Source organism: Scyliorhinus canicula, chromosome 17 (assembly GCF_902713615.1).
Source record: "Scyliorhinus canicula chromosome 17, sScyCan1.1, whole genome shotgun sequence".
NCBI lineage: Eukaryota > Metazoa > Chordata > Chondrichthyes > Carcharhiniformes > Scyliorhinidae > Scyliorhinus > Scyliorhinus canicula.
This window is the reverse complement of record NC_052162.1, coordinates 78,104,184-78,176,272: the sequence shown is the minus strand read 5'-3', so window position 1 is coordinate 78,176,272 and position 72,089 is coordinate 78,104,184. Positions and strand designations below refer to the sequence as shown.

The following is a 72,089-nucleotide window of genomic DNA, read 5'->3' as shown; positions in this document are numbered from 1 at the left end:
TCAATCACTTTTAGTACTTTATATACTTCGATCAGACCACCTCTTATACTTCTAACCACCAGCGAGTATAAACCCAAACTGATCAATCTCTCCTCATACGTCAACCCTTTCCCCAGAATCAATCTGGTAAACCTCCTCTAAACTGCCTCCAATGCCACCACATCCTTCCTCAAATAGGGAGACCAAAACTGAACATAGTGCTCAAGATGTGGTCTCACCAACACCCTATACAATTGCAACAACACCTCTACTTTTATACACCAGTCCTTTTGCAATAAACACTAACATTGCATTTCCCTTTTTAATTACATGCTCTATCTGCATACCGGCGTTCTGCAATTCATGAACAAAGACACCCAGATGATCCCTCTGCCCAGACACATTTTGAATCTTCTTTAGATATTAATTTGTCTTTCTATTTTTTCGGCCAAAATCGATAACCTCACACTTATCTTCATTAAACTCCATCTGCAAAATTTTGGCCAATCTCCTCGCCTATCTATATCTGACTGTAAAATCTTTATCACCTTTTCACTGCCTGCTTTCCAACCTATTTTAGTAACATCCGCAAATTTTGCTACATTACACTGTGTACCTGCTTGCAGATCATTTATATAGATTGCAAACAGTTGAAGTCCAAGGACTGACGCCTGCGGCACCCCACTAGTTACAATTCACCGGCCAGAGAAGGACCCATTTATCCCGACCCTCTGCTTTCTGTCAGTCAGCCAATCTAATACTCTAGCCCCACTCCCATGCGATCTCACCTTCTGGATCCGACTTTTATACGGCACATTATCAAACGCTTTCCAGATGTCTCGATTATACCACCCACAGGTTCCCCATTATCCACTTTGCTGGTTACATCCTCAAAGACCTCAAGCAAGTTTGTCAAGCATGACATACCCTTCATAAAACCATACTGACAATGGTGGATTGAGCTTTGTCTTTCCAAATGTTCAGTCATCTGATCCTTAAATGCAATATAATGTGGGTAAATGTGAGATTATCCACTTTGGTGGCAAAAACAGGAAGGCAGATTATTATGTGAATGGTGGCAGTTTAGGAAAAGGGGCAGTGCAACAAGACCTGGGTGTCATGGTGGAACAGACACTGAAGGCTGGCATGCAGGTACAGCAGGCGGTGAGAAAAGCTAATGACATGCTGGCCTTCATAGAGAGAGGAATTGACGAGAGGAATAGGAATGTCTTGCTGCAGGTACACAAGGACTTGGTGAGTATTGTGAACAGTTTTGGTCTCCTAGTTTCAGGAAGGACATACTTGCTATTGAGTTTGTCCAGCGGAGATTCACCAGACTAATTCCAGAGATGGCAAGACTGACAAATGAAGAAAGATTGGATCAACTGGGCTTGTACTCACTGGAGTCTAGAAGAGTGAGAGGGAATCTCATAGAAACATATAAAATGATGGGACTGGACAGGCAAGATGCGGGAAGAATGTTCTCAATTTTGGGGACATCCAGAATGAGGGGTCACAGCCTCAGAATAGGGGTAAGCCATTCAGGACTGAGATGAGGAAGGGTTTCTTCTCTCAGAGAGTTGTGAACTTGTGGAATTCTCTACCACAGAAAGCTGTTGGGGCCAGTTCGTTGGATATATTCACGAGCGGACTGGATGTGGCCCTTGTGGCTAAAGGGATCAAAGTGTATGGAGAGATAGCGTAAGTGGGATACTGAATTTGCATGGTCAGCCATGATTATATTGAATGGTGGTGCAGGCTCGACGGGCCGAATGACCTACTCCTGCACGCATTTTCAATGTTTAATAATTGACTCCAGCACCTTCCCTACCACAGAGGTCAAACTAACCGGTCTATCGTTTCCTACGTTGTGCCTCACTCTCTATTTGAATAGGGGCGACACTTTCATATGTTTCCAATTCACTGGGGCTCTTCTAGAATCTAGGGACTTCTGAAACATCTCAACCAAAGCATCCACTATCTCTGCTGCCCCATCCCTTAATACTCTGGGGTGCAGACCATCAGGTCCCGGAGACTTATCTACCTTTAATCCCATTAGCTTATTCAATACCATCTCCATAGTGATGGTTATTGCACCAAGTTCCTCTGCATTATCTGCAGTTTTTGGAAAATGTTTATTATCCTCTAACGTGAAGACAGAGGCAAAATATTGGTCAATGCCTCCGCCATCTCTGTGTTCCCCATTATTACCTCACCAGTATCGTCCTCTAAAGGGCCAGCATTTACTTTAGCTATTCTCTTCATCTTTATATACTTATGAAAGCTTTTGGTATCAGTTTTTATGTTTTCTGCTAGTTCCCTTTCATAGTTCATCCTAGCTCTTTTGATTTTATTTTTAGCAACCTTTTGCTGAACCTTAAAGTTCTCCCAATCCTCCAGCTTGCCACTAGCTTTTGCAGTATGATATGCCCTAGTTTTTGCCTTAATGCCTTCCTTGTCTTCCTCGTTTACCAAGGAATGTACTTCAATAAGAGATGCATTTAACATCTCCGTTTCAGTAATCTATTGTTCCTCAACTGTCCTACCCTCAATTATTTGTGCTGAGTCTACGTGCGCTAACTGTTTCGTCAGGCCTGGATAAATATCTGCCCAATGCTAAAACTCTGGTCAGGCACTCTGTCTTCACTTGCTCAACCTGAATTTGTAATTCTAGGAAGCTGTGATCACTCATTCCAAGAGGATCCTTAACGGCAAGTATTTATCAACCCTACTATGTTACATAAAATTAAATTTAAAATAGCCTGGTCCCTGGTTGGCTCCAGAACGTAATGCTCTTGGATACAATCCCTCATATACTCCCTTGAGGCTATCCTTGCCAATTTGATTAATCCAGTCAATATGCATGTTAAAATCACCCAGAATTGTCATGTCCTTCTCATTGTTTCTTAATTTGTACTATGCCCCACTTTGGAAGTAATGCTCGGGAGCCTGTAAATTACACCCACCAAGGAGATTTTTCCCTTGTTTTTTTATTTGCACCCAGATCGATTCAACATTTTGGCCCTGAGTGCCAATATCATGGGTGGGATTCTCCGAAGCCGCATCGGTTGGGAGAATCGCCGGCCGCGCCATTATATTGCGCGAGGCCGGTCCGACATTCTCCCAACCGGCGAGAATGGCCCCGTCGAGTTCGGCGCCGCACCAGCGGGAGAATCGCCCGAGACGCTCGCAACGGGGATTCTCCGGTACCCCCGCTATTCAGCGGCCCGGATGGGCCGAAGTCTCGACGGTGTGACCCCAGGTCACGGCGTCGCCGTTCACGCCTGGTAAATAAAATCGTCAGCCAGTTGTGCTGGCTGACAATGAGGAGCGAGGAGGTGAGCGGCCCCTATCCCAGAGTTTCTGCAGACATGGAGGTGGGGGTGGCTTCTCCGAGAACGCTGCCGCCAATCACGGGGGGAGGGGGGTGGTGGGGGAGAGGAGGATGCCTTTGTGGAAGGCTTCAGACATGCCCGGCAGAGGGGGGGGGGGGGGGGGTGGGGAGAGGAGGATGCCTTCGTGGAAAGCTTCAAACATGCCCGGGGGAGGGGGGGAAGAGGAGAATGCCTTCGTGGAAGGCTTCAGACATGCCCGGGGGAGGAGGGGTGGGGGGGGAGAGAAGGAGGTTACCTATCCGTGGGTGCCACATGTCAGCCGCCCTGCCATGGCAGGACGGTGACGAGGACACGTCTGCAAAGTGTTGTCTCGCTGATGAACAGAGGCGACTGGCGCACCGGTGAGGAGGATGGTGTAAACTGGCCGGTGGACGCAGACAGTGACCAGGGGTTAGGCTGGCTGTGTGTCTGCAGCGGAGATCAGGCCACTGGGGCACACAGGTATCCCATGCCACCTGGCTGTCGAGATGTCCAAGAACCTCTGTGTAACATGTTGTTTCTCTGCCCCCCCACCACCCTCCTGCAGGTCACCATGTATGCTAACCAGACAGCGATGTTCACCAGTGGTTGGAGCCGCTGCACTGCAGGTGGCCATCCGGCAGCGTAGATTGCGACGGCTCAAGGTGGCTGCTGCAGCAGTGGCTGCTGCTGCTGAGGGGATGGCTGCAGAGGGCCCCGTTGTCGCCGCACAGGCTGCAGGCGCTCACGGCCGGAATGTCCAGGTGGATGCTGAGGGGAACATTGACCACCAGATCGTCGGGAATGAACAGGATGCGGGCACTGATATTGATGCGCAGTGGGGGGGGGGGGGGGGGGGGGAGGAGGAGGAGGAGCCAGTGCTGGTGGTGCCAGGGCGCCACAGGCACCCAGCAAGGCCTAGGGTTTACCGTGACCGAATTTCCTTTGAGCCCCTACTGGACATGACATGCAGGAGGAGACTGTGGTTCAGCAGGGAGACGGTCGCTCATATATGCCACCTCGTGGCGCACCTCGCACCACGTGGAATGGGAGGACACGCTATACCGGTGTCCGTCAAAGTGACAGTGGCCCTAAACTTTTATGCAACTGGTTCTTTCCAGGCGCCGAGTGGGGACCTATCCGGGATCTCATAGGCACGGTCCACAGGTGCATCCGGACCATGACCGATGCCTTGTATGCCATCGCTGACAGGTACATTCAATTTCCCGAGGACCGCGCACCGCGAACGCGACGGCGTTCACGACGGAACGGGGACTCTGCCGCATTATCAAAGAATCCCACCCCATTTCTTAATACAACCTTGATGACATCTTTAAACAATAAAGCAACACCACCTCCTATTCCATTCTGTCTACCATTTCAGAAAACTGAGTACCCTTTGACATCCAACTCCCAGTCCTGGTCCTGCTGCAACCCATTCAAAAATCCCCACCAAACCATACCTATTTATCTCTATTTGTGCCAAGAGGTCTCAGCAGGTCTCAGCATCTGTGGAGAGAGAAGGGAGCTAACATTTTGAGTCTAGATGACACTTTGTCAAAGCTCATAATTTCATAATTTGCTTGCTGTGCATGCTGTCAGTGGTCATTAGGTACACACGAGCACACATCTTTTCTAAGATAGTGTCCTGTACACTTTCCATTGGCAGTGTGCACATGCATATCCTTCAGCTGAAGGCCAAACATTTCCTAAAATTGGGAAACGTAGGAATTCAATTCAACCTTGGAATGTCACAAAGTAAAAGGAAAACGATTAAATTAAAACTTCTATTGCATTTCAATGCATGTTCAGTCTCAATATTGAGATATTATGCAATGAAATATAAAGATTTAAAGAAGTGAATATTATGATGGGTGACGTAACTATGGGGTAAATTGAGGTTTAAAGGAGGATCTCAGGACCCTGAGGCTTAAAGGAGGATCCTACGGGATGAGAGAGGAAGCGATGGTTCAGAGGTTTGGTGTGAGAATTCCAGAGCTTAGGACATGTGTATGGGAGACATCGTTGCCAATAGCCATTTGAACAAAATGGAGGTGCACAAGTTCACCAGAGTGGAAGGAAAGCAGACTTCTCAGAAGGTTGTAACTTTTGAAGTTTGAAATTTCCGCAAATGGTAATTGATGTGAAATTTTACTTTTAAATCAGAAATTAATAGTTATTGTATAATGTATTCAGGGATATGGGACAAAATCAGGCATATGATCAATCACAAATCAGCCATAATATCATTGAATGGTGGAACAAGATGGAAGGGCGAAATATCCTATTTCTGTTAGGCCTGGAGGAAGTTAGGGAGATAGGCAAGGGCAAGGCCCTGGAAAGATTTGAACCAAGTGCCGATAATTTTAAAGTTGAGGTGTTGGTGAACCAGGTTAGCAAGCACACCTGTGTTGGATTTGGTACAATCAGAAATTCGGATCGGCAATGTTCAAAATTTCCACCTCATAGTTGAAGTCAATGGTGGATCATGTCTGATAGAAGCTGGCATCAAATCAACTTTGCAAAATTATTCCATATTACAATGCTTACCCTGTTTAATATTTCCCATAAAAGTTAGATCTTAGTTTTCCATAATTGATTGTGTTATGGGCCAGGGTTTAGAAAACTCCAAAGTATATCGTGGAGTTCACCTGACCTACAACTGTTTATTGATTTTGGTTATGGGGATTGGGTGGAGGTGTTAACCTTGGGTAGGGTGCTCTTTCCAAGAGCCGGTGCAGACTCGATGGGCCAAATGGCCTCCTTCTGCACTGTAAATTCTATGATCTATGAGCACAAGGGCCTGTCTTTCAGGTGTTATTCAACAGAGGCCTTAAGCACTTTTAATCAAAAACAAAGTTTATTTTACGAAATTGGTTATCATTTTTGTAAACACACACAGTGAGTATTTTTATCAACTACCAACATAAATACCCCAGACAACTACAGCACTCTATGTGTAACCCTTAATAAATTCTCCCTTTAGCTGTTCCAATTTAATAACAAGATCCCATAAACCAGAAAACCCTTTTCAAAGGGGTGGCTCAGCACACAGCACTCAAGACCGGGTATAGATGCTCCTGTTTCCTTTCCAAAACAGCAGGTCTGCATTTCTTCCAAAAAACAGTTATTTCTTTCCAAGTTATCAAGCAGTCTGGAAACAGCTTTCAAAATGCAGATAGAGAAAAAAAACCTTATTTCAACCTGTGCAGAACAAAACCAGTTCAAACCCAAAATGAAAGTAAAACCAGCTCCACCCACACAATGACATCACTGATGCCATGTGATAAGACAAAAACATTTGTTAAAGGAACACTCCAATGACTATTGTCAAATGACGTTGAGAAGGAATGGGAAATCTGAATATCAGGACTGTTATGACTTGTCTATAGCATGAGTTTGGCAATCTATAACAATGTGCGTGAACATTTTACTCGTCTCCTCCATAAATTACATATAACATAGAACATAGAACATAGAACGATACAGCGCAGTACAGACCCTTCGGCCCACGATGTTGCACCGACATGGGAAGTCAAAAACTAAAGGCCATCTAACCTACACTATGCCATTATCATCCATATGCTTATCCAATAAACTTTTAAATGCCCTCAATGTTGGCGAGTTCACTACTGTTGCAGGTAGGGCATTCCACGGCCTCACCACTCTTTGTGTAAAAAACCTACCTCTGAAGTCTGTCCTATATCTATTACCCCTCACTTTAAGGCTCGTGCTAGCCACCTCCATCCGCGGGAGAAGGCTCTCACTGTCCACCCTATCTAACCCTCTGATCATTTTGTATGCCTCTATTAAGTCACCTCTTAACCTTCTTCTCTCTAACGAGAACAACCTCAAGTCCATCAGCCTTTCCTCATAAGGTTTTCCCTCCATACCAGGGAACATCCTGGTAAATCTCCTCTGCACCCGTTCCAAAGCTTCCACGTCCTTCCTATAATGAGGCGACCAGAACTGTACGCAATACTCCAAATGCGGCCGTACCAGAGTTTTGTACAGCTGCAACATGACCTCATGGCTCCGGAACTCAATCCCTCTACCAATAAAGGCCATCACACCATAGGCCTTCTTCACAACCCTATCAACCTGGGTGGCAACTTTCAGGGATCTATGTACATGGACACCGAGATCCCTCTGCTCATCCACACTACCAAGAATTTTACCATTAGCCAAATATTCCGCATTCCTGTTATTCTTTCCAAAGTGAATCACCTCACACTTCTCCACATTAAACTCCATTTGCCACCTCTCAGCCCAGCTCTGCAGCTTATCTATGTCCCTCTGTAACCTGCAACATCCTTCCACACTGTCTACAACTCCACCGACTTTAGTCTTCAATTCTTCAAATCATGGCAGTTTAAAGCGTCAACCCATTTTCTAACCTGCTACCCCAAATTCAACCACCTGTTTTCAAATATTTCCAAGTCTCCACCTTATCCCACTCTGGAAATCCATCCTGTCAGCCTGCCTGCATCCCCCCTCCCCCCCCACCACCCCCATTTCCCCCCACCCACCCACCACCACTACCACCACCACCCCCACCAACTCACTGGCCTTGGCCTGGCCAGGCCGGAATTCTCCATCCATTCGCACTAGTGGGATCCTCCAGTCCCGCTGCAGTGAACAGAGTTTTGGCTGGGCACCAAATTCTCTGTTCTCGCTGGTGACAATGGCAGGACAAACTCAGATCTAAGAATCCCAGCCTGGATCATTCCCAGTTGCTTGCTACTTCTATTTCAGAACCCAAGGGAAATTAGGAATAGGCAATCAATACTGACCTTGTCAGTGATACCCACATCTCATGAAGAAATAAAAAACACATGCTGACATTTACAGCTGCCATACTCCTGCACTGGCAAACACCATCTTTTGACTCATTTGCCTTCCTTCATGTTTTAAGAGCCACCTCAAATATGTGTTGTCGATTGCACTTTATCACCTACCACCTCCCACGCTCCAATTCCCCCTTACTCAGTGTCCATTGCTTCTCCACAAGCTGCTTTGAGAAGTTTTCCTTTGTGCGGGAAGCAGTATAGAAATTACACTCTAGTAATCTGAGGGAGTACCGTCTGCCCATTCATATGTGTGGTGGTATGCCTCTGAATAATATTGTGCACACTCAGCAATGTGCCCTCCCACCTGCAGGTGTCATAAGACACCAGTCATGTGACATCCGGCTCTCACCAGGTTGCAAGGCATACTCTAGGACAGTCATACATAAGAGTAGTTCCAGGAGAGTCAATGTCACTCAATCAGTAACTTAGTCTGTATAGCATTCTGTTACCTTACCATGTGTACATCAATAAAGCATCATTCTAGTTAAATTAATAGCAGTTCTGTATGAATCATTGCAAAGAGAAGGGAAAAGAACACAACATGGTACCAGGTATTTTCAAGGTAACAGCAGAAAAGACGACTGAAACCAGACGAACAATGAAAAAAAAACATTCTTCCACCGACCGAGTGAACTGCGACCATCAGGGACTCAACGCAACAGATAACATTGAAGTTCGAGATAGAAAATTTAAAGGCACCAAACCAGCTTCAAGTCTCACGTAAAGTAGAAAAAAAGGTGGGTTTTCAAACAGCAGTTTAAACTCTACGTCTCAGCCCTTGGCCTGCAAGCACAGCCTGACAAAAGGCGAATTATGTTGCTGCTCACGGTGGCGGGTCCACAGGTAATTGAAATCTATAATATATTGGCTTTTGATAGCGAAGAGGAGAGAAAGAGTTTCAATGAATTGATCAAGTACTTCGATTGATGTTGCTCTCCGAAAAATAAAATGAAACATTTAAAATATATATTTTTCAGACGCATACATCAATAAATCACTATTCTAGTTAAGTCACCTGCGGTTCTGTATGAATCATTGCAAAGACAAGGTTACAAAATACAACAACATGGATATAAAATATCCCATGGTACTATTCAAAGAAGAGCAGATGAGTCCTTCCTGGTGACCAATATTTATCCCTCAGCCAACTTTGTGACTGACTCATTAGAGCTGGTGGTATTTTGCTGTGTACAAATTGGCTGTTGCATTCTCTACATTGACTACAAAAACTCTTCATCCGTAAAATAAACTTTGGGATATCCTCAGGTTATGAAGGCCACTATATAAATGCAAATTATTACATTGTCGTAACAATGGGGTGGCACAGTAGCACACTGGTTAGTGCGGTAGCTTCACAGCACCAGGGTCCAAGGTTCGATTCCCGGCTTGGATCACTGTATGTGCGGAGTCTACACATTCTCCCCCTGTCTGCGTGCGTTTCCTCCGGGTGCTCCGGTTTCCTCCCACAGTCACAAAGATGTGCAGGTTAGGTGGAGTGGCCATGCTAAATTGCCCTCAGTGTCCAAAAAAGTTAGATGGGGTCCCTGGGTTACGGGGATAGGATGGAGGTGTGGGCGTAGATAGGGTGCTCTTTCCAAGGGACGGTGCAGACACGATGGGCCGAATGACCTCCTTCTACACTGTAAATTCTATGTCTAATGCTGAGGTGGAAATTCCATACGCAATAGCTATTATGATAATTTAATTTGTAGTTTTCCCTCATCTTACTCATTACATTCCGCCATTGCAATGTCAGTGGCCAGAACTGATATCTTCCTTGCACGGCTGGAATTAGTGCAGAATATGACATCTTCTTCGGTACAGGAATTGTAACAGGAATGAGGCAAAATGGCAAAGAACTAAAGAGGTGAATAGTTAGTATTTCTACTTCCAAATGCCGCATTATTCAAGTATATTTTTAGCCAAAATAAAAAGGATTGGATTCTGCAAGGTTGATTTCAATTTGATGTTCATATGGATTCCAGGTTCAATGAGGCTTGAGCCTGAAGCTCATGCCAATGTTGCTTTAGCTGTTTAACATGAAATAAGTGTCACCTTTCCTTGCTGACAACTCATTTGTATGTAATTAAGATTGGCAGCCAGGGCTGCAAAGAAAAAATGCTGTATTCCTTGAACCCTTGAATACTAAATTCTCCTCCTGGTTGGCACAAAGCTTATACATTACAAGCCTGCAGTTGCAAAATACATTACTCTTATTTATCTCCAAACTATTTCAGAAGCCATTAGCTTTGTGGTGCCCGATAAGCATGGTTGTTGCTTCATTTTAATTTCTCATGGGAAGGTACCAGATGTAAATTAAAACAAATTCACAACCAAGTTACAGGCTTTACACAAACTGAAACCATTTTCTCTTTCTCCAAAATGGAACCCATGATCTATCATTAGCACGCTAGTGATAATTTATTTGTGTTGACATTATAAAATAGATTAAATAATTTAACTCACTGAATTATGTGACATCTGACGTTAATTTTAAAAGACATTCGAAGAGCCATCAAGAGAGATCAGGATCAGTTCTTGCCCGGGCAGGATTTGTATCATCTGGAGGGTGCGGATTTTTTAAAACAAATAATTCTTATTGGAATTTTTTACAGAAAATATAAAAATATAACAACAAGTATAGCAACAAGCAGTAATATGCAACTAACAGCCCCATAACACCCACAATTCCCCCCCATACCGTAACATCACTTGTATAACACTCCCCCCCCCCCCCAACAAGAGAACTTAACCATAAATTAAAATTAAATAAATCAAACTTAAATAAAATAAGCAAACATAACCAATGCCCCCCCCCCGGGGTTGCTGCTGCTACTGTCCCGGTTCCCTATCATTGAGCCAGAAAGTCGAGGAAAGGTTGCCACCGTTTAAAGAACACTTGCACCGATCCTCTCAGGGCGAGTTTAACCTTCTCAAGCTTAATGAAGCCTGCCACGTCATTGATCCAGGTCTCCACGCTTGGTGGCCTTGCGTCCTTCCACTGTAGCAAGATCCTCCGCCGGGCTACTAGGGATGCAAAGGCCAGCACTCCGGCCTCTTTCGCCTCCTGCACTCTCGGCTCTACCCCAACCCCAAAGATCGCGAGTCCCATCCTGGTTTGACCCTGGATCCCACCACCCTTGACACCGTCCTCGCCACCCCCTTCCAGAACTCCTCCAATGCCGGGCATGCCCAGAACATATGGGCATGGTTCGCTGGACTCCCCGAGCACCTGGCACACCTATCTTCACCCCCAAAGAACCTACTCATCCTCGTCCCAGTCATGTGGGCCCTATGCAGCACCTTGAATTGAATGAGGCTAAGCCGCGCACACGAGGAGGAAGAATTTACCCTCTCCAGGGCATCAGCCCATGTCCCGTCTTCGATCTGTTCCCCCAGTTTCCCTTCCCACTTCGTTTTCAGCTCCTCAACTGACGCCTCTTCCACCTCCTGCATAAGCTTGTAGATATCGGATATCTTCCCCTCCCCGATCCAGACCCCCGAGAGCACCCTGTCACTCACCCCCCTCGCGGGGAGCGCAGGGAATCCCTCCACCTGCCGTCTAGCAAATGCCTTTACCTGCAGATACCTGAACATGTTTCCGGGGGGAGCCCAAATTTCTCCTCCAACTCCCCCAGGCTCACAAACCTTCCGTCGATAAATAGGTCCCTCAGCTGTCTAATGCCCGCTCTATACCATCCCCGAAATCCCCCATCCATGTTCCCCGGGACAAACCTATGGTTCCCCCCTAACGGAGCCTCCATCGAGCCCCCCACTTCTCCCCTATGTCGCCTCCACTGCCCCCAAATCTTGAGGGTAGCCGCCACCACCGGACTCGTGGTATACCTCGTGGGAGGGAGCGGCCACGGCGCCGTTACCAGGGCCCCCAGGCTTGTATCTCCACAGAACGCTCTCTCCATCTGTTTCCATGCTGCCCCCTCCCCTCCATCACCCACTTACGCACCATCGACACGTTGGCCGCCCAGTAGCACCCCGAGAGGTTGGGCAACGTCAGCCCCCCCCCCCCATCTCTACTCCACTCCAAGAAGACCCTCTTCACCCTCGGGGTGCCATGCGCCCAAACAAATCCCATGATGCTGCTGGTCACCCTTTTTAAAAAGGCCCTAGGGATAAAGATGGGCAAGCACTGGAAGAGGAACAAGAACCTCGGGAGAACCGTCATTTTGACGGATTGCACTCTGCCTACCAGCGATAGCGGCACCATGTCCCACCTTTTAAATTCCTCCTCCATCTGCTCCACTAGTCTGGTGAAGTTAAGCTTATGAAGAGCCCCCCAACTCCTGGCCACCTGCACCCCCAGGTATCTGAAACTCTTCACTGCCCTCCTGAAGGGGAGTTACTGCACCGGGATGCGTAGAAACAGCGCCGTTTGGGGCCCTCGAATCGGCCCAAAAGTCCCTAAATAGCGGGAGCTGCCGAACGTGCGGCTTAGCTCCGCATAGCCGCAACCGGAAGTCCTGGAGGGTGTGGATTAACAGACAACAGACTCATGGGGCTGGATTCTTCGCCACGCTGCATCACATTTCTGTTTCACCCCACCGACGGGATGCTCTGTTACGCCAGCTGGTCAATGGGGTTTCCCATTGTGGGGCAGCCCCATGCCGTTTGGAAACCCCCGGGCTGCCGGCAAAATGGAGAATCCAGCCCAAAGTCCGAGACTCGGTTGTGTTCAGTTGTGCAATGGGCTAGCATTGCCTGTGGCCCTGATCAACTGAGTGGCTAAGGAGAGAATTTCCCAGAGTATTTTTTGCTCCATTGGTCTTGAGTTTTACTGTTTTTCTCGAATCACCTGCAAGATCACATGGATATGGGTGGCAGGGTGGGAAGTGAGTTACTGTTTACCATGGTGGGGTCGATGAGGGTGATAGAACGTTTCTAGCAATTAGGTTCAAGGAGTCATGAGTGCAGCAGAGGCTTGATTGAGTAGTTGCTCCTTTCCTGCCAGCCATTTTAACATGTTCACATAAGACTGTGACTTAACTTTATTACTCTGTAACATACATTTAACAAGCACAAGAAATTAGTGTTTCTCATCTAGTAACACAGTGGTTAGCACTGCTGCTTCACAGTGCCAAGGTACCAGGTTTGAGTCCCGGCTTGGGTGACTGTCTGTGCAGAGTCTGCATATTCTCCCTATGTCTGCGTGGGTTTCCTCTGGGTGCTCCGGTTTCCTCCCACAAGTCCTAAAAAACATGCTTGTTAGGTGAATTGGACATTCTGAATTCTCCCTCAGTGTACGCAACATGCGCCGGAGTTTGGCGACTAGGGGCTTTTCACAGTAACTTCATTGCAGTGTTAAAGTAAGCCGACCTGTGGCAATAAAGATTATTATTATTGTTATATGGCATCTGTGTCATGCACCGACACTTTGAGTGTGACTCCTGCCAGACAATATTTTGGGTAGATTAGTAGTATTGGCCTGTGCAGCATATGTCAGAATTATGTAGGATAGGAAGATTGTGATGCCAAGTTAGAATTTAGTGCTAATTTGATTGTAGTAGTGCCATTTTTAACCTCAATGCTCCAGAAAATGCCTTCTATTAACCTTGCACAACTGAACATACATTTAACAGTAGTTAGAGTCCCCATTAAGAACTATTTAAAGGAATCTGCAACTATTATCAGTTTAGTTGTTGATTAATTTCTACAAGCTGCTGCTAAGGTGGTAGAAGTGTGCAGATTGGTTTGCATTGTTGGAGCAGTCATCAGGGAATGGTGTGGCATGTGGTAAATGCTTTGGTTCTCACTTCAAGACTCAGCTCAGGGATCATTTGTTCCTGTTCGTGAGCACAGTAGATTCCATCCTCCTTGGCCTCAAACATGACAAGCAGAACAAGCAGCGACAATGCAAAGAGAAAGATAAAACCAGAATTTAAATCCGTGATCATATAATTAGTGAGCTGTCCCACGATACTTCCACTGTCAAGTCTACCGGAGGAGAACAACATACTTCCAGGTGACGGAGATCCAGTGCCAGAGACGACTGCGTTTGTCCTGAGCGACGGTGGACCACCTGTGCCAGGTCATGCAGGAGTTGGCGCCGCATGGGCTAGGAGGGCACACATTGCCTGTGGCCCTGAAGATCACAGCCGTACTGAACCTTTGTGCCAGTGGCTCATTTCAGGGATGCGTGGGGGTCCTCAGCAGCACCACCCAGACCACCGCACTTTTGTGCGCAAGGGAGGTAATCGATGTTCTATTTGTGAGGGCTCACACCGACATGAACTTTGCCGCGATCAGTCAGGCTAGCCATCATGCCAGGGCCATGGGTTTTACCCAACTAGCTGGCCTGCCCCAAGTGCAGGGTCTGATTGACTGCGTGCATGTGGCTCTGCGATCCCCATGGAGGCATGGGGCACCCTTCACCCTTCATGAATGCTTCAATGAAATTAGAGGAGGGAGGCACTTTTTGAATGCATAACGTCAATTTTAATACATTGCCTGGTTCCAACATTGGTGATTAAACTCTACTCATGCTTAAACTCACCCGTGCCCACACTGTGACTGTAATCTTTTAACCTCCCTCACCCTCACGCTACATCTTGGTGACGCCTCAAAGTCCACATCTGAAGATGAGGCAGTGTGCTGACTGTCACACCCTGTTTTTAGGCAGCACGATGTTATAGTGCTGTCCTCCTTGGTGTTTAGGGCTGAAGGTGTGTTGGTCACAGGAACTGGGAAGGGGGGGAAAGTCAGATGGGTGCATGCCCCAGGGCTACCTGGGTAGAAGGCCCGGGCTGTACATCCTCTTCTCCTTGGGTTACTGGGGGCCCCTGGGCTCTTCCAAGGGATCGAAGGACAGCTGAAGCAAGATCTTGAAGTCCTACTATCCTCTGGCACTGACATTTGTGGATTCCCACAAGTGCCCGCACCGTGCTGTTGATTCCCTGAACCATGCAGCCTATATCCTCGGTGCATGATCTGAACCATGGAGCGGGCATCCTGCACTGAGCTTTCCACTGTGAACGCCACCCTTACTGTGTTGGCCTGGTTGCCTCGGAGTACTGGCACCATCTCCTCAGACAGAAGGTGGTGGGACTCCTCCAGTCAACCTTGCAGTCCGAGGAATGATGCTATTATCCCTTCCTGATATTCCTGACTCTGCCTTTGTAGCTCCAGCAACTGTGGGACGACCATGCCTAAAGGCACATCATCTGCCTGGGGCTTGGCAGAGACTTCAGCTTCAACATCCCGCCGAGTGCCGGTTCCCTGGGACATCCCTACCTCAGCCTGTTGTGGATCATCAGCTGTGAAGTGCTCACCAGTGAGTGACCCAGAAGTCTACCAGTTATTGTTGCGTTCTTTGTTTTTGTTCTTTCAGGATGGTGAAGGTTGTAGTGCCAACAAAGAATAGCAAGCAGTGATTAACAAACAAAGCTAATTCATTACACTAAGCTGAATTAGATTCAAACATATTATGAAGGAATTAGTTAAGTAAAGACTACACCACTCATCTACAATATATTTTTTTCAAATATTTCTTTATTCTCCTCCTTTTTCACATTTTCACCCAAACTTACACCCACCAACAATAAACAATAATCAGCAATAAACAATAATCAATAACAAGTATGTCAATCCCCATATCAATAACACCAACCCCATCCTCCCACCAAACCCAAAACAATCGCCCACATGTTCACATAAACAACTGACAAAAAGGAATCAGGAATCACCCATGGCCACAATTAACACCCATCGCCCACCTCCCCCCAACCCTCCCACCCACCCTCCCAAACTAATGTTCGATGTTATCCCGTTCTAGAAAGTGCATAGTGAATAATGCCCATGAATTGTAGAACCCCTCCATCCTTTCCCTCAATGTTAAACTATGCGATGGACTTCTCTTGCTCTCTCCTGCTCTCTCCCACTATCTCTCCGAAGTCAAGGAGGCATGTGATATTTATATGGTTGCTCTATAGTACCATCTAGTGACTAGAGGAGGAACATTACATTAACCCTTTATTTACTCTACAATATCCACATATTGTGACAGTTATTCCCACCGAGGTGCAAATCTCTGCGCTGGTGGAAGATGCGGATGACAGCTGTAATGCCTCTTTGATGCTAGTCTCAGATGTTTGCCTCGGAACTGCTGGGGTCCATAGTTTTCAGAGGGTGAGAGGATGGTTTGGGCTCGTCGTCTGATTGACCTGCAAGGGAATTGAGATGTCAGTAGTGTGTGACCAGGGAATAAAGATAGAAGAAACTGACGTCATGTGAGGATAGCACATTAGGGTAGCACGGTATCTCAGTGGTTCGCACAGTTGCTTCACAGCTCCAGGGTCCCAGGTTCGATTCCCGGCTTGGGTCACTGCCGGTGCGGAGCCTGCACATTCTCTCCGTGTCTGCGTGGAATTCCCCTGGGTGCTCCGGTTTCCTCCCACAGTCCAAAGATGTGCAGGTTAGGTGGATTGGTCATGCTAAATTGCCCTTCGTCTCCAAAAAGGTTGGGTGGAGTTACTGATTGTCAGAGATAGGGTGGAGGTGTTGGCTTGTATAGGGTGCTCTTTCCAAGGGCCGGTGCAGGCTCGATGGGCCAAATGGCCTCCTTCTGCACTGTAAATTCTATGATTCTATGACACCATGGCTGAATGTGTTGAGGGTTCTCCCTTTTGTCTCTTTACCCCACATCACACGAAGCAGAGGTGTAGTCCTGCTCCTCTCCGGCCAGTTCAAAGGCTCTTTCCGCAAATGAAGTGAGGGCTTTCAGCATGGGCATCACACCAGTCAGCTGTGCCCGCTCACGCCAATTCTGCTCGAGTTTGTCCTGCAATGACACAGGTAGGGAGACTGCCAGGTCAGATAGTAATGATGCCTGGCATGCCTGGAAGATAGGAAGAAATGGGGGATGTGAGAAGGAGAGGAGCCACTGGAGGATAAGGAGAAGGTGGGAGGGTGACAGAGTAAGGGCTGGGACCCCGTGAGGTGGCTGGGAGTCAGAACACCACGGAAGTGTGATGTGTGTGTTAAGGGGTGCAGGTTAGCACATGGGATGGGTGGCTTACCCTGGCTGCACGAAGAAAGTCATTCAACTTCTTCCTGCAATGGATCCCCGTCCTCTTATGAGTGAACTGGTGCTCACGAGCATTGCCACCATCTCCCACGTGGGGGTGACCTCCTTGCTGGCAGGCCATCTGCCTCATCGAGCATGAAAAATGTCACATCTCTGCTCCACTCCATCCAGCATTTGGTGAGGTAACCCTCTGGGAAACACGGGGCTGTCTTCCTGGTTGCCATCCACCCGATTGGAGTTGGAACATGTGCAGGGCGGATGTTTAAAAAGGTGCGCCCTCTGATTGCCTAGATCAAGTGATACCTGGCGAGCGAATCAAAGACAGGTTTCAATGAGTGCGGCGTAAAACTCGAGAAAAAAAAAAATGGAAAGTAACTAAAGGTAAGACAATTTTTCTCATCAACGATGTTGACAGGATTCTCTCTGGTTTTCTCACTGAAACCGATACTTTGAAAAAATATCTAAAAGTTCTGTCCAGAGTTCTCAGTTTTTAAAATAATTCTTTTACATTTTTTTATAATCTTTATTGTTACAAGTAGATTTACATTAACCCTGCAATGAAGTTACTGTGAAAAGCCCCTAGTCGCCATATTCTGGCACCCGTTCGGGTACACTGATGGAGAATTCAGAATGTCCAATTCACCTAACGGCACGTCTTTCGGGACTTGTGGGAGGAAACCGGAGCACCCAAAGGAAACCCACGCAGATGCAGGGAAAACTCTATACAGACAGTGACACAAGCGGGGAATCAAATCTGGGACCCTGGAGCTGTGAAGCAACAATGCTAACTACTATGCTATCATGCCGCTACGCGATGTGAGTATTGCTAAATATGCCAGTATGTATAGCCCATCTCCCATCGCCCTTGAGAAAGTGATGGTGAACTGCCTTCTTGAATTGCTCCAGTCTTTTGAACCAGTGACAATGAACGAACTGTAATATATTTCCAAGTCAGGATGGTGTGTGACGTGAGAAGTGGTGTTCCTATGTATCTGCTGCCCTTGTCTTTCTAGGTATTAGATGTCAGGGGTTCGAAGAGTGCTGTCTAAGGAGCCTTGGTGAGTTATTACGGTGAACCCCACAGAGGGGACACACTGTGGTGCAGGAAGTGAATGTCTGAGATGGTGGTTTGGCTGCCAATCAAGCGAGCTGCTTTCTCATGGATGGTGTCAAGCTTTTTTATTTACTGATTGATGTGAATTTCACCAGCTTCCTTGGTGTGATTTGATCCAGTGTCCCAGAGCCTTTGCCATGGCCTCTGGTTATTTATTCTCAAACACTCGCCCCAAATTAAACTGCATTTCTCAAAGGCAGTCTGAAAAGCACATAGATTAGAAACAGATGAAGGAATTGTCCTTTTTCAGATTATAATTGCCTTATTCTGTAATTTACAACCATGATGGGCGGGATTCAGATCTGGCTAATTTGCATATGCAATAAACAGCACTTTGATATGTACTCACCGGAGTTATCCAAGGCTGGGGTGGGATTTAACCCACGCGTCTTGGAGACTCCTAGTGAGTGCCGGTTAGTACTGTTCTCCATAAATAAGAAGGAGGCATACCGGCAGTTGTGGGTTCTCCCAGAGGATGGGTGGCTGGTCTCTGGGCAGGGTAGTACCCTGGCACCCCTGATGCCACCTCAGCACCCTGGAGGTGCCACCCTACCATTGACAGGGTACCCAGATGACACTGCCAGGCTGGCAGGGGCACCGTCAGGGTGCCAGGCTAACAGTTCCCAAGTGGGATTTTGCCTGCGCCAGGGATCAGGCCTGTCAATACCCTACCCTTATTAGATGGGGTGGGTGGGCTCAATGGCCCCCTTATAGATGGGTTGTGAAGTCCGAGGGTTGCTTTAAGGGGACTCGTGATTAGGGCGCCTTTTAAAAATAGAGTCCTGGTCACTTCCTGCACTGGCGAGCAACTTCCTCAGTGCAAGAAATGGAACAAAGTGTGGCCTCAATGGGGCTTTCCCTGCTGAGGCCCAGAAATTAAACAGAGTCCCATTCGGCAGCGGGATCTTTCTCAGTGCTGCAAGTGCTGGGAAACACACAGTTAAACGCGCTCAACACGGGTCTTTGTTTCATTTCCGTTAAATCGTGCCCTACATATTCTAATCACTTCAATGTGAAGATAGAGCAAAGTTTGCGTAAGCCAGCGAAGGAAACAATGGATTAACTGTGCACCATGATTCCATTGTTCATGTTTTGGGCGTCACTGAGTTTTCCCCCACTGGGTTCATCCACCAATATTTCTAAAGGCAATTTCTAGGGAATAATTCTGTGCAATCCTTATTCCCAATGCCATGAAGGCTTTTTAATTTACTTTTATTAAAACAGTCTGACAGTAGTGCAGGGTGTGTCAGATTTTAATTCTATTTTTGATCAAATTGGAGAAAAGTCCTTTAATATTTCATGTTACTAAGTTGTCTGTGTTATTAGTTTTTGGTAGCATTTAATATTTTAGTGTGCGTATTGTAGAAAATTAAAGATAAGACAGGTTATTTTTATAAAACAACTATCAGTCATGTTTAGTTAAATGTTCAAAAATGCTGTAGTATGTACAATGTCTGGACATTTGTACCAATATTCTATGATATTTAAAGCAAGACTGATTTGATTGTAAGGTCAGAACTAAACTATATAAGGGCCGGGATTCTCCGAGCCCGCGCGGGACCGGAGAATCGCAGCCAGCTACGCGCGTGCAATCGCGGTGCTGGTCGCGGGCCGTTAAAAGAAGCCCCCACAGCGATTCTCCGTGGTCGACCGGCTGAATTCCTGCTGCCGTGGTTCGAACATGGTTCCACCCGGCGGGAGCTCGGAACCGTGGCCGCGGTGGCCGGCCTTGTGGGTGGGGGCGCGGGGGGATCAGACTCTGGGAGGGGCCTCCATGATGGCCAGACCCGCGATCGGGGTCCACCAATCGGCAGGCATGCGCGATCCGGGGGGGGGGCCTACCTCTTTCTGCGCCGGCCCGCTGTATGGTTCCGCCATGTTGCACGAGCCTGGCACGGAAGCGGCTGACGTGCGCTTTTGCGGACGGGCGGCTGGCAGTGCAGTGCCACGTATCGGCGCTGGCGCTGCGTGGAGCACCCCGGCGCCATGCTGGCCCCCTATGGGCCACTGAAATTGCAGCGTCGGGCCCATGCAACATTGCAGGGCTGGCGTGGAAGAAGGTAGGCCCCGCCGCATCACGCGCACCCGCTGATCGGTGATCCTCGATCGCAGGTCTGACCGTCGTGGCCACGGGTCCGAGCTCCTGCCTGGTGGAAACATGTTAGAACCACAGTGGTGGGAACTCGGCTGGTCGACCGCGGAGCATCGCCGCGGTGGCCTCTTTCAATGGCCCCCGACCGGCGGTGCATCGATCGCACGTGCGTGGCTGACGGCCATTCTCCGGTCGCCGGAGAATCGCGTCCCAGTTTCGGACCGGTGTCGCGGGCCGTCTCGGCGCAAACTCCGATTCTCCGAAGGCTTCACGGGCTCAGACAATCCCAGCCCGGGTGTTCTGCAGCTCATTCTGTGGCAGGGCAAACTTGATAGCGCTGAGTCCACTGTCATATTTGGCCGCCATATGGAAAAAACACCCAACATCACTGACCCATTAGTGAATAAAGAAGATGGACCTCCTGAAAATGAAGATGGATCTCCGGGAGCATTCTGAGACGGTAACGTGGACCTCTTCAATGACACTGAGTCTGGATGCCCCCCCCCCCCCCCCACACACCCCTGCTGTGGTTTCCAGGTTCCAGACCTGCTGGCGACCTCTATTCTGAACTCTGGAGTCAACCCAGGCATTGTTCAGGTGACTCCTGACATCTGCCCACCACGTTCTACCAGGCATGTTGTGCTCTGGTTTCCCACTAACGGCACAGAGAATTGGGCATGGGGGGGGGGAATATTCTGGTCAGGGTTCCTGTGGTCCTGAAGGCACCGAATAAATGCATGTCAGTTTGAGACATTCTTTCCAAATCTTTACAAAAAAAAAGGCCTAAGCAGTCAAACACGAAGAAAACTATTTCACTGCGTTTAGTTTTGATTCAATGGCTGCTTCTCTCCGAAAATAGTCACAAGAGAAACAGCTTCAGCTTGATCATGCCAAACATGAACAATGTTGCAGGTTATGTGTATGAAAAATTAGTTTTGAACTTATGGTAACGCGGCCCCTTGAAGGAGGAGTCAGCTCCATGGACCATGTGACTGACTCAAGGGCCAATTGCCTGGGAGTGAGTGAACCACAGCCAATAGGAAGTTTGTGTAGGGCCCTGGGAGCAGGACCCCGGACTGTGTACCACGGAGCCGAGGTGTTAAGCCCTGTTGTATGGTGTCCTGTGGTTGTTATTTGACTGCCTTTACCTTTCATCAATAAACTCCTTTTGTTAATTACTGGAAGCCTCCAGTGGATTTCTTGAGCCAGCACAGAACTCTAAGTAATTAGTAAGTTAATTTGACAGAAAGATTTAGCTCTGATGTAGAGATGCTGAAAAGATAGACAAGAAATTAACAATAATGCGGGGAACAAAAGAGTAAATGTGATTTGGTACTGACCTCAAGAACTGACATATGAAATGTTTTCAAGCATTGCACAGTCTGTAAAGCACGCTCTGGATGCAATTTAGTCACCACGTTTGCCAGACGCGACGGATAAATCCCAGGAGAGCCCCAAATCAGGCTTTGCGCTGGACCGATCGCGAGTCACCAGATTTGCCACTTCCGCCGTGATCTGGATCACTCCCTCACTGGCCGTCATCCAGTTAATAATAATTTAAGTATCCCAGCGCCACATTCACCTAGCGACCGGGAGTCAACAGCAGCACCTGCATTGCTTCAACCCGGCATCGATTATCACTGGTTTCCACAAGCGTGGACCGGGCATGATGTTACCTCAGGGGAGGGTGTCTTGGAGACCATTAGAGCCCATTGGATAGCTGTGGACAAGGAACGGTAGTACCCTGGCCCTCCCCCGACACATGGTCACCCTGACATTGCCACTTGCTTCCTTGGGTGGCATTTCCAAGGTGCCAGGCTGGCAGTGTCAAGGTGCCTGGGTGCCAGGTTGACAATGCCAAGGATCAAGGCCTGAGGTGTCATGCGCATGAAAGTGGGGTTGGGTTAAGGGGGGTCTTGAGGGGGCTAAAGAAAGATTAGAGGAATCAAGGGTGGGCGCAAAATGGGGGCGGTCCTGAATGGGGGTGGGAGTACATGGAGTGCTTCAGCCTTTCAAAATGGTGCCCTGATCTGCGAGAAGTCGGTCCTACTGGCGAGTTCAGCTTCCATTGCTGGAAAAATTGCAAAGTACGGCTTTGACCGGGGGGGAACCCTCTGAGGCCGAATAAAAAATGGCCTCAATCTCGGCATTATAGCCATCGTGGAATGCCCCGCCAAACACGCCTGAAACCGCACTTTGAAATTCTTCGGGTGAATCGCGCCCTCAGTGTTATTATTAAGCAAGAGAGGTGAGAAGGCCTGGGACCTGTTTCCCTTCAGTTCACATGGCAGAACCCTACCAGAATTTGGCAAAGTGTCCAGCTCAGACCGAAAATTGATGTGGAACTCTCCAGTTGCATAGACCAGGGGGTGGGATTCTCTCAGCCCGGGCCGGGCCGGAGAATCACCGCGACCTCCGCAGTGTGGCGAATTGGCGCCATTACCGTGAGTGCGGTCGGCGCGGCGCCAGACCGGATGCCACTCTGCGGGCCCACCCACCGATTCTCGACACAGGATGGGCCGAGCGGCCGTATGAAAACACCCGAATCCCGCCAGCGCCGTTCTAATCTGCTCTTAACCTGCGGGACCTCGGAGTGGAGGGGTCCAGGGTTGCACTGTGGGGTAAGAAGGGGGATCCGACCCGGGGGGCCTCCGATGTGACCTGGCTGGCGATTGGGCCCCACCAGTCGGTGGGCTGGCCTCTCGGGCTGGGGGCCACCTTTCTTCCGCGCCGGCCCCTGTAGCCCTGCGCCATGTTGCATCGGGGCAGACACGGAGAAGGGAGTCACTGCGCATACGCGCGTTGGCGCCGGTACCACTGCGCATGCACGGACCCCGTGGCGCCCAGTTGACGCCGAGATCAGCAGCTGGAGCGGCGAGGGTTTCTCCAGTTCTGTGCTGGCCCTATGTAGGGGCCAGAAGTGCTGCTCCTGAGGCCATGTTGACGCCATCGAGAAATGCGATGGCATTTCCGACGGCATCAACAATTAGCCTCAGGGTCAGAGAATCCCGCCCCAGTTTTCTCGCCACATCTTGAGCCTCTGAGACAAAAAAATGGGTGGGTGTGTTTTGGTCATCACTCTGGCAGGGCGGGGCCTCAGAGAGCAGGCAACCGGCTCCGAAGTGATCAGGGCCCAATCTTTAAAAGTCAGCCTGATCAGCGCTACTGCCTAATGCGCCCAACTCCACATTTTGGAGGTTTTATAGACATAGACATAGAATGTACAGTGCAGAAGGAGGCCATTCTAGTCTGTACCGGCCTTTGGAAAGTACACCCCACTTAAGCCCACACCTCCGCCCCATACCCGTATCCCAGCAACCCCTCCTAACCCCTTTGGACACTAAGCGCAATTTAGCATGGCCAATCCACTTAACCTGCAGAACTTTGGACTGTGGGAGGAAACCGAAGCACCCAGAGGAAACCCACGCAGACACGAGGAGAATGTGCAGACTCCGCAAAGACAGTGAGCCAAGCTGGGAATCGAACCTGAGACCCTGGAGCTGTGAAGCGACAATGCTAACCATTGTGCTACCGTACTGCCCACTGGGGGCTTTCCCTCTCTTCCCAACAATCTTTCCTGGCATTCTACTGCCTCCCCCATCCCCCTCCAACCCCACATGCACTGCCGGCATTGAACTTCCCCACCAACACCATGGACAGAGAGTCATCGCTCCCCCCACGCACTACCTCCTGGCAAAGGTTGGATCTGCTAGGTTGGCACTGTGCAACTTATCCTGACCATCCTAGTAACATTCTTTAAAGCTACACTGCTGATTATACTGTGTTGCAGTAAAATACATAATAGCCAATTATCTGAATGTTGTTTTCTGCTATATTATGAAATGTTGATCTTACCACTTTATCTGCCTGTGGAAGACATTTGAGGTCCTTTTCATGTGAGCAGGTAGCCTCTTTTCATGCTATCTCTTTGCTTCTCTTATTTGTTCTCTCAATTTCTCTCTGAACCTTCTACATTTTCCGTGGTTCTCATTTGCATTATTCACCCGACCTCGATCATATGCACAATTTTTCTGCTTGATCAAACCCTCATCAATAAGATTGCTACACAACTGCACTTTTTCAGTTCCACATCAAATCACTGGAGTAAATATATTCAGCTCAGGTTTTCGCTTGGGATGATTATCAAGGCAGGATTCCCCGTCAGTTAACGTCGGAATCACGAAACACGATTGGGCGGAGCATCGGTTGTGACACCGAAATCACGGTGGGGGGCACCGAATTCACGCTAAATCGCAATTCTCTATCGTCTCGACAGTGGCGTCAATGTGTTCCAGAGCGCACATACAGTAAATGCCATTGGCATACCAGTAGCGGGCCCAATGCGGTATTCTCCAGGGCGCCTGGCCCAAATGGCCCGAATTCCTGATGCCGTTGTTCACTCGTGCTTTTAAAAATCATGAAATAAGCACCGTCGCTGCTGTGGGAGAGAGGGAGGGTATGGAAAGTGTCCAACAGCGCTATAGTGTGCTGACAGCTGTCTAGCCTCTGGCCAGGGGGGGCTTTTGTTATGGCCGGGGGAAGTAGCGGGGGTGGCCAGGATGTGGGCTGTGGGGTCAGGATGGATGGGCACTGAACACCATTGCCACAACCTGTAAGGCAGCTGCGCACGCTGCTGACTGCCCACAGTGAACATTCGGGCCACGGGTCGTATGGGTGTCTCCCAAGGCCAGCCCCCTCTTCCAGGTACCCTCTGGCCTCAGCTGACCCATCAACCGCATGGACGTGCTCCAGAGCAACCAGTGCCATCTTGTTGGCTGGGATGGTGTGTGTGGGGAGTGAATTGGGTACATGCAGCTGCAGCTGTAGCTTGTTGGCGTCCTGAGTGTAAATCGTGAATCCGGCACTGTTTCGCATTGGAATCGATTGTGTTCCACGAGGCGCCGGTGCTAGCCCCTCAACACTCGCTGAATCGCTGGTGCGGTGCCAGTTTTGCTGTTGTGGAAGTCCATGAATCCCGCCCAATCATCAACACTTCGTCTCAGGACGAAAGATTTCTAAAAAAAGAGAGGGCTAAGTACTGGCTGGCATTGGTAAGATCAGCCAAATGGTCTCCTTCTATGCTGTAATTTTTCGATGTTGAAAGCTCTTGGGCTGAATTCTCCCCCGTCGGGATGCTCCATTTTGCCGGCTGCCCGGGGGTTTCCCGTCGGCGTGGGGCCGCCCCACAATGGGAAACCCCATTGACCAGCCAGCGAAATGGAGAATCCAAACGGCATGCCGCACCATAAATCTGGGGCAGTGAGATGAAGAAACCCTTCCCTTATAGAATAGAATAGAACAGTACAGCACAGAACAGGCCCTTCGGCCCTCGATGTTGTGCCGAGCAATGATCACCCTACTCAAACCCACGTATCCACCCGATACCCGTAACCCAACAACCCCCCCCAACCTTACTTTTTAGGACACTACGGGCAATTTAGCATGGCCAATCCACCTAACCCGCACATCTTTGGACTGTGGGAGGAAACCGGAGCACCCGGAGGAAACCCACGCACACACGGGGAGGACGTGCAGACTCCGCACAGACAGTGACCCAGCCGGGAACCGAACCTGGGACCCTGGAGCTGTGAAGCATTTATGCTAACCACCATGCTACCGTGCTGCCCCTATCTTGTACTCATTCGGACAGATTCATAAATGCCAAATTTCAACGAAAAGGAAGATCAGTCTTCCAGCCAGCTCTGATTACTCGAGGTGTTGCCCTGGAGAGTGTACCAGGAAACTATTGCTACCCATGCTAATTAAAGATACCAGGCTGAATTTCTGCAGAGTCTGGAAGACGCCGCAGACTTGTAAAAATGGTGGATGAGTCCCGGATGTGTAAGTCACACCCCTATTTCTGAAAGATCAATTTTTTGCCGACACGGGTTAGGGGAAGGCTATAAGTCACACAGGAGAAAAACCCGAACTCAGCAGAACCGTTTGAACTTCATTCTGAGTTCAAACAAAACCCATTTTTCCAGTTGCAAGGGCCTTATCCTGCAACATGAGAGTCACAAATTGATGAAGTAGACCTAAATGCTCTGAAAGGGTGCATAAAGTCTCTGTACGTGTCATGATCTGATTTACATCCCCACTCTTTAAACATGAGAAAAAAAACAGGCTGCAGCGGTCAGTGAGAGTTAAAACAAACCCCTGCTGGACTGTTTTGATTGGCAGCCTATATGATGTAGGTTGGAAAATAAAACACTTCTGTCTAGTCATAGTCTCAACAGAGTTCTCTGTTGATTTTTCCCCAAGTGCTATTATTATGCTATTATGAATGCTTTGTTTAGTTTCAATTATCTCAACGGGGCTTCTGAGTTTACCATTTAACTGACAGTTTAAATAAGCTATTGTAGGATAATTGGCTCTGATATGGTTCTGAATAAAAGTCTGTTTGTTTTTAAAAGATGTTAACCACTTTAGGAGATTTTAAAGCTTTGAAATAGTTTCTTAATGAGAGTGTTTTTGAGTGAGCACTGTATTAGATAATTAGAAGTTTCTCTTTCATCTCCACATGGCTTCTGAGGCCTGCCTGGTGGATATTGGGAAGTGGTATGAAGGCAGTCTTGGGGTATGAGGGATCATGGTGGGGTATTTGGGGAGCATGTGTTTTCATGGAGGTGTTGTTGGGAGTAAAAGGGTGTGAGATATGTGGGTAAGAGAACCTAACAGCTTCTAAAACAGCTGGAATGAAGTCTCTGAAAGTTGAAATGGGCCTTCTAATCAGCCCACTGAGGAAAATCAGCATTCATCCAAACCTGTGGCAACCTAGGATCTGCTTCTTGGGTAGGTGATCCTGACTTGATCCTGCCCCCTGTCTCTTCAGAGTGAAAATTGGACCTAAAGGGCCCTTTAAGCTGAGGTGGGTCTGCCAATTAGGGGGATTTCCCAACTGATTAACCAATCCGCCTGGTGGCATAATAACAGGGGAAATGTCGACAAAGAACTCCATTGAAATTGTATGACCAGGTGGTAATGTTTTTTTCTAACCTACACAAGGTGGCCTGTCAATGAAAGCCCTCTGGTTAGAGAAAATTGAACTCTTGGACTTCACTTTGGAAAATTAATTAACCGTCAGGGATTCACTGGAGAAAATTAATTAAGATCAGAGATTCACTGGGAGAGTCAATCAAATCTGTGTTTCATTGGGGAAATTAGTTAAAGATAAAGGATTCACAGGGAGAAATTAATAAAGCCAGGTCACCACAGGGATAATTATTAAAAGATCATAGCAGCTATGGGAAAAACAGATTTTGATCTGAGAACCACTGAGGAAAATTAATTAATATCCGAGCTTCGCTGGGGAAAATTATTTAATATTAAGATCTTCTCTGGAGAGAATACATTTTAAAGATAAGTGCAGCACTGGAGAAATTAATTGAAGACCAGGGTTTAACAGGAGTGGGAAGTCATTAAAGATCGGGGCTTCACTGGGAGAACCGAATCTGAGTTTCACTTGGGAAATTAATTCAAGTTTGTAGATTCACAGGAGAAAATTAATTAGAGTCAAGCCTCAATTCGGAACTCACCAAAGGTCATCACTGGGGAAAATTAATTGAGGTTCGGACTTCACTGGGGGAAATTCATTAAAAATCAGGGCTTCACTGGGAAAAGTAACAAAAGCTGCAGGAGGAGAGATTATGCTTCAGGAGAGGTGATGTTACAGTCAAACAAAGTTATGACAAGCCAAGTAAGTTGCAGGAGCCACGTCCACATTAATCAGCAAAACAGAGACATGTAACACAACAAGCAAGATTTCCAAGGCATGTGGTGAGTACCATGTACTTACCTTTGCTTACCCTTTGCCAGATAGCTGCTGCTTCTGAAAAATACACTTTGGTGAATGTATTTAAATCAGAATTGATATAAGGAGCTGAAGTCCATGGCACAGCATTCCGTTTACCTTTGTCCAATTTGTGAAATATCTATTGAAGGCACAATATGATTGAAAGCCTCTATCCCTGATTAATTTGTAGAATTATTCACCAGCAAGGAAGCTTATTGGTTCAGCATACAATCATTGCGGCAGGCACATCTGCCTTAACTCTGTCAGTAAGGTTGCCAGCTCTGAGTTAAAAGGTTGTTGGGTTCAAGTCTCACTCGAGGAACTTGAGCACAAAACCTTGATGCTGCCTGTGGAGTACTGACAGTGTCCTGCACAGCAAGAGGTACCACCTTTTGGGTGATATGTTAAACTGAGGCTCTATCTGTCCTCTCGGGTGGATATAAAAGATCCCATGGTGCTATTTCAAAGAAGAGCAGATGGCCTGGCCAACACTTATTCTTCAGCAAACATTACTAAAACATTCTATTTGGTTATTATCACATCAATGTTTGTGGAAGGGATCTTGCTTTGTGTCAATTGATTTCCACATTTCCTGCATTAAAACAATGACTACACTTCGAAAGGAAATCAAATGGCTGAAATGTACTTTTGAACACCCTGAGCTTGTGAAAGGCGTTATATAAATGCAAACCTTTATTTCAGATATAAAGCGACTAGGATCCATCTAGTTCACTGCTTGCCTTCCTGATAGGTGCATGTCAAAAGAAAAGAGCTTAGGACCAATAAGTTGATGGTAATATAAGATTAGTGGCATAATGTTGCAATCACAGCACCACCTACCAGTATGCCTGTAGAAACCCTTCCTTTCGAGCAAATGTAAGGAAATAGCAAAACCAATAACACAATTGTTTCTCCAGTTTAACTTCAGAATGTTGTCATCAGTCACCACACACATGTATATTCTATGGTATAAATATGTGAGATTTTGAGGAGGAATTTGAATTTTTGATTTCATTTGGTGAAATAACATAAACAATGGAACAAATATACTCATGGGGCCTGTATCTGCAGGCTGTGTGGGATATTTACCGAGGATACAATATTGCGGAAACTTACCACCGACTTTGGGATCCTGCATTGGGAACAAATGGGGGTTCCCAGCCTGCATTTGCCAGCAGCTGGAACAAGTTGCAATTTTACGGGAAACAGCCTCTTAATTGACTGTCTGCAGGCCGGCTGTCTAATTAAGGTAGATCTGAAGCCTCAGCAGCTTCACCGCAAGAGGTACGTGTCATTAATGCAAATAGGAGACCTTGACGCTGCCACAATATGGAGGAACTCTTGGACAGGTAAATAGAAAAAATACGTTCAGGTTGGTTGAGGACAAAGGCCCCACTGATCAGAGGGAACTCTTTTCAGAGGAATCATTGGGCCACATGGGAGGCCTTTCCCCTTCTCTGGGACATGGAGGATCTTGTTCAAATGGCCCAGGCAATGCAGGAGTGAGGCTACATCCATGAGACTGATAGCTTTCCCATGTGGCAGGGGGCCACTCCGCGAATTAAAAAAAGCAAGCAACCTTCTCAATGGTCCCTAATAAAGGCCTTAATCTCAATTGCTGCCTTTTTCTGTGACATGGATAGTTAATCATCAACCCTGGCAACGAGTGGGAAATATCACCATCAAGGGGATAGTGTCCCCTGATGGCAGCAGCTCCCGCTATTGGACTGCCCTCCTCTCATCCATTCCTGGCCGTTGGTAAGATCAAAAGCAATGCTTCAGTTAATATTAATAGCAACGTGCTATTGCCTGGCTATTGTGATGTCCAGGTATTCAAATACCTGTGTTTAGTGCAAGAGGAGATCGATGAGTTTAGTAGGAAGAAGCAGGTGGAGCGGTAATAAAGCACAGGGCAGTATTTTATACTCTCCGCAGTGATATGTTTGGAGGCATGGAGGGCATTTTATTGTGTGTGATGGTGATGGGTGGGGACCCTGCCATCTTTCCGCCTCCGCATCAACTAAATCCTGTGCAGGTTTTGTGTTGTCTTCCAGGGACGGGCCCATTATTCAAAGACACTCTTGGGGTCCCGGTCCCGTAGAAGGCCTACCAATGACCTGTTAAATACCTGATCGGCATCTAATACTGGCAGGCCTTCCTGGAGGAGGCAGCTCAGGGGCCGGATTCTCTCTCCCTCTAGACCCGTTTTCTGGTGCGACGCGCCCCCACCAGCAGCGGGATCCTCCATTCCGGCAGCCGGCTAATGGGATTTCCCAGTGTGGTCATCCCACACTGTTGGGAAACCCAAGGGCGTGGGTGCGCTGCCACCGAAGCGGAGGGTCCCACCAGTGGAGAATCCCACAGCAGGGCTCTCGTTGATTCTCCAACTGGTGGACAAGACATTCGTCACCAGGGCAGCACGGTGGCCTAGTGGTTAGCACAACCGCCTCACGGCGCTGAGGTCCCAGGTTCGATCCCGGCTCTGGGTCATTGTCCGTGTGGAGTTTGCACATTCTCCCCGTGTCAGCGTGGGTTTCACCCCCACAACCCAAAAATGTGCAGAGTAGGTAGATTGGACATGCTAAATTGCCCCTTAATTGGAAAAAATAATTGGGTAATCTAAATTTATTTAAAAAAAGACACTCGTCACCTCCATAAAACCCCCCCACAGAAAACAAGGGGCTTTTCGGAACTAGCCCATTTGACAGTGTATGATGGAAGGACGGCGAAATGGTGAAGCGAATATTGAAGTACTATTTGTTAAAATTTATCATCTACGTATATAGATGCCGTTTCCACAGATTTAGCTTTCCTGGAATACAAGTGGTCAGGATTGGAAGAGATTAACAATTACCCTGGAGGCTGTTTAGCTTATATAGTGCACAAAGATTAGGAAATATGTTTTTAAAATATATATATATCAGCAACGGTGATGGCATAAAAATACAAAAGCCTTTAAAAATTAAATTTTAAAGCTTGCATGAAATATGAATAGAATACATCATGGCCTGCAGTCAGATGGGATAAAATCCTTCACCTGAGAGGCCGACCGTAATTCAGTCATAGTTTAATTACTCAGGATTTATCTGGTCAGATTAATTTGTGGAGATATTTATTTTCCATGTATGTCCTCCTAGTGTAAAGGGTACCCAATGATTCTTTATATTGGTATGTGCTGTCGTTTTACATTGCAGCTTATGTGATGGAACATGAATCCAGGTCTTAAAACACAAAGGTTACACAAAAATCTAAATCCATGGCCACATTGGGAACTCACATTTATTTTATCGTAGCTCCTTATGGTGTGTCTTCAATTATAATTAGCCTAAAAATTACACAGGGATATTTCCACATGCACTTAACACATTCATGACTTTGCTAATTTTAATTGAGGTGATTACCCATTCAAAATCAGATTAGCACCTTACTTTAAAATAGCAAGGAAAGCAATTTCATACCAATGGTTTAAGAATTTGTAAGTTAATATTGCAGTATTCAGTATGTGAGGGTTACATCCGTGAACTGAAAGGAAGCTTGACTACTATGAAGTCATGCACAAATGTTCCCTACACTGACAGAATGGCCTTCAAAGCGGTTTAGAATCAGAGAAACCAGTGGATTGAAGTCAATAAAATTGCCTCCTGCGAGTTTTCCTCATGCACAGAGAGAGCAATGGCAGTAGTTGGGTGTGAAATGAAGGGTGAAATTATCCCATCTGGGCTACATCCTCTCGTGGGAGCAGGAACGTGGAGTGTTTGCCGCTGCAACGGCCAACGGGACACCTCGCACTATCTTCCAGCCCCCACCTCATTCATAATGTGCCTAGGGTTTTAGCCCCAGGTTTCATGGCAGGTCAGGCATGGTGGCATGATTCCCCCCATCCTATCTGGGTTCCACATTGAAAAGATGCAGAATTCCCCATGTGGCGGAGAATCTTGCTCAAGCAAAAAATGGGAGCGGTGCCCACGTTGTGATGCTCCTCTGGCGGCAAACTGGACCCTGGGTTCTCCATACCTCCATGATGCTCAAGCACTCAAGGCCAGGATTCACATCGGCGTGGATTGATCAAGTATTTGCCAGTGTGGTCCTGATGCATTGGGCCTTGTGGTGGGCCAACAAGATAAGCATTAAACGAAGGTGCACTCAAAGTCCATTGGAGAGCCCCCTCCCCCTGCAATGCAAATCCTGGCCACTCCACCCCCAACCCGCCATCAGATACTCTGCCAGAGACCCCCATTAGACCCCCCCATCAGAGACCCCCATCAGAGACCCCCATCAGATACCCCTCCATCAGAGACACCCATCAGAGACCCTATCAGAAACCCACATTAAACCCCCAGTAGAGGCCCACATCAGACTCCCTATCAGAACCCCATATCAGGGACCACCATCAAAGCAGTTAAGTGCTTTCTGCTGAGAAAAAATGGAAGTGAAAGCACTTAGCTCCTAGATGTCTATTAACATTGTGGCTAGGTTCACAGCAGGATACTTAAAGTGCAGTCAAGCATGAAGGGAAATGAAAATATATAATCCAGACAACTGGCTGTCTGGAACCAATAACCCTGTCAATTACAGCCGACTAAAAGCTATTCCTTTTTGAAAGTAAATAGAAGCCTCGCAGATCAAAGGATCTGAGGGGGTATAAAGTCTCGTTATGTGGTTTTGGCTTTCTATGACGTAATAGCTGTTGCTTTGTTCACCTCTGAGCAGGTGTAAGGGGCAGGTAAGTGAAAAAGCAATGATTTTCACTGCTCCTGCATGGGCTGCTCTTTATTTCCAGGCAGGGGTGACTGATGGGGGCTGGTCTCTGATATGGGAAGGGTGTCTGATGGGGGAGGTCTCTGACATAGGGGGATCTCTGATAGGGATCTGATGGAGGTACCTGGTGGGGGGTCTCTGCCAGAGGTCTCTGCTTGGGTGTGTCTGGTGGGGGTTTGTTTTCAGGGGGTCTTTGATATGGGGTCACTGACCATTAGAGGTCTCTGATTTGGGGGTCATATGGGGGGCTTGATGGAGATCTGATGAGAGTCTGATGGGGGTCTGATGGGCTTTTCTAATATGTGAGTCTAATGGGGGGTCTGATGGGGGGGGTCTGATGGGGGTCTCTGATCCGGGTTTCTGATCGGTGTTTCTGATGGGGGTGTCCGATGGGGGTCTGATGGGTGTCTGTTGGGGTCTCTGATGGGTGGTTTCTGTTATGGTGGTCTGATGGGGAGGTCTCTGATGTAGGAGCCAGATGAGGGATCCTTATGGGGGTCTGATGGGGTCTCTGATATGGGGGCTCTGATGGGGGACTCTGATGGGGGTCTCTGATATAGGGGTCTGATGGGGTCTCTGATATAGGGGCTCTGATGGGGGATTCTTATGGGGGTCTCTGAAATGGATGTCTGATGGGGTCTCTGATGGGGTCTCTGATCTTTGTGTGTCATGAGGTGTATGATGGGGGTCTGATGGGGGGATCTGATGGGGGTTTTTGATGAGGGTCTTTGATGGGGGGTGTCTGATATGGAAGTCTGATGAGGGTCTCTAATAGCGGGGTCTGATGAAGGTCTTTGATGGGAGTCTCTGCTATGGGGGTCTGACATGGGGTCTCTGATAGGGATCACTGATTCCGTTCTCATTTATGAGGGTCTGATTGGGGATATATTGGGGTTATCTGATGGGGACTTTCTGATGGACGTCTGATGGTATGGGGTTGGGACACCTTCATGCATACATGCTGGTTGACCCAGCTATTTTTGTGGTGAAGTGTAGGAGTAGTCCCTTTCTTGTCAGTTTGGTTGGCAGGATTGCATTGTGGAGGGAAGGAGTTGGCCGCGGGATCTCGGAACGGAATTCCTCGAACTCCCCGCATAAATTTGTACGGCAAGGGAGATTGAATCACTTGTGAACACTGCTCCTGGTTCCAGCGCAAACCAGGAGCAATTCACTTCCAGTGGGTTGACAAGGAAGAATCCTGCCCCAAATCTAAGAAAGGTGATCTTGGAAAATTTGCTACCAACTGCAAATTAACAATGGTCTGAATCTTACCTGCCCTCAGGAATGAAGGAGGGCAGGCCAATACAGTAGCAAAGGAGGAGTTAAGGGAGATAAGCAGGAGAGATGAAAAGGGGAGAAACAAAGGCCCCAATTTTGCCATCTTTTGGCAGAGTGTCATCTCAGGCGGGAAAAGCGAAGGGTATACCGTTGGCTGCACTGCCAGCTTTTCCAGCCATAAAGATCGGGGCGCTGACTTAAAAGAGTGTCTTGATATAATAAAAATGAAAATCGAACCCACCTCCAACACCACAGAACTCCCCGGCACCTCCCCCACGGAATCACCTGACATATCTTCTGCCCCGGCAACCCGCCAATGGAACCCTCTGGTATCATTCCCCATGGAACAAACCCCTCACACTCCAACCCCACAGAACGCCCCCTCCCCTGCCTCATACTGCCCCCAGGAAGCAGTGGTTTGGCAATGTCAGGGGTGATGCCAGGGTTCTGCCAGGAATATCCCCTCCACCCCGCCTCCCAGGGGCTTTATTTACTGATACAATTCCATGGTGCAATCTGATCGCCACGTGCAAGTCGGAGACACCTGTCATGATTCACTTAACCAAGTTACCTGCGGGGACGATCAGGCGTAAAATTCCTGATATGCATAATTAAACAGATGCAAATGGCGATCCAGGGCGGGATTCTCCGTTAGCCGGCGCCAAAATCGGGAAAGGCAATTGGGCAGAGAATCGGTTCCAACCCCGCAATCACGGCAGGTGCTGATTTCACGCCAAATTGCAATGTTACAGCACCTCGACAGCGGCGTCAATGAAGTCCGGAACGCACGTACAGTATTCCCCTGGGCCTCCGCGATTCTCTGCCTCCGATGGGCCGAGTTTCCAATGGAGAGGTTCACTTGTGCTTTTAAAAATTATGAAACTGGTGTGGTGGCTGCTGAGGGAGAGAGAGAGAGAGAGAGGGTATGAAAAGTGTCCAACATTGCTATAGTTTGCTGACATTTGTGTCGCTGGCCGGGGGCTTCTGCCGGAGTCAGGGGAGTTGTGGGGGGGTGGCCAGGAGGTGGGCTGTGGGGTCGGGGTGGCCGGGCACGGAACACAATTTCCACAGCCTGCAAGGCAGCCATGCAGCTGCGCACACCACTAACAGCCCACTTTGAACTTAGTGCCATGGGCTGTATAGGTGTCCCCAGGTCCATCCTCCTGGATGCCCTCTGGCTCCAGCTCCATATGGGAAGTGCTCCAGCACAACCAGTGGCATCTTTTTGGCTGGGATAAGTGTGTATGGGGAGTGTAATGTGTATCTGCGGCTGCAGCTTGTCAACCTCCTGAATGTCAATCACGGAACCGGCGAATTCGGCACCATTTTTCATTGAAATCACTTGTGTTCCATGCGACACTGATTCTGCGTTGGAGTCAACATATGGGGCGTGATTCTCCGTCCCCCTGCCGGGTCGGAGAATCCCCGGGGGGGGGAGGTGGCATGAATTCCGCCCCGCCGCTCCGACGCTAGTTGCCGTATTCTCCGGCGCCGGTTTTCGGGCGGGGCGGGGATCACGCCACGCCGGTCGGGGGCGTGATACCGGCCCCCTGAATATTCTCTGGGCCTCAATGGGCCGAGCGGCCGTCGGTTTCTGGCCAGTCCCGCCGGCGTGGATTGGACATGGTCCCAAACGGCGGGTCCTGGCTGGTAGGCCGGCTGGTGTAGTCCTTGGAGGTGGCACGGGGGATCTGGCCCCGGGGGACCCCACGGTGGCCTGGCCAGCGATTGGGGCCCACCAATCTGCGGGCAGACCTGTGCCGTGGGGGCACTTCCTCCTTCCGTGCTGGCTACTGTAGGGCTCCACCATGGCCGGCGCGGAGAAGGCACCCCCCTGTGCATGCGCTGGAATACGCCGGCCGGTCTGCACATGCGCGGAACCACACCGGTGGTTCTGCACATGCGCTAACTCACGCCGGCCCTTTGGCGCCAGATGGTGTGACGCCCACCCCTCTGGTACCAGCCTAGCCCCCGGAAATGCTCCTCACCCTCCGGTCGGCCCGTCGCTGGAGTGGTTCACGCCATTTTTTATGCCGGCGTTAGGCCATCGTGGGGATTCGGGAGAATCCCGCCCTTCGCCCCTTAGCCCTTCGTCTCAGAAATGAAGAATCCACCCCTGACTTTTAAAATCAAGATACCAATTATGTCATCAGTTGGGGGGGGGTGGAAATCCCGTTGGTGTAAAAGTCAATTTGGGACTCCTGCTTGATCCTCCATCATTCCCCCATCACCATCCCACCCCCAAAATCAGGAACAGAAAATCCCCGGATAGTGGCTACGGAAATAGGCACATTTCTCGTCAAGAATTAAAAAAACAAAATTAATGATTTTGAGATCGTAGAATCCCTAACGTGTAAAAGGAAGACATTCAGCCCATCAAGTCTGCACCGACCCTCTGAAAGGACACCTTATGTAGGCCCACTCACCCACCCCAAACATCACTACCTAACCTACATATCTTTGGACACTAAGGGGCAATTTCTTTTTAATCATGGCCACATGAGGAGTTGTCAGCAACCAGACAGGAGGAGTCCAAATGCCTGCGGGGCAGGAGGCAGTGTCTAACATGCATGCTACCCTGGTCAACACCGCACGGGTGACATCCCCAGTGGTGGACTTAGGGGCGAAGGTATCGGACATGGGTAAGATGTCCAAAGTTTGGGGCACTCTGTGCCGGCAGTGCCATGTCACAAGCAGCTATGTACCAGGGCAACCTCGACAGTGCAGCTCCAGAGCTTTGCCCATTCACAACGGGTCATGGCTGCAGGCGTCACCGCATTGCCCATCACAGAGGGACATGGCACAGTCTCAGCGGGAGGTAACCCAGTCCCTGCCCTCCATGGCTATAAGCATTGAGACTCAGGTCTAGACAAGGGTGGGCCTTCAGGAGCTCATTCCAGTTGCACCCCCATCCTCAGGAATAGCCTGAGGGCACGTGCCGCTGACTCCCACAGGGGAGGTCCCCCAGAACACCAGTGCCTTGGACTGCCCCACTCCTGTCCCTGCCATATCTGATGGGCAATGGCCAGAATAGGGAGGCACCATGCCACCTAGGATGCTCGAGTGTCTGCCCAGAATGCCAGAACGTTCGTCACCAGTTACGTTGGCATGGGTGCAGCACACAGGATAGTTTTAGGAGCTAGTGCACAAAACTGTAGATACATGTTCACCTGTTTACAATAAATACCTTTTCACAAACGTTTCAACCTGCCTCGGTGCTCTGTCAGAAGGGTGTGAGGGATTGGCTGGGCTGGCTGCAGAGGGAGTGGGAGGGGTGGGTGGACAGACATTGGAGGTGGGCATGGACCAGGGCCCCCAGGACAGCCACCACGCTCTGCCCCAGTACCCGGCCCCACTCCAATCCCTCTCCACCCCATACAACCCCCCACCCACTCAGCGCCTGGAAGGACACTGCATTGAAAATGTTCGGGCAACAGTCACCTTGAAGGCCACCGGCACTGGTTGTCCTTCCCCATACTCCCGCACACCAAGTTCAGCACAATCTGGAAGATATGCCGTACTGTTCCCCTGCTCACCTGGAGTCTTTCACGGCTGCCATTACTCGTGAGGCAGAATGAGGGGCCTCCTTTCCACCTCCTCAGCCTATTGGGCAGCCGACTCCCCATCCTGACCGCTGGCTCCTGTTCCTATGGAGCAGGCTCTGCTGCTGCAAAGTCCTCCCCGAGGAGCTATAGCCCGTATAGCCTCAGGGAATCCCCCATGGCAACCATTCCTCGTTGGATTCTGAAATCCATTGGCTGCAGGGGTGAATGCTGACATATTAGCATGGTGCATAATCCTGTGCCCAACCAGGTTCAACAGGCTACACAGTGGACCCACCCCGCATGTCTCTCTCCCCGACCTCCTCCTCCTCCAGCCCCACACCCATTCTCCCTGGCACTCTGCCCTCCGCAATGTATTGCTGCCCCGTCTGTGCCCAGCACCGCGGGGTCCTCTGAGCTTGGAGGTGAGGGGTTTGGATGTGAGCGGGTGGGCTGGGTGCCACAGGTCACGATGAGCAGTCAGTGGGTGCGCAGCAGAATGGCAGTCGGGATCACCCCGATGTCACAGCCTATCCCCTGATTATCCCCATTACTCCATACGGCCCTGGCGCACCCCCCCCCCCCCCCCCCCCCCCCCCAGCCAGTGGCAGTTCCGACAGCCCGCGGTCATGCCTTTGGGAACATGCTAAATCGCTGGCTTTTAAAGCAGACCAAGCAGGCCAGCAGCACGGTTCGATTCCCGTACCAGCCTCCCCGGACAGGCGCCGGAATGTGGCGACTAGGGGCTTTTCACAGTAACGTCATTGAAGCCTACTCGTGACAATAAGCGATTTTCATTTCATTTCATTTCATGACCTACCTCTGCTCTCTCCCTCAGCAGCTACTGCGCCTATTTCCTGATTTGTAAAACCACAAGTGAACCTTGCCGTCGGTAATTCGCGGCGGCCCTGGAGAATAGTGGGACGTGCACGTTAATGATATACCAACGGCGGTTACTCCACGTGCAGCATAGAATGCATTCACGCTGCTGTTGAGGTACCGGAGCATGGCATTCCATCCGGCGCCCAACGCCAGCCTTGATTTTCAGCTGACGCACGATTCTCCGCCCGATCGCCTTTCCCGATTCTGATGTCGGCCGATGGAGAATCCCACCCCTGTTTTATTGTTCGAAAACCAGTGAGTGTATGGCATGTCTTTGCTGAAATGATGCATGAGCTTGCAGAGAAAGTAAACAACCTTGCCAGAGAAAACCATCTCAATCTTCGAAGAAGAAGCACAGAAACGAAAGCTGAACCTTTGAAAGTCACTGGATGGACGTCATTCCAGGGCATTAATGATCCTTTATCCTTTATTTTATTAATATTTTCTTTACCTTTGAACCACCCTTTCCACTCTGTGCTGTTTGTCTGTGTGTGCGTGTTTGTAGAGAATGGGGTAGTTAGAAGTGGGGGTTTGCGAAAGGAATATTAGATCGTCAGTTACACTGTTTCTGTCAGTTTAATTATAACACTGTACATAATAAAAGGTTATTTGTGTTAAAGTTACAAAGCTGATGCCTGCAGCTTATTGGGCTCAGCCAAAGGCCTTGGGTATTTAAAATAAAATCTAATTTTATCTGTGTTGCGGATCTGGGTCAAGTGGGGCTGGGACTGACTGCACACTAGCCCAGGGTGTTGTGACATTCCTGTAATGTAGTGACCAGAACTATGCACAACATTCCAGCTGTGGCCTTACCGGCATTTTATACTGTTCCATCTTCAGATCCCTGTTGTCATATTCTAAACCATGCCTAGTACAGGAAAGCATCTTTACTCGCTTATCCACCCATTCTGCTACCCTCAGGGACCTGTGGCCATGCACTCCAAGGTCCCTCACTTCCTCTATCCTCCCAATATCATCTCATTTATTTTGTATTTTCGAGCTTTGTTTGCCTTCCCCAAAATGCATTACCTCACGCTTCTCTGGATTGAATTCCATCTGCTATTTTTCCACCCACTCAACCAAACTATTGATATTATTCTGGAGACAATAGTTATCCTTTTCATCATCAACTACACAGCCAGTCTTTGCATGATCTGCAAATTCCCAATCATGCCTTTCACGTTTAAATCCAAATCTTTAATCTATAAACATATAGCAAGGGATCCAACATTGAGCACTGAGGAACTCCACTGAAAACTATTTTCTATTCGCAAAAATATCAATCAACCAATATCAATCCTGTCACTGAGCCAATGTAAGATCCAACTGGCCACATTTGCCTGTATCCCATGGGCTTTTACATTCTGACCAGTCTGCCATGTGGAAGCTTGTCAAATCCATTCCTTAAATCCACGTAGACAACATCTACTGTACTATCCTCACCAATTCTCCTTGTTACATCCTCAAAAATAAATGATTAAAATAGTAAAGCATAACCTTCTCCTAACGAACCATGCTGACTATCCCCGATTAGCATTGTGGTATCCCCGGTAGCATTGTGGGCAGTACGGTAGCATTGTGGATAGCACAATCGCTTCACAGCTCCAGGGTCCCAGGTTCGATTCCTGCTTGGGTCACTGTCTGTGCGGAGTCTGCACATCCTCCCCGTGTGTGCGTGGGTTTCCTCCTGGTGCTCCGGTTTCCTCCCACAGTCCAAAGGTGTGCAGGTTAGGTGGTTTGGACATGATAAATTGCCCTTAGTGTGTCCAAAATTGCCCTTCGTGTTGGGTGGAGTTATCGGGTTATGGGGATAGGGTGGAGGTGTTAACCTTGGGCAGGGTGCTCTTTCCAGGAGACGGTGCAGACTCGATGGGCCGAATGGCCTCCTTCTGCATTGTAAATTCTATGATCTAATCTGTTAATTTCTATGGGACTGTGTTTCCTGTCTCTCAGAATTCAGTCTAATAATTTGTCCATGACTGAAATCAGACTGACCGGCCCAGAATTATTTTGCCCATCCCTCACATCCTTTTTGAATAATGGCATTATGTTCGCAGAGCTTCAATCCTCTGTGATCTCACCTCTATCCAGTGAGAATTGGAAAATGATCTTCAAAGCATCTGCTATTTCCTCCCTGGCCTCGTTCAACAGCCTGACCTACAATCTATTCAGCCCTGGTGATTTATCCATCTTCATGGAAGCCAGTCCCTCCAGTTCTTCCTCTCACAATGATTATTGTATCTAATATTTCACACTCCTCTTTAATGAGAATATCTGCATCATTCCTCTCCTTAGTGACGACAGAGACAAAGCATTATTTGCGAACTACACCCACATCTTCAACATCAATGCACAACTTACCATGTATGTCTCTGATGGGCCCTATCCTTCCCTTTGTTATTCTCTTGTTCTTAACATACTGGCAAAACACCTTATGGTTTTATTTTACTTTGCCTGCCAATATTTTTTAATATTCCCTCTTTTCTTTCATAATTCTTTCTTACTTCACCCCCGTATTCCTCTAGATTTTCTTTCAGTAATAAGTGTTCCGTTACTGTCAAAACCGTTCCTTTTCTGCCATAACTTATGTTGTACGCTCATAAATAACCAAGGCGCTGTAGGTTTGGCAGTGCCATCCTTTTTGTGTGTGGGGACTTGCCTCCATTCTTCCTGTAGAATCTCGCTTTTGAGTGCCTCCCACTGGTATGTCGCTGATTTCCCTTTGAGCAGCAGTAGCCAGTCCACTTTCGCCAGATCAGCTCTCAGCTTTGTGAAATTTGTCTTCAAAGTAGATTGGGGCTGGTAGCCAGGGAGGTCAGTGTAAGCAGTCTGTCTGAGGACCCGGCCGCAGTGTTAATTAAAATATCAATGTGGTTGCTGGCGCCCCGGGCAAGCTGAACTTCGGCGCCCTTGGGGGGGGGGGGGGGGGGGGGGGGGGGGGGGGGGCCGAGAGGGGGGGGGGGGCGAGAGGGGGCGGGGCCGAGAGGGGGGGGGGCCGAGAGAGGGGGGCGGACCCAAGGGGGGGGCGGGGGGGACGGACCCGAGGCGGGGGGGGGGGAGCGGACCGAGCGGGGGAGCGGACCGAGCGGGGGGGCGGACCGAGGGGACGGACCGGGGGGGGGGCGCCCTGGGGGAGTGCGGCCACACTGGGGGAGTGCGGCCACCGCGCATGCGCTGGTTGGCGCCGGCCCAACTGCGCATGCGCGGGACCCGAGTCTGGCGCCCCCTAGCACATGGCGCCCCGGGCAACAGCCCGAGTTGCCGATGCCTTGAGCCGGCCCTGTGTGTGGATAAGATCAGTGAATGCATATTCACATGACATCGCCCACCCATCACACCACCAACCTCTCACATTGCACAATTCAGCACGCCCTTGCAGTTAGGACTCATGCATAGCATTCAGATTCTCCACCTGACCCTTGCACACCTACCAATGCCTAACACCCATCTTTCGCTGCCCGTCGCATCGCTCTAGCTATTCAGCTATGGCAGACACATCACCCAAATTCAGTGCAACATAATCATTGCCTTGCAGGGCAAGATGGCATGCAATAGAAGGGAGCAGAGGAGAACCAGCTGATGGCAAGGGCACCTACATCCTCTAGACCCTAGGGAAGAGATAATGCATTATGACTTCAGCTTTAACAAAGCCAGTTGCATTCGGTGTTGTCAAGAACAGCCAGGATGCCTATATGTTCCTGCCTTATGTCCCTTTCTGTACACATCTCAGCCTGTTGTCTGCCATAAAGTGTAAGCGGCAGATGCTACAAAAATTTACCTTGTGCTTTCCACCACACCCTTTCTCTAACCAAAACCCTCGTCTTCAGATTTCCTGTTTTCACATATCCAAGAACTTCCAGCTATTCAGTTAGTGTACTCAGGAGGAAGAGTGAACTTAACCATATCACTGATAAAGAAGGACCATCACAGGTAAGGTATAATTCATCTGCCAGTTCACTGGAGATCAAGGTCACACACAAGGTCTACTACAGATAAGAAGATAAGAACTTTGATGAGGTGCCATACAGGCGAACACTGAAGATATTGCTCACTGAGATGTTGGCACACTGACTGGCATGTCAGACAGCCTCTTGTCAATGCCAAGGAGAATGCAGGAGGTTGGCTCCAACACTAACAGAGGAAATTGTGCAGAGCCTGAATCCCTATCCATTCCAGTGTGGAAGAGGTGGCCAACTCCATGTCTGCACCTGTGGATGCAACCATGATGCAGCATCTAGTGTTTTCTATCTTAGCTCCTGGTACAGCACAGGTGTGCAAACCTCCAACATTTCAGTGTAAGATCAAATTAAGCTCATTGGATCCATATTTGCTGTCATGCAAACTTCTGTGTTGATAGGGGCATGTAGATTCCTGCAGCAGTGCAACAATCGGCCCTCCAGTAGAATACTAATTTTGCTGTATTTCCATTTGAGAGGCAGTGGCATATTGAGCAGAGGCCTGTTTCGCCACCCCTGCCAAGTTGTCCAAGAGTCTGAAGTCAGCCTTTTAGGGTCAGAACTTCTCAAGGGCAAAATGCAAGGCCTACTGTAGTTTTCCCCAGTCATTTTGCACCAATGGGGTAAGACTGCTTGGGAGTGCTAGGACAGGAACACGAGGCAGAGGCACCCACAAGACATGTACCTAGGGGATGCATAAGTGAAAAACTCTGTTTTTGTTTGTATAAGTGGATGTATCTTTTTCAAACTGTTTTGGAAAGGTATTTGTGACTTTTATTGTAGGATCTTAGCCAAGGAAAAGCTGTAATAGGGTGGCCAATATTGGTGGTGAGGTGGGGAATGGTAGAGTCATGGTGGTGAAGGGATGTTCCTGTCAAGGCATCAAAGTCGGAAGAAGCATTCTAGACAGCCTGTCTGAAGTGAAGGGGTCCTCCCTACCTCCTCTTCCCCGTCATCCTGAAGTGGCCTTCGGAATCCTGGTGGCAAAGGCCTGATGATGGCAATGTTGTGGAGGACACAGCATTCTTCCACATATTTGGGGACAACTCTCTTGCATATATCCAAACATTCCAGGTGTTGCATGAGAATGCTGATGATCTGCTCTGGAATGTTTCTGGCAGCAGCATGGCTTTTATTATGTGGACAGTGGAAGGAGGTCATCAGCCAGGTCTATTCTTTGTCTCAAATATCAGCCACTCTCTAGTTCATCTTGGAAGTCCAGAAATGGCAAGAATGTCAGACTACCTCAGGATGAAGGCATCGTGTCTACTGCATGATAATAGGCATGCTTCAACATAATGGTTTGTGCATGATTGCACCAGCTCCACATTGGTGAAATGGTAGCCCTCATTATTTCTGTACCTCTCCCTGATGGTTCATGTAACATGCAGGTCAAATCACACATGTGCAGTTGATGCCTCCCTCCTCCATCGGCGATCCCACAATCCTGTAAAATCCATGCGCCCGCACATCCTGCCTCTCTCATCCTACCTTGCCCATCATGCCTCTCTTTGCTTGGAGTGAAACAAGGTGAAATCACCTCATTACATGTAGCACCTCCATGATCTCCTGTATGCAACCAAGGGTTTTGCACTGGGAGAGGTTTGAAATATCTACTACGCCCAGCTGGAAAAACCAATAGGAGTGTAAAATGGCAGTGCTGTCCTCATACCTATGATGAAAGCTGTAGGTCAGTGTGAAAGAGGACCTGCAGCCACCTCCTGTTGATTCTGAACCACCCCAGGTATTGCTCCTCGGTGATCTGGAAATATGAGAAATGGTCATTCAAACTTGTGGTGGGTAGAGCCTGCCTCTCCTTTCACAGAAGTTTCTCTCTCTGTCGCGCCTGCTCCATTTGCTGATCACAAGGTGGACCCAAAGGCAGCTGCAGACCGCCTGGTAGGTTTGCAGTTGACCAAATTCATGGCCGTCCCTGAATGAATGTACCTCCTATAGACCACCACAGCAGAAAGTAAGTCAAACAAACCCTGGGTGGCTGGTTCAGAGGGGAGATATTAGCAGTCGTGTTCAATAGACCTACAAGGTCCAAATTTCAGAAAGGTTTTTCCAATCAGCCAGGAATGGCTATTTAACAATACGGTCTGAGCTCTCCTGACGCTGCCAGTGCACGCACGGCATGTTTGCACTAACACCGCTCCTGGCATGGGGGTGCTGTGATGTCGACACCAGAAGTGCTCAGAAAGGCAGTGCTCACCTTTTACAAACTTCGGCACTTCAATACCGACTGCTTACAAGAGGCCAATTGGGCAGCCTCAGCCTCTTTGTAAAACATAACCTTTTCATTCTATTTATCCTTCCCAAAGTTTCTCCTTTATGAACAATTTTATCTGTGCGGCTGACCTTTTCAAAAAAATTCTCAATAAAAAAAGATATTTGATAGGGAAGATCAGAATTTTTATAGAAGAATATGAACAAATAAAAATTCCCCAGTTTTTCTGATGGTCTAGGAGGCAATTGTACTTATCCGGCACTCAGAAGGCAGGTCAGAAAGGCACCCAATTTGATCTCTGCTTTGTGTTGATTCCCCAAATCTTGCAGCATTACAGTGAGAGAATAAAATAAGCACTCAGGATCCTCTCCCCTCCTGCAATTAGGAGAAGGAAAATCATCCGGTACAGCCATCCTTGATGGTTATCCCGTCAACTCTGCTTGAAGGTGCATATTGGGTCCACAGAGGAGTCCAGCCGAGAGTTTTAAAGAACCTGGTTATTTATTGTATAAGTAAGTATTTACACGTTGTGCACACGTCCCAGTCGGGACTTCTCTGCTCGGCTCCCTCTCGGGCTGAACTTTTATACATAGTGTCCATAGCTCCTCTTCGACAGGGGAGCTCATACTCGACGAGACTCGTAGGGAGACTAATTGGTCTGATCCCATAGGTCCTGTGCGGGTTATAACAGTGCATTTTGTGTGAGTTATCAGGCGAGGTCAAAAATGGGGTTGGCTGTAATGCCTCCACGAGTGAATATCCCATCTATGCTTGAGGCCTGCATCCACAATTGATGCTTAGACACTTGAGTGATGTGCCAAGGACACATGCTGAGCCTGAATCAGCACCATAAGGAAATGAGGAGGGGGAAACAAATAAAAGCGTTGAGAAAATTAGCGTTTGATTCTTATCTATTCAATTAAAAAACGCATCACTTAGTATCCACTCCACTATCTATTCAATATATAGAAATGGCATGAAATGACCTAATTAATGGGATGCTGGCTTGCTCAAGGCAGTTTCACAGCAGTTTGACAATTTTTAAGCTAAGTACTCTTATTAATGAAAATGACCAGCTTAATTTCTCCAAATGGTAGGAGGGAATAACAATTTTCAGGCTACTCAGTGTAGTCTTTGTGAAATATCTTAACTATTCGGGTCATATTAACTTACTTTTCAGGTACTTTTCCCAGCACATGACTCCCATGTGTATTGCAATGCCCTGCCTGTGTTTGCCACTGCTCTGCTGACATTTGAAAGCGCTCGTACTGAGATAATCAGATAGGGTTGGGAGAATTTCTATGAAAATGCTGGCTTGTGTATATGCATGAGAACAATATCAAGGATTAACCCCTTTTAACTGTGTAAAGCTCCAGCATTGTTTCCCTGTTTGCGGTTTAATGAATTTACAGTAGCTTATTTAGGCAATATTTCTCCCGAGCCATCGTTGTGTTTCACAAACATCAAACGGTTGCCTCAATTTGCTCCATTTATTTTTTGAATTCCAACAAAAGAAATTTGGGAGGCCGCTGTTTCCTGTGTTTAGTTTAAGTCTCAAATTCCTTTAAAACAGAAATTCATTTCTCTGAGAGTCAACTTCGCAGAATCACCAGGAACCTGCATCTGAAATATTGCATTTCATGTCCATCTGGTGAAGGTGAACAGAATTTAGCAAAACCCTTTATTAGAATGGCACTTGTGCAGATGATTAGGAACAAGGGAAATAATCACAGCCCCATCACTTGACATCTTCAAGACCCAACTTCAGATTATTTCCATTTGTAAATTTTAATTATCAGGACTGCCATCTCAGTTGGCCACACCTGGTTTAGCTTGCTAGCGCTACCCATATAAATGTTCGTGCAATATAGCTATTAGTCTGAGATGCCGACATAACTGGAGCAGAAGCAATGCCAGATTATATATGCCCTATATTGGAACTGCAGCGTTGGACGCTGCCTCAAATTTAAACTAAATTGACAATTAAATTAAAATACATAAATCAATTCTTTGCATTCAGTATGCATTACTTTATTTACCTGGGGCAGCACGGTAGCATAAGTGGATAGCACTGTGGCTTCACAGCACCTGGGTCCCAGGTTTGCTTCCCCGCTGGGTCACTGTCAGTGCGGAGTCTGCATGTTCTCCCCGTGTCTGCGTGGGTTTCCTCCAGGTGCTCCGGTTTCCTCCCACAGTCCAGGTTAGGTGGATTGGCCGTGCTGAATAGCCCTTTGTGACCAAAAAGGTTAGGACTGGTTATTGGGTAACGGGGATAGGGTGGAAGTGAGGGCTTAAGTGGGTCGGTGCAGACTCGATGGGCTGAATCGCCTCCTTCTGCACTCTATGTTCTATTGTTTTTTTCTTTGCAGCCAATCTGTGTGTACTTGATGTCCCTATTTTGTTCAAAGGATAATTGCACTGGAGATTAGAATTTACGGGTGAGATTCTCACTGCTCGCAGTGTGTTTCTCAACGGCCGGAGGTGGCACCAAGAAGAACTTGTAGGGCCCACTAGGTTAGGCAAGCTCCATCCTGCATGTCTCAAGAGGATATTGGGTAAGACATTCAGCAAGAATCCCCACCCTCCTCCCCCACTCGTGCCAGCTTTTACTGTGTGGCCTCACCATGTGGTGTATGGCCCCTGCAGCAGCAGGATGAGGCACTTAAGTGGCTATTAATTGGGTACTGAAGGGCATCAATAGGCCGAAGAGCAGGAAGGCCATTCTCGATCATCATTGGCTGATCAACTAACCCTTGTATTTCCTCCTGATTCGACACAATGCCCATCCCCAGCATCCAGCCCATTTCCAAGGGAAAATTAAATTCTGCCCAATAGGTTACTTTTTGTGCATGAAACAATGTGAGATATTTGGTGTTGTTGGTTAAAGAAGACCTGATGGGAAAAGTATCATATTATGGAAGATTTGTTATAGAATATTCACCAAATTTACCATCAGGTCATCAGGCGAAGCTGGAAATGGGATTGCTGTAATGTCATTGAGCAAGCCATCTTGGAGTCAAAGTGACTCCACTTACTTCCCCCTTCTTAATTCCCTTATTGGTTTAAAATTGACAGAAAGACAAAAGGAAGAATGGGAATCTGTAGGTCCATGGCATATCTCAAATCTCCACCTCATAATGATTAGCTACAATCTAGCACAGCAGCTAGTTGGAGTGATGGTGCAAGAAGTACTTGACAAGGAAAAGAAAACCTAAATACAGAGCGATAATTTTAAAAAAATGAACATGTCTCTTAATGTCCTGCTGAGCTCCTTTTTTTATAAAAAAAAAAGCCCACATTGTTTAATTTTGTTCTTTTTGGTCTGCCGCTGATGTTTTATCACATTATCCCTGATGTTTTCAGTACATTTTCTAGTACTTGCCATCGGCAACATTGTATCCTGAAGCTATTCACAGCACATTACTGTCTCAAACAGCCGCTATCATTTTAAATTAAAATTAGTCCCTGTGATGCTGCAGATTACAGGGAGTAACAGCAGCAATTGTGAAGCAGGTTGAGAATTATTTTTTTTAAAAGAGAAAGATAAGGATAGGAAGAGATAAATTGGAGAAATCGTGATTGAAGAAGCAAAGGCTTCTTGGCAGCGAGATTCAGGAGAATCAGGAGGCAAGAGGTGAGGATCAAATAAAATACAGGAAAAGAGGAAAAAGATAATAAGATTAATGAAAGGCAGCTTCATGCTAATGCAGTAAATTGGTGCTGCAATACATTGTCACAGAATGGTAGGCTGCAGGTTCACACTCCCCAGCATATCCCATTTGTTTCCACAAAAGGCTGCCGTGCAATTAAAGAGAAAATCAGCAGGTGAATTATACATGGCTACTCTAGTGCGATTAACAACATTAGCAAAGATCTGACAAAGATATCACCACCACAACCTTCAGTTGGTGAATGTTGCATCCTATGGGGAACGTAAACCAAGGACGTAACAGTATATGAGGAACGTTCTGAATCTGTGCATCGGGGAGTGGATTATCTGAATGATGAAAGAAAATCACACAGCGCCTGGGAGAGGAGGAGGCAGTGTGCATTCCCCACATACAGGACAGGGTCAAAAATATAGCAACGTGTAAAGAATCAAATCAGCCACACAGTAAGACGAGACAATGAGATCACTGCTGTCCAATGGAAATTGTTGGTCAACCACAGATGTGTTCATATGCTCCCTAATTGCCCAAGGACTGAGTGACTTGCTAGTTCAGAAGGGTGTACTTAAGAGTCAACCACATCGCTGAGTGGGTCTGGAATCACATGTAGACCAGACTTGGTAAGGATGGCAGATTTCCTTTCCTGAACAGCATTAGTGAACCAGATGGGTTTTTACAACAATCGGCAATGGTTTCATGATCTTCATTATTAACAGTTAAACAATTCTTTTTTTTAAATTTAGAGTACCCAATTATTTTTTATGGTGATTTAATCTGAGGGTCACCACACTACAGGCAAGACGTATGGTTGAGAAGCCAGGGCCTTCGAGAATAATGTCAGATGGTTGAGGGAATTGATTTTGCGCTGTTGGAGCCGCTCCACATCATAAACCAGCCGGCCAGCCAACTGAGCTAACAGACCCGCCTTCCTATTATAAGCGAAAGTTTGCTGCTGTCTGTGGGACTGTCCTCTGTCCTGAACGTTTTGATAGTCCCAGACTACTAACCTTGGGATTAATTTCTTGGGCAGCATGCGAAGTTGAGTATGCCAATTAGCAGCTCTGCTGGTGGCAGTCAACTTTGCAGTGGAGTGGGGCCACCTGTCAAAAGTGCGATTGCAAAGGCATCATATTTCCTTCAAGGATGGATGAACAGTCCCACAGCTGTTAGAGTCACTGGCCTGGTGTGAAAATCCACCTTCTCTGAGGCATAGGAGCCAGGATTCTCCGACACCGCGCCAAGTCGGAGAATACCCAGGGGGATGCGAGAATCGCACCCCGACGCCGGCTTCCCGATTGCCCCCGCCGATTCTCGGATGCCGGCTGGATTGCCATCGCACCGGTTGGAGGTTGTTGAAACCCCCCCCCCACGGTGACTCTCGGGCCCCGACTGGCCAAGTGGCCACCGGATTTGGATGAGTCCCGCCGGCATGGGTTACTCAGATCCCACATGGTGGGATCTGGAAGGTGTGTCTACGGGGGCTGTCCTGGAGGGTGGTGGGGGATCTAATCCCGCGGGCAGGAGGGCATCCACAGTAGCCTGGCCTGAGATTGGGACCTGTGTGCTACGGCCGGCATGATTCCGTGCATGCGTGTGGGTTCCTGTCTCTGCGCCGGTCCCCGGGCAATATGGCGGAGCCCTACAGGGGCCCGGTGCAGAGGAACATAGGCCCCCATGGAACCAGCCCGCCCGCTGATCAGCAGGCCCCAATCGTGGGCCAGGCCACTGTGGATGCCCTCCCACCCCGGGTCAGATCCTCCCCCACCCCCCTCCAGGACAGCCCCTGTAGACACATCTTCCAGGTCCCGCCGTGTAGGATCTAAGTAACCCACAAGTCAGAAGTATATTATTTTGTTACTCAATAAATAATGTGTCATCAACTGGAAGACTTTGACTGTTTAGCATCAAGTTAGATACAACTTGGCAAGACAAATGAGTAATATATATGTTACATCTCTGTAATATAACATGGGGAAGGCAAGATGTTCAGTTCAGATGGTTCTTGAACCGCTTAAATCCGAAGTTATCCATGGTTTACTGAAGAAAATGCAATCAATGTGGTAGCTATGTTTGCAAATATATAAAAATTGCTGCACTTTCTTTTTGGCAATTGTCATTTGGACTGAAGTCAAAAAACAAATGACAACAGGAGAACTGATACAGTAATAAGAGGAAGAAGGAAAGGGAAATATGTTGAAGCAGATAAGGTTTCAACTTTAAAAGGAGAAGCAACAGGAACAGAAAAGAATGCCAAAGAAATGGAGATTATTAATAATTAAGAGAGAGAGGGGAAAAGACCCAGAACATAAGAACTATGTGCAGGCGTAGTCCCTTGAGCCTGTCTGCCATGCAATCTCCTCTTGGCCTCAACTCCACTTTCCTGTCCATTCCCCATAATGCTTTAGCCCATTACTCATTAAAAATCTGTCTATCTCTTCCTTAAGCTTACACAATGTCCCAGCATCCACCGCATTCTGGGGCAATGAATTCCACAGATTCACGATCCTTTGAGGGAAGGAATTTCTCCTCATCTCTGTTTTAAATCTGCTCCCCATTATCCTAAAACTAAAACCTCTCGTTCTAGATTGTCTCTCAAGAGGAAGCATCCGTTCTATGTCTACGCTGTCAATACCTTTTATCATCTTACACACCTCAATTGGATCTTCTCTCATTCTTCTGAACTCGAGAGATTATAGGCCAGATAACTGAAGAAAAAAGACTGGAAAATAGAGAGACCTGGCAGGATAAATGGCAAGGAGAGATTGAACATAAAATAAGGTTACATTGCACATTTAGCATTCATGTTTAATGCAATTTTTTATGAATGCAATTCATAAAAATCTTTCAACAGTTGAGTAGTATTCAAGCAACAGTTATGAGAAGCAACATAGCTCAGAATCATTAATAAATAGTAAGCGTGTAATTTGGGTACCAACCTCACTCCACAGACAATTAATTCTGTGCAGTGCAATGTATTGCCTTGCAGGTGACAGGTATATCTTTCATACAGCGGGCCACACTTAAGTTCTAGAGGCAGGTGGGAAGAGCCATTCACTATTAGCTGAGTCCTTTTTTTCTCCCAGGGAGCAGATGCCTGCGGTTTAACATAACTGCCATGTGACCTCTGCATTATTCAGTGGCTGCAGGGTATGAGCATACCTTTGCAAGCAAGCCCCTCCTTGAGTTCCCAAACATTGGACACGGCTGGTGAAGGAAGAATCAAACCGTCCCTCTGGTCAGCAGATGGGCATCTTCCAAGCGCTGAGTTAAAGAGGGCGCACATACCCTGAGAGAAGCTGACTTCATCATCATTTGAAAATGGAGTATACATCCTGGCAACTCGCAATAATTATCCTGTCAATATTTTACTGCAAATAATTTCTTACCCGTGACGCTCAATATTTAAATTCAAGGCTTTGTTAAATGTTAGTTATTAGTATTCTGAATATGAATCAACAGATTAAAGAGACATTGTTAATATATTCAGATAATCTGTCTGGAACAATCACAAATAGTCAGCTTTGAATTGTTCCATTCAAAGATAATTTCACTAGCAGGATAAATTCATGCTGCACCAGATACCTGCTGCGCAAATGGTGTCATTTATTTGTCAAATACAAAGGTGTTAGGACTCTCTCTTTCAGATATTAAACTAATAAAATATATTGCACCTGATTCAATGGAAACAAAATCTATGCCCGGTTTTGAGCACGTTTAGTGCGGTGTTTCTTGGTGGCTTCAGTGCCGGGAAATACCCCACAATTGAATGGCACTTTGCACTTTTTTTTGGTCTTGAGGAGTTTCTCTCCACCGTGGCTGAACTTCGAGTTATTTTCAGCTGGCGAGCACAGCAGAAAAGGCTCCTCGCATATCAGGGCGGGCTGCCCTGGTGAGCCCCCACACCTCCATTTGTGACTACCCACTGTCTTGTTATGCTCTTGACGTAGCATAAGCTGCTTCCTTGATGTGCACTCTGACAAAGGAAGGTTCAGTCGTGGAGAAAGCTTCAACATGTTTATTGAACTATTAATAATTCTCCTACTTGGATTCGACTCTACTGTTAATCCTTCTCTTGCTACTCAGACTGACGAACTGGTCTGCTACAATCCACGTGGTGGGGGTGATGTTCAATCAACCTTGTGTCTGTACTCACTGAGTGTCTCCACTGGAAAGAGGAAGATCATGTGTGCTGTGTCCTTTATATATGGGTTGGTGTAATGCCCCCCTGTGAGTGTCACCTCTGTGTGTATCGTGAATGCCCATTGGTCGTGTCCTATCTTACTGACCTATTGGTTGAATGTCTGTGTGTCGTGTCTCTGGTGTTCCCTCTAGTGTCTAGCTAGTCTACGTGTGCTTACATTAACCCCTTGTGTATTTACAATGATGCATATCACCACATCCGCCTTTTTGTCATGTTACAGAATTTCTGTACAGTATTAAAGAAAATTGAACAAAAACAGATAGATAAGTGATGCTATGTACAAATCATGATAACAGTGATCACTAAACAATAAGTCCAAATCAGATATATGAGTCCATAATTCATCAATTATTATGGTCGAATGCCTTTCTTGTTGGGTTGGTGAGGTGGTGATGTTGATGGTGGCATTGCATTGTAAACGCCATCCTTGTCCCTGTGCGTGAGGAACCAAGAGGTGGTCAAATCACTTTGTTGTCTGATTTGGAGTCTTTTTTTCTTCCGATGCTTGTGGTAGCGATGTTGGATGGCATCTGTCCTGAAAGCCAGATTGCCTGTTGGTAGTGCAGCAAATGTGAAGTGGAAAGATGCATTGTCCTGCCATGGTATGTCATTGTACTGAGCTGAGCAGTAACAGTGTCCCTCATGGACAGAGTTGTACCATGTCGTACCAGTCGTAGTTCCAGTGGCGTTGTGTTTGTCGTGCTTGTTGTCGACATTGTTGCCTTTGGTACGCGTCGCGTCATTGTCTTTGATATGGTTTTCATAGGTTGTGTTGTTGTGTCGGTTAGTTTTGTTGCCGTGTTTGCTGCGCTCAAGGACCACACTCTGTGGATAATATGAGTCCTTCACACAGTTACTCGTGTCAGCGTGATTTGTGGCATCTGCTGTTTCCTTGAGCGTGCCGTCACTGAGTTCGCGGCGCTCCCCGTTTGGAGTCAAGTCCAGCTTACATGAGTCAGCTTTGGCTTGTGGATGCTTCCCGTCTGGAGTCATTGCAGGTTCACTGGAGTCAGCTGAGATTTCTTGATGCTCCCGTCCGGAGTCATTTCAGGTTCACTTGAGTCATCTGAGGTTTCTTGATGCTCCACGTCTGGAGTCAAAACATTCAGGAATGCATTTGCTTGTGGAGAGGCTCGAGCGAATGAGGTTCGAAGTAACGTGGTGTCACCGGAGTCACTAATAGTCTCAATGTGATCGTTGAGTGCCTCTGTACACACTAGCTGAGGTCTGTCACATTGCACATCTTGTATGGGAAGTGGGATGCCATCGTCACTTGTCGCACATACAGTGGGTAGAGCCTCAGTAGCTTCTTGTTGTTTACTTGAGCTGGGTGGACTGTCAGAGTCTTCTTCTTGTGGTTCAAACAATCTGGAGGACTGTCATAGTCTTCTTGCTGTTCACTGGAACATGGTAGACTGTCATAGTCTTCTTGCTGTGCACTTAAGCGTGGCAGACTGTCATAGTCTTTCTGTTGTTCATTTGAGCGTGGCAGACTTGCATCGTCTGCTGCTGATTGCTCAGAGGAGGTTGCTAGACACTCATGGTCTTGTTCATGCAAGGACTGCGCTTTGGAGTCTTGCGTTGCTTCTGTTGTGGAGGCTCTCCACAAGCTCGCGGTGGAGGCTTGTGTCACTCGAGTCACTTCTTGTTCATGCAAGGACTGTGCTCTGGAGTCTTGCATTGCTTTCTGTGTGGAGTCGGGGACTCTTCGTGGTGCGTGGACCACTCTGTGTGGCAGCAGGCCGCTCTCTATGGGCTTGTACCGCTCTCTGTCTCTTGGCGTCAGGCCGCAGCATAATCCTGCACTCATGAGTCGGGATGTCATATATGCTGGGCTGAAGATCCTCAAATCCGAAGAACACATCTGCGTCTGTGTCAGATTCTTCACTGTAGAACGCATCTCGTTGCGGTTCGGATTTGGTACTGGGGTCGCCATCTCCAATGATGAAATCATCGTCTGGGTTGTAATCTTCTCGGACCATATCATCACTTTTTGTGTCGGAGCTGGCATTGGGCTCGTGATGTCCAAAGAAGAAATCAATGTCGGAGTCGTAGTCTTCAAGGACTGTATCATCTCTTTGGGCGGTGCTAACTGCTTGTTGCAGGGTTCTGCGGAAGGCCTTCACCATGGCGGGGGTGGAAGAGACACCCTCCCCTGCGCATGCCGCTGATGCACTGGCGCATGGGCGGACTTCTGCCGGCCGGCGAAGGCCTTTCGGCCCCGGCTGGCGGGGAAAGGCTGTTCACGCCGGCCGGCGGAGCAGGAGCCACTCTGGCGTGGGCCTAGCCCCTCAATTCCGTGCCTTTGGGGAGGCCAGGCGCCGGAGTGGTTCACGCCACTCCGGCCCGCCGGGACCCCCCGCCCCGCTGGGTAGGGGAGAATCCCAGCCCAGGTTTTATGGCTTTAAATTTTTTTTTCCGTATTTTGGGATATTTCCCCTTTAAGTTGGCATGGCCTGGGGCCTCTGACATCATGACGCGTTTGACGTAGGTCGTAGGAAGCGATTGGACATGCTCAGATCGCTGTTCCTTTACTTGGGGCCTTTTTCTCAACTGCGCATGTGCAGCACCTTTACCAAGATGGCCACCGATCAAAATTGTCGTTCTCTGCTCCGGGATCACGGCCTTGTGATGAGTATTGGCGCCTCTCTTACCATTTTCTGTTGGGTTGTTTGTGTTTTCCTCTCAGTATTGTTCGAATTTGTCCAGGACTGCCTGGAAGTCGCTCCTGTTTTGCCCTTTAGAGAACTTGAATGTTTTGAAGATTTCTTCTGCTCTGGCACCGGTGATGGTGAGCAGAAGCTTTGTCTTTTCAGTATCGGCCACGTTTTGTAGGTCGGCTGCTACCAGGAAGATCTCAAATCTTTGCCTGAATGCACTCCAGTTTTCGCTGAGATTGCCGTGGCACGTGAGCCGCTGTGGAACCGGAATCTAGATCATCTGGCCTGGGTGTTGTTGCTGGTTGTCACTATTTGCTGAGTTGTAATTATATGGATTGAAACAGTCACTCACTGGTACCATGTCTTGTTATGCTCTTGACGTAGCATAAGCTGCTTCCTTGATGCGCACTCTGACAAAGGAAGGTTCAGTCATGGAGATAGCTTTAACACGTTTATTGAACTATTAACAATTGGATTCAACTCTACTGTTAATCCTTCTCTTTCTACTCAGAATGACGAACCAGTCTGCTACAATCCACGTGGTGGGGGTGATGTTCAATCAACCCTGTGTCTGTACTCACTGAGTGTCTTCACTGGAAAGAGGAAGATCATGTGTGCTGTGTCCTTATATATGGGTTGGGGTAATTTCCTTATATATGGGTTGGTGTAATGCCCTCCTGTGGTGGTGTCACCTCTGTGTGTATCGTGAATGTCCATTGGTCGTGTCCTATCTTACTGACCTATTGGTTGAATGTTTGTGTGTCATGTCTCTGGTGCTCCCTCTAGTGTCTAGCTAGTCTACGTGTGCTTACATTAACCCCTTGTGTATTTACAGTGATGCATATCACCACATCCACTTCCCCTCCCAAATTTACAAACACCCCCAGGAACACTCCCCTCACCCCTCCTCCACCTGGTATGCTTCCCACAAGCCCGATCCCTGGCAGTGCCAACCTGGAACCTAGGCACCCTACAACTGCTACCCAGGCACCCTGCAAGTGCTGCTGCTAACCTGACAGTGTCAAGGCGCCCAGGTGCCAGCATGCAAGATGGCGGTGCCCGGGTGCCAGAGAGAATTCCAGGGTGCCACCCTGCCCTGTCTCCAACCACCTCTGAGGTTCCAGTATGGCTGATCCACATTTGTGGAAACCAGTACTAAACAGTGCCTGAGCGAGGTCTGCCAGGTGTGGCCATTAGGTCCCGGGCGCCAAGAGAATCCTGCGCACGCATATTTAAATGAGCCTAATCGATCATTTAAATATTTTGATCTGGATCACGCCCAGTGAGGGCGAGATCCAGCTTGCGATATCTCCCGAGACTTCATTACATCTTGTGAGGCGCTTTGAGCATCGCAAACCTCACGAGCGGCCTCTTGCAAGATTAAACAACCTCGTCCCGACACCAAGTTGGGAGCAACGAGGCACTGAATCGAGCCCATTATCTTTGCAGTACTAGTGCATTCTTTGAGTCAATGTTTTCCTTTCTGATTTTATAACGTCTTACTCTCCATCTTTTTCTCCAAAAGGGCAGGGGAGCTAACAAAGAACAAGGATGCGGTGAGATGAAAAATTTGTCTCAAGAGTTAAAATTCTGGTCCACTTTCTCAATTACTTTTTAGCTGGGGGTCTATCTATTATCTACATCACCTTGCCATGTATTTGCATCTTTTTTAAGTTGCCAGCTACTTTTATACTTTTGGCATTACATTAATGTTAATGCAATGGAATCTACGCTGTTCACCACAGTTAATTTCTCTTTCCCTCAAGCAAACACGTCTTTTCTCTGTTGACCTCCTTCATGAGGAAATCTATTAATTCTTCAAAAGAAAATTTCTCTGGCTGACATCAGTGGTTTCAATCACTCTGCAGCCCTGATCCTAGTGTGTCATTACTTCTGAGAAGTGCTTGCCTTTTCCAATTTCTCAATATATGCCTTTCGGACAGGATGCACACAGCACCGACATGTGCAAATCATCAAACTATACTAAACCTTGCCAGTAACTTCATGTTTTAGCAGTCAGGCAGAAATGTGCATGTGGATGAATTTTCTGAATTGCGATGTGACACATTTTGGTTGGAAGAATAAGGAGAGGCAATATGAAATAAAAAGTACAATTCCAATAGGGGTGGGAGACCAGAGGGACTTGGGGTTATAAGTGCACAAATCATTGAAGGTGGCAGGGCAGGTTGAGGAAATGGATAATAAGGCATCTGGGATCTTGGATTACATATAAAGGTATTGAGTAAAAAAGCAGGGAGCGGATTTCCACTCATTGAAGGACCAGCAAACTAGCAATTGTGTTTCTCGGATCTTTGGTGGAAGAATGGCAGCATTTTGCCCTCTACTTTCCAAACTCCTGCTCATTGAGTCACCTCTTCTTGTCCCTTGCAGTTCCGTAGGATTGGAGAAAGGGTTCAAAAATAGCAATTTAAGTACAAATGCCAGGGTCACCCGACAACAGATTCTTTCAACCCCGCTTCAGTGGCCAGTGACGCAGCATACCTGACAGAAAGTGTCAGCCAGTGTTTACACTGTGTCCAATGCCGATGAGACCTGGTAACAAGAAAGAGATGGTAAACTGTAAAAAAGCAGTCAAGGTACTGTTCAACAATGATACATCAGATCCATATGTCACATTTACTGTTAGCTTCAGACAACCAAACAGTATTTTCTCCATCACTGTACTTGTGCAAGATGAAATCTTTATCCCTTGGGGGAAATCATTCTCAGAAAGAATATCAAGGGAATAGGGAAAGGTGATGGAGGCATTTCTCAAGTCCAGAGATTTTACCATGGAGCTCTTGACATGTGGGGCGCAATTCTCCGCACTCACGACAGGGCGGAGAATAGCAGGTGGCATAAATTTTTACGGCCACGCTGGCCCGACGCCCTCCCGCTATTCTCTCCCCCCCCCCCCACGCCCGCCTCCCGACACGAATCACTGCCTGCCGTTTTTTACGGCGAGCAGCGATTCTCAGCTGGCCGATGGGCCAAATTCCAAGGCCTTTACGACCGTTTTTCTGAACGTCAAACACACCTGGTTTGACCGTTCATAAAAACGGCCGTAAAGTCCAGATCTGGGGAACCATGGCACCGATTGGCACGGCAGTACCACGGCCGTGCCAAGGGTGCCATGGGCCCGCGATCGGTGGGCACCGATCACGGGCAGCGGGTACTTACCCCGCGCACTCTTTCTCCTTCCGCCGCCCCGCTGTATCCATTCGCGGGGTGGCTGAGGGGCATACCGGCCCACGCATGCGCGGGTTTCACGCAAATGCGTGATGACGTCATCCGCGCGTACGCGGGTTGGAGTCGTCCAATCCGCGCATGCGCGGCTGACGTCATCTGACGCGTCAGCCATCGCTAACTCTGGCTAGCGGGCTTAACAAAATTCGTTAAGCCCGCGATGCCGGAGTTCACGGCTGCGGGATGCTAGCCCCGACCGGGGACCAGAATCGGTTCCCGGTCGGGGGGGGGGGGGGGGGGGGGGTGGAGGCTGGCGTCAAACCCGCCCGTTTTTGACGCCAGCCTCATGATTTCTCCCGGGTGCGGAGAATCACGCCTGTGTTGTTTGTTCTTTTCTCACTCACTCACTCACTCACTCACTCACTCACTCACTCACTCACTCACTCACTCACTCACTCACTCACTCACTCACTCACTCCTTCACTATCATAAAACTCATGCCCAGTTAGTATTGTATAATGTGAGTACAATTTTAGGTATATCTCTTGGAGCAATCATTCTAATAGTTGAAGTAAAAACAGAAAATGCTGAATATAATATCTTCAGAAGTTCTGAAAAGGTTAAACAATGAAGATTTATTTAGGCAATCAAAAGTAAAGGTTCCAATATGGTATACTGCACATCAGTCCCAGCTGGGACTACTGATCATGAACCGGTCCCAATCCAGGCCGGCTTTTAAGTACCTGGTTCATGAGCCCAACTGCTAGGTCTCCACCCCTCAGCATGGGAATTCGTATTCCACGAGTTTGATGGGTAGATCAATTGGGTCATCCCTGTGAGGTTTATCACGTTCCCCCTCCCCTCCGCACCCAAAGTCCGTAGGTCCCTCTGTGATTGGAGGTGGAGGATGTTTACTCAATGCCATCCACCACTGTGAACACAGGAGGAGGTCTCCTTCGACGCTTTGTTCGCAGCTGCGTCTTCAACGGTTGTGAGGCTGGGTGAGGGGTTGTATACCGCATTATGGAGCGTTGTTTCTGCACCAATCGTCTGGGGAGTGGTCAGTGGTCTCTCCCTGCTCAAACTGACATCTGAGACTATGGATGCCTCTGTCTCCATATCTGACTCAGAATCTTCCATCTCGCCCATGTCTGTGTCCTGGCCCTTGGGGAGCATTGCTTTCTGGCCCATGGGTGCTGAGCAAGAGGGAAGAAGGACTGATTCATTAGGTGGAGTTGGGCCTTGTGCGTGTTCCCCAACTTTGAGATGGTCCACTTTTTTTGTGTGCTGTCCACTCCTTGGTTATGTCAAGAGACTGATCCAGTTTTCTCCACCATGGTCCCTGGTGTCCACCATCCCCAAAACTCCAGATGTACACAGTGTCCCCTGGCTTGAACCCTCTGTCCTGCTTCAGGTGGTCATCGGACTTTTTCTGGTGATCTTGTTTCTTCTCTGCCTTACCAGCAAGATTAAGAAAAGTTAGACATAGGCAGTTTCATAGTGTTCAGCCATCAACAATTCTGCCGGTTCTACCCTGGACATTATGTATAGCGTGGTCCAATAGTTGAAAAAGAAAAACCCCAATTTTGTCTCAATGAATCCTATGAATTGTTTCTTTATACCCCTCTTAAATGTCTGTTTCACCCACTCAGATAGGGTGATAAGCGGTGGTCCGAATGTGTTTCACTCTGTTCGGCTGCATGAAGTTGGAGAATTCCTCGCAGGTGAAAGCGTGTCATTATCAGTAACAAGCACCTCCGCAATACCATGGACACTAAACGACTGGTGTAACTTTTCAATGGTGATCGGTGAAGTAGTGGATGACACCGGGTAAACATCCATGCATTTTGAGTGGGCATCGATGAGTAGTAAATATATTGACCCCCCAAAGTCAGTGTGTAACAGTACTCAGGGCTAGCATGGCCACTCCCAGGGGTGATGTGAGGCTGGTGGCGGGAGCTTTTGATGCCCGGGATGCCCATTGTGCAGGTCCTTCGGTATGGCTTTCCTGCTTTGCCCTGGGGCCAGTACACAAGCTCCCCACAGGAGGATGCCTTCTTCAATGCTAAGCTCCTGTTGCTAAGTTGTGGAATTCTGCAGCTCTTCAGGCAGTTTTCTCTGTGGTTCTCCCATGTAGAACAATGTGGTTCAACTTTTCCAACGTAGGGTCCTTTCACGTCCACACAAAAATTTGTGAATCTGTGACCTGCAAATGTAGTGCCAACACGACTTTGTCCTCTACTGATGGGGAGGCACATCGGCAATGGGAACTGGCTCAGAGCATCCGCATGTGCAACCTGTGCACTCAGATGATACTCAAAGACATACTCATATGCCGCCAACAATAATGGCCATCGCTGGATCCTGGCTGACACAATCGGTGGCATCACCTTGTCTTCTTTGGAACGGTTTGAGATCCGTGATGATTGTAAAGTGCCACCCTTAAAAGTATTATTGGAACACTTTGACAGCCAGTCCTTTCTTTTCAATCTGGGCATACCTGAGCTCTGCATTGGCCAAGGTTCTCAATAAATAGGCTATTTCTCTCTCCGTCCCATCATTCATCCGCCGGGACAACACTGGCCCAATGCCATATGGGGGGGCTTCGCATGTGATTAGGAGCATCTGGAAGGGTTATAGTGCACTAAAAGCCTAGAGGACGACAGTTATCATTTTACTTTGGCAAATGGCTCTGCTTGTGGCAGGTCCCAATTCTGTCTGGCTTTTAAGTACCTGGTTCATGAGCCCCAGCTTATAGGCCTCCACCCCTCAGCAGAGGAATTTATATTCCATGAGCCCCACAGGGAGATCAATTGGGTCATCTCCGTGGAGTTTGTGACGGTTATTATACTGGATAAACTCAGCAGGTGGAGAGAGAAACAGATTTAATGCTTTGAGTCCATATGATCCTTCTACAGAGCTGTCCTGTAGAAGGGTCATATTCTGTTCCTCGCTCGATAGATGCTGCCAGACCAGCATTTTCTGCTTTTATTTCAGATTTCCAACATCCGCGGTATTTTGTTTTTATTCCAAAATTTGTCCTTTTTCAGTCATTGAGGCCTGAGCGAGCTGTCCGTTGGCAATACCAGTGACCTAGAAAAAGAAAGTGGCTCACAGCACCTTGTCTTCTTGTTGTCAGCGCTCGCAAACACTAATATATCCCAGTGGGTGCAGTCTGGAACTGAGACAAAGAAAATCCTGCATTTATGTGCACCTTACCTGACCTCAGGAAGGCCCAAAGTACTTTACAGTGAGTTATAGTCACTTTTGTCATACGGGAAATAGTACAGCCAATTTGCTGACAGCAAGCTCCCAGAAACGACAAGATGATGATGGCCAGATATCCTATTCTTTATTAGGTGTCAAGGTACGACTATTGGCTAGAAGTACCATGCTCTTCTTAAAAATAGGAGTCTTAGGAGGCGACAGAAGGGGCTTTTATTGAATGTCTCAACTAAAAGTCAGCATCTCTGACAGCTCAACTCTCCTTCAGTACCACTGCACTGAATCAATCACAGTGCGCGCATGAGAAGAAGGGCGATTGACTGGGTCAGAAGGGAAGCAGGAGCCTGATATCTGTCATTAACCTCTGTACTTTCAGAAATGCAGCAGCATGGTTAAGTTGGGCAGCCATGTTGTGGTCCTGTTGCTTTCAAATAAGAAAGGAAATACAACTATTGGTCCTGCTGACCAATCCGGATCTCCGTTTTACGCATATGCAGCAGCATGTTGGTTGATACCGGAGGTCATTTCTATCTTACCCGGAAAGATGCAGAGACAAACACCGTGAAGTTGAAAGTAGTGAAGGTCTTGAGTGACACTGTCACTTCTGCACGCTCAGCCCTTTCTGGAACAAAGGGCCAGAACTTTCTGATTAAAACTTGGCTGTTTGGTGAGCTTATTAAACAAAATGGAACCAAGGATGGTAAATGGAATTCGGCTACGGTAATTTGACTGAAGGAACAGGCAAAGGTGGCCAAATATTGTTGCAACGTTTCTAGCAGGTGGTACAATTTTCCAGTTAGATCTGCACTGATCCAAAATCTATGTTCTTCCATAGGCATGTAAAATGAAGCACTTGCACATCCTGCTCTTCTTTAAAGGTGCCATTTTGATTATATCCTCACATGAGTGGGCATCTCATCTGAAAAACGGCACCTCTGATAATGTAGCACCTCCTCTGAAATATATAGTCAACCGACATTATGCGGTTGTGTGTTGAAGTGGAGATTAAAGGATTCTTTCTGCAGGTACATTCCGATTGCCTTTTTTAAATTTAATGAAGATGCATTTTTTGGAAGTGCATTTCAGATCTTGGATAACTGCCATTTTGTTAAGCCAAAAATAACAATGAAAAATGAGACAAGCTTGGGCTACATGTTTATATAATGCAATTACATGTCTCATAAACCACTTTGCATCAGATGTTTGGAGCAGTTAGTCCTATTTATTTCAGTGTGGCAAAAATGTCTTCAAAGGCTGCACAACCTTAGAGCGAGAAAATAGTTTCTAGGCCCAAAAGTGCATTCACGTTTCCAAATTTTGTTCACCAACCCCGACCTCTCTGAAATATAAGCAGCGGGATTCTCCATCAGCGCGATCCTCCCCTTCGCCGGAAGTGCACCCAGACCCACGGGTTTCCCAGTGGCATGGGCTGGCCACAGTGGGAAACCCCATTGGCCGGCTGCCAGAACGGAGGATCCCGCTGCGCCGGAAAATTGGGCCGGTCGGACGGAGAATCCCACCCAGGTTATTTTCTTATACTTAGTTTACTACAATCAGCGGTGGTTCACTTGTGAACACCCTTGTTCCTGAGTCAAGGGGTTGTGGGTTCAAACCGCATTCAAGAGGCCTGAGTTAAAACTGAGGCTCATACTCCAGTGCAGTACTGAGAGAGTGCTGTATTGTCAGAGACTGCCACTTTCAGATGAGATTTTAAGCTAAGGCTCCATCTGTCCTCTCAAGTGGACATAAATGATCCCATGGCACAATTTTGAAGATGAGCAGGCAGGTGAAGCCTCGTGTCCTGCCTGATATTTATCCCTTAACCTACATCAAAAAAGCAGATTATCTGGTGATTGTCACATTGGTGTTTATGGTGAATTACTGTGCCTAAAATAGCTGCCACCTTTCCTATGTTATGACAGGAATTACATTTCAAAAATACTTAATTGGCTACGAAGAAGAACTCTGGGCCATGCTGAGATTGTGAAACATGTTATAAAACTTTTTTTAAAATACTATTTAACTTATTTAGGAATACTAATGTGGGCATATTTCAGAGTGGTCTTCGTGAACTAAATAACATTATTTCATCTTTTAGGTGTGAGTAGTTGACTAGATTTGTTGCAACTGGATTTGGCACACTATTCAAAGAGATATTCAATCTTGCCCGTGGTGGATTTTGCGATGGGCGAGAGCAGAGGATCTGGCAGGAGCCTAAGTCAGAAACCCACGTTGTAATTCTCCCAAAGGTGAGTCTGTCTTCCCGTTGGCTGGTGGCATGGACTCCATTTGCATCTCATGAATGCTCATTAAATCAGCTGCCCATGGGCATCCCATCAGGCCTTCCAATCGTCCAAATTTATGCCAGTCTAAAACCCGATTCCGAAAGAGTGGCGTGCACAAGGTGGTCGGCCGTCCACAGGGGACTTTGAGATGAGTGCAACAACTTTCTGCCAAAGCGCTATGCTGCTACTGATGCGCTGTTCACCACTCTGCCAGGGTATAATGGATCCTGCCCTCCATCTCCATTTCAAGCTGGTCTTCATGGACAGCATCATGCTGCTAGACCCATGGACTCTCCTGTATCACCATTTCGGATCAGTATTGCACCTAGGGTTGGGGAGTGCAGGGACATCCTTCCTCTTGATCCCACACATCTGTATATAACTGGACATGACTGTGCTGTAGGACTCATGTAGCCACCACAAAAAGGTCCAAAATTTGACTGGGAGTGGTGCGAAGTGTGACTGTGGGTGGGGGGGATGGAATTGAAAGGAGAGTTCTGCATGGGGTGGTGGAAGGGTGGGGACTCATGATGACAGGCAACAGGGCAAGGAGGTAGATCAAAAAAATGAACAATGGAAGGCAGAGGGAAGACCGATGGGAGGGAAGCTGGACCCCTCCAAGCTGCATGAAACACTCACAAACAAGGGGGTCAAACTGATGCCACATTGCTGACTGGAAGGGGATTTACAAAGGCTCAGATGTGCGTTGGATCAAGGTTCAAGTGGGCATGGGCGCCTCGCAGGTGAATGGCAGCACGGTAGCACAGTGCTTAGCACAATTGCTTCACAGCTCCAGGGTCCCAGGTTCGATGCCCGGCTTGGGTGACTGTGCGGAGTCTGCACGTTCTCTCCATGTTTGCATGGGTTTCCTCCGGGTGCTCCGGTTTCCTCCCACAGTCCAAAGATGGGCAATTTAGGTGGATTGGCCATGATAAATTGCTCCTTAGTGTCCAAAAATGGTTAGGTGGGATTACGGGGATAGGTTGGAGGTGTGGGGATTTGGGTGGAGGTGTGGCTTAGGTAAGGCCGGTACAGGCTCGATGGGCCTATTGGCCTCCTTCTGCACTGTAAATTCTATGATTCTATGATTCCCTGGGCTCAGGGGGAGGATGGTTGAATCGAGAAACTGACTTCTCCTTGAGGACGCTCGCCTTTTCCCTATGGGGTGCTGACATGATCTAGTGAAGGCAGCTGGTCTGGGGAGATGGATATGAATGTGCTGGACTGGTGATTAAATATGGTGCCGGGCTCTTCAAACCTGCCAGCTGATGACGGGCTGACAAATCAGCTGTGGGATCACCAGGTGACTTGGAGGGGAACTTGCCTGTCCATCGTGAGTGATGTTCCAATCGCTGAATCTGGGGCAGGATCCCGCCATTCCGTCAATGGGAAACGTGCCGCACAAGCCACCCACTTCATCTCAAAGGGGGAGAATTCTGTCCCCTGTGTTAGCACCTTGGCCAACAGTAATTTTGTGGATTTTCAGCAGAAATTCTGTCCGTAAAAAGAAATGGTTAAAAATAGAATCCAGCCCCTGAGCTTTTAGGAATATTGTGTTAAAATGAACTATGTGTATCGTGAAAGCCATTGCCACAGTTATATATGTACTTAACCTTTCCGCTGGAATAAATCATGGATTTAGATAAGAATATAATGCCTCAGGGATATTGTAAACCTATATTTGGCTTCAACTTTCCTTTTATTGTGAATTCAATAAATAGAAAGTACACAATTGGGAGCTGCTGAATGTCCTGTTTATTCCACGGAGAAGGACACTGGCTAATAAATTAAACAGTTTTCTAATGAGTGGAATAATTTGAGTATTATACTCTGCTCCATTGTTTATTCTGTTTAGCTAACAAGTGTAAAGAATGCAAAAAAGGAAATAATCTTTCATGAAGTTTATTGTAGCACAGTAGGCGGCACATCAGCACAATGGTTAGCACTGTTGCTTCACAGTGGCAGGGACCCGGGTTTGATTCCCAGCTTGGGTCACTGCCTGTGCAGAGTCTGCAATGTCCAATGTCTCACTTCCTCCCACAAGTCCCGAAAGACGTGCTTATTCGACGAATTGGACATTCTGAATTCTCCCTTAGTGTACTTGAACAGGTGCCAGAGTGTGGCGACTAGGGGATTTTCACAGTAACTTCATTGCAGTGTTAATGCAAGCCTACTTGTGACACTAATAAAGAATATATTATTGTAAGGGGGCTCTAAAACCTCCCTGTGATATTTTATGAAGTATTTCTCGTCCCACATCCGACATGATGGACCATTTTAACAATCCCTCTGGCGGAATTAACTACAAAACCCAGGACTGTCACAGCCTACATAACATTAGTGATTCAAGAAGCCACAATGAACATTTATCTTGCCGTAAAGCAATGCAGAAATTAATTTCAGAAAACCTTTCAATACTCATCTTTGCCTGCCATACATCTATTGTTACTAATGTAATTTTAATCAGCAGGCTATTAATACGTACTATTGCTTGAACACTCAAGATAGTTGTATGGAGAAAGAAAACAGTCTGGTGTCATCTCTTTCACATCAAGTTCAATGATTTCCTTGTGTCATTTCAGGATCTGTAGCAGACTAATTGATGGAGTTTGATCGTTAGTCAATAACTGCATCATTATCGCACAACTATCAGTGTGGGTTAGGCAGACTAGATGGACTGTGGTCTGTTTTTTTTTGCACTAGTAATTTCTATGTTTTTATTTGTGCCTTTAGGTGATCATGCAGAAATGTCAGCCTTTGTGACCAGTTTCCACAGCTAAAACATACCTATTTTCCCCAACCCAAGATTTCCACATTTGCTAAGCCATGACAGCCAACCTCTCTTTTGATTCAGGTAGGCCCCAATGTTGATGAAACCTGTAACAGTCTGGATAAATCATCATGGGTTGTCAGGAGACTAGTGGCCACCTGGATGTTGACCTAATTTGAAGATTGCTTCAGGACTATAGCTGCCATGGTCCACAGGAGTAGAAAAAAATACAATTGCATTTGATTTACATTTTAGACAGCTCCCGGCCTTAATGTCCTGATCTGCTCCTCCCTTATCCCTTACATATTCCCCAAGGTGGAATAACCTTAAAATTAGAACTAGGCCATTCAGATATGACAAATAAAAAACACTTATTCACACAAATGGCAATAAGATGGTAGAGTGAGAATGAATGCCATTGACGTCAAGTCAGTATTGGACATAGTGTGGTATCAAGGAGCCCTCGCAAAACAGCCCAGTAACCCCTCTCAACACTAAGGGCAATTTTGGACACTAAGGGCAATTTAGCATGACCAATCCACCTAACCTGCACATCTTCGGAGCACCAGGAGGAAACCCACGCAGTCACCCGAGACCGCAATTGAACTCGGGTCCCTCGGGCTGTGAGACTGCAGTGCTAACCACGGTGGCGCCCCTCATCCACCAACATTCACCACTGACACACAGTAGCAGTCGTGTGTAACATCTACAAGATGTTACACACTGCAGGAACTCACCAAGCCTCCAAAGACAGCATCTCCCAAACCCAGACTACTAACATCTAGAAGGACAAGGGCAGCAGATCCATGGAAACACCACCACCTGAAAGATCGTCTCGAAGCCACTCACCACCTTGACATAGAAATGTATCGCCATTCCGTCACTGTCACTGGGTCAAAATCCTGAAATTCCCTTCCTAACAGCACTGTGGGTATACCTAGGCCACATAGACTATAACAGATGAGGAAGGTAGCTCACCATCATCTTCTCAAGGGCAGTTAGAGATGGGTAATAAATGCTGGGCCAGCCAGAAATGCCAACATTCCTAGAACGAATAATAATAATAAAAAAGAAAATTTGGAACTCTATGCCCCGCAAAGCCTTTGAGGGTTGGTCAATCGAGAATTTTCAAAATATGATTGACAGATTCCTGTTAGCCAAGAATATTCAAGGTCACAGAAGCAAGGTGGGTAGATGAAGTTAGAACACAGATCAGCTATGATCTGCTTGAATGGTGGAGCATACTTGAGGAGTTGCTCCTGTTTCTATGTTCTTCACTCCAAATCTCTTGACACGGGAATGAAATGCCAGTCAATACTGGGATTCAAACTCAGGAGGTGGTGTCATTCTCATATGTTTAGCTGCTTCATTTAGAAAGGAAATGATCTCCGGGAAATATTTGCAGTGTTAAAAGGGTGTTGTTGTGTGACACTGGGAGTTCTCCAAGACCCTTGTTGAGCCTAGCAACGAAAGGCCATTTATTACATTTTTTTATTTCCGTATCCAGAATAGCTGACATGACTAAAAGAAAGAGCATTTCAATTGCCAATTTATTTGAATGAAATAAGCAATGAATGCGAATAAAAGCTCTATGATGGTGGTGTCTCTCTCCACAACAGGGAGAGTGCTATAGCAAACTGCAAATAATTCTCTTTTTTTTTGAGGAAACGTATATGTAATATATAATTTTTCACGTGGGCTGTTGAGGTGGAAAGATGTTTCTTACATTTTCAAGTAGTTCTGTCACTATTAGACAAATGAAAGGTATTTATGACATTGAAATTCGTCCTCAGATTTTTATACGATGTATAAATCAAAGGAGTTGAATATTCGTAACTGGGAAGTGTTACCAAAAAGTGAATATAGGTTTACAATTAAACAACAATTAAGAGGTAGACAAGTTAATTCGCAATTAATACATTTTGGGAACAAGTCTAAATTCAAGATTAAATTATTCTTCCATTAGATAGAGCAATTATTCAAAGAAAATCATGGTGGTGGAATGTGACCCATAGTTTATTAATAAAATGAAGTATACAGAATTTATCACTGTTTTATAGTGTGGGGAGATTTTGCTAATTATGTCTGTACACAAATTCAGTGCATAGTGGAGAAAATAGCTTCAGTTGGAATGTTACTTACCCATTTTCCTCCATTGTAATCTGATGATCAGTCAGCATGCAAGTGATAACTGAAAAAGCTGAAGAAAAATTATTTCAAACGTCGCTTGTCATGAAATCCCAGTGATTCAACTTAATTGCTAACATCTACATTACACGGCATGTCATCAGGCAGGATTGTAATTGTTGGGTTCCACAGGGCTTTGAGAGACTTCGAGAGAAGCTGTTTGAGGTTCACAGTCTCCCTCTCTGCCTCCCAACTACTCAAACCAATCCATTAACGGATTCCTTTAAGGCACTGCAATTCTCAGTGCAGAAATGGATGAACATTTTTAGAAGCAATTTATGTTTTCCTCTCCTCATGCTTAGGGCAGTGTAAAGTAGATGGAAAGTGCAAGCAAACAGAAAGTATGGAATCATGTCCATTACTGCTTGTACGGATCATAGGCTATCAAAGCTGTCAGAGATACAAAAATATATAGCAGTTGGATCTGTGCCCAGTCCAGGTACATACGAGAACGCTGACAATTTTACTAACCACACTACATTGCCTGGTATCATCAGCTCCTTTAAGGTTAATTGTCAATTGTTTTCTATTGGTTATTGCTGAGATTGGACAAGCATTTAGTATTTTCTAAAGTTCTTTATAGTTGTTAAAGTTTACAAGTGTAAAGTTATGGGTTAATGAATATGTTAATGAGACCATGATAATATTTTTGATGAATGAGTACCATCAACTGTCAGAATATCAAGAGGGTCCAAGAGAGCGAAACACACAATAGCCAGTATCCTGAAAAGCAGTGCTGACCCCGAGGTCTTTGAAAATAGTCCTTAATCAATTGTTTGAAGTTAAACTGTACTAACCATCTCAAGTCTGTCATAGGGGAGCAAAGCGTCACCAAGGTATTGTCGGCCAAAAAGGCACGGTATTATTAAAATCTCACTGAGCCTCGCAATGACATTGAAACCTGGTGGCAGTGCTGGAGTAAACTGTGACCACAGATCAGTGATCCATGAGCGACGACCAATGAAAGAGGTGGTTTCACAGTCATGAAGATCAGAACGGAAAAGCACCGTGGCGAGGGGACAATGAGAGACGCACAATGTCGAAGCCACTGATCAGTCACTACCCTTCCAAAACCTTTCCAATACACTGAGGGCTTGCAGCAAGGACAGTGATGAGAGCTCAGGATGAGACAGTTTGAAAAGTACCGAATACAAGGGAATACTCAGAAACACCACGGGTAGGATTCTCCGTCTCGCCGCACCCATTTACTGGTGCGGCAAGCGCCCGCCGGCAGCGGGATTCTCCGCCCCGGCAGCAGGCCAGTTGGGCTTCCCATTGTGGGCACCTCCAGGTCGTTGGAAAATCTGCGGGCGTGAGTGCGCTGCTGGCGAAACGGAGGATCCCGCCAACGAAGAATCCAGCCCCAGATCTGTACAGTCTTATCTGTTGTGCGAACCACAGTTGATGATGTTCTTACAGGGTAAAACACTGAGAAAGCCTCGGCATCATACAGAGAGATTATGGAGACCTTTGAGAAATACCTCAGCCCCAAAAAAAATTTGGTTATAAAAACAGAAAAATTCAGTCAGAGGAGTCAAAGGCCAGGAGAATCCATTGATTCCTTTATTAAATATTTGTATAAGTTGGCAAGTACCCGTGGGTAATTGAGACCCAAATTGATTAGGGACCATATTGTACTTGCCGTCCTCCATACAATTGAAGGAGGATCTGATCCTAGAGGAGGATGAACAGATCATCAAGCAGGCCAGCTGGAGATGCCAAAATCGAAGTGTGATTTGGGGTGATGTTGAGATTCAGGAGGGGTTGGTCCAGTATTTCGGCCTAAGGTCATGCGCCCCATCCACAGAAAAGCCCTTGAAAAATGCCCACTGAAGTGGAGAAAAGAACTTCCATGCATGCTCATATGCTCCAGATGCGGCTCCAACCGACAACAACGCAGCAAAGATTGCCCAGCAGGGGGAGCTGAATGCTTTCTTTGTGGCAGGACCAATCATTTTAAACAATTTTGTGGATCTAAAAGATAATTTAAGAGAAGACAGGTAGAACATGTTGCCAACCATTTTGAGGTCTAAGGTGAGTCGCGGGCGGGTACGGGGGGGGGGGGGGGGGGGGTGTTTCCCGGAGCGGTCGGTCATGGCTTTCCTGATTGCGGGAAGAAGTGCCCAACGGCCGTGGCCAGCTTTTAAAAATGCCGGCCGCGACTCACTTTCAAGAATGCCAGCTGTCCCGCGCAAGCATGCCCCCTCAGCCAGGTGTAGCAGTGCTCAGGTCCGGAGCCCAGTGGGGCAGACCGCCTCCTCCAAACGTCAGCGTGCTGTCCCAGGAGAAGATTTTTTTTCAATGAATGGAGTCTTCAAGTAATGGTGTGAGCTGTATCCAGAGCTCCAGGGTCTCTGGTGAAAAACTGATTATGAAGAAACAGAAATCAGGAACAAAGCAGAGTTAAGATGATTTCTTGAGGAGTGGTATTGTTAATTTTGTCAATGCAAATCAGGACGCAAAGCCCATGTGTGTTCTATACAGGGAAGTACTGGCAGATGGATGTTCAAAACCCTCAAAACTTCAAAGGTATTTGAAGACTAAGCATGGTGAGGTTTTTCCTCGAACTCACCTCTTTGATGCTTGCCTCCGAGATGTCTTCCTCAGAGCTGTTCGAGTCTGTGGTGTCCAGGGTCCATGAGGATGGTCTGGCTGGTCTGCTGATTGACCTGCAATGGAAGGAAATGGCATTAGTCCGGGACAGGGGAATGCTGACTGGAGAAAGGTAACTCACATGAGTCTTGCATATGGCTGGATGTTTTGAGGGTTCGCACATTTGCCTTTGGCCCCCAGCTTGCCCTCTACACCTGCGCAGTCCTGCTCCTTGCCTGCAAGTGTGCGTTCCTCAAGGAAGGCATGGGACTTGAGCTCTGGCATCACTGTGGGCTGGCTATGCCCATTCAAGCCAGTTGTCCCAGTTTGTCCTGCAATGAGGCAGTGGGGGAGAGTGTAGGCAGGAATCATGCCAGGTCAGATGGCAATGTAGTCTGGCATGCATGAGGAGTGAATGGGAGTGGGAATATGAGGAGCAGAGGAGCTAGTGG

General features: G+C 47.5%; 1 long non-coding RNA gene across 1 annotated transcript; it reads right to left on the bottom strand.

Moving 5' to 3' along the window:
* Positions 1-16,238: 16,238 nt before the first annotated feature.
* LOC119952333 lies at positions 16,239-69,145 on the bottom strand. The gene is made up of 3 exons (XR_005457830.1): positions 69,001-69,145; positions 57,895-57,945; positions 16,239-16,356 (listed from the first exon to the last, which is right to left on the bottom strand). It is a non-coding gene; the product is annotated as an uncharacterized LOC119952333 (long non-coding RNA).
* Between the last annotated feature and the right edge of the window lie 2,944 nt (positions 69,146-72,089).